Source organism: Platalea leucorodia (assembly GCF_965183815.1).
Source record: "Platalea leucorodia genome assembly, chromosome: 6".
Taxonomy (NCBI): domain Eukaryota; kingdom Metazoa; phylum Chordata; class Aves; order Pelecaniformes; family Threskiornithidae; genus Platalea; species Platalea leucorodia.
The window spans coordinates 53360500-53432588 of NC_138828.1; the positions used below are offsets into that span (position 1 = coordinate 53360500).

Sequence of the window (72089 nt, forward strand, 5' to 3'; positions counted from 1 at the left end):
TCTACATTTTAAATGCTGAGCAGCTTATAATACAGAAATAATCACTACAATGTACATATGAACAAAAGGAAAAGTTAAAATGGATATGAACACTAATGTTTTTTAAAATGATGCACACAAAATTATCTTTAAAGATATGTAACACATAATTCATGCTTTACTTTCTGGTAACACAAAAGAAAACCCTCCTAAACATTCAGAGCCTTTTATCCTTTCTCCTAACTCCAACTAAACTTGTACTGGTGAAGCTGGAGTTTACCTGGTACAATGCTCGCTCAATGAAAACGTACAAAGACAACAGAATTTGTCCAACTGACAATAAAAATAATGATATATATACATAGTTCTTTGTAATGCATGTCTATGCACAGAAATCCTTTGACTTAGGTAATGGTAAGGAGTTCGATTTCTAAAATCAAATGAAAAACAGATCAGGAGATGGTAAAAACATTATGTTTAGCTGTGGAAAGGTCCAACTATTAAAAATGCAGAGGTCCTCAAAACATATACCAGAAAGAACTACTAAAGGTACAGGAAATTAAAAACAAATACAAAGATCCTACACAATATGAAATACCACCTGCTCTTTCTGTAAAATATGTATTTGCCTAACACTGAGTAAATCCCAGTACTTTCAATGAGCATACTGCAATTTGTACAAACTTCCTGGCAAGTCTAGGAAGAATTAGGGCCAAAGAGCATTAAAAGGTTCTGTTCTTTTTTCTTTTTTTCTATAATCAGGTAACACATGCCAGCCATCATGTGAACTAAATTCCTACTGTACAAAATGCACCTCAGTGTCAAGGGCATCACACCTGATTAAAACGATTGCACAGTCCCACACAGACTTCCTGCACTGTCACGGATTGTTCAGTTTTCCATATCGCAGGATGCTTATGGCACATCTGATATTGGCACTTATTAAAACCTCCATGAAAACAGTATGCTTTTTATTTCTTAAAAATATGTATGTCTTTGCGTAAATTTTGGGGGAAAGGTGGCTAGACTTGTACATTTATCATCTAATAAAATGTAGAATATATATTTAAGTTTTACCAGGTTTTGCCTCTAAATGCATTGTACCATTTGAAGTTTCTGGATGGCATAGTTAAATTCCTAAGTAAGTACGTAAGTAACCCTCTATCACTACTATTGAGATTTATGACTGATGATTCTCTAACAGCAGGTAATATAAATGGCTTTAACACATGGTGACATAAACATAATATAACAGATTTCAGGAGTCTAACCAGCATTTGTTGTGCAGGAAAAAGCATACTGTTATTAACAGAATAGTTTTATCCAGGATAACAGACAATGACATCTAAGATACCTCATAACATTTCCTATTCCAAAATTAGGACTGGAATACCACAAGAAGATCACGTTAGTTAACGTAACAGAAATGTTATCTTATCTCTTACCCCTCAGAACAAAAAGATTTATTTGTTCTCCCTTAAATATGCTTTGGCTTACTTTCTTAAATCCAAGGAGATAAGAATAATTCCTCTATCTAAAGGCACATCCAGAATGTACCAACGCAAATAAAAGTTTTTGGAGGATTTTTTCTACAAAGGAAGAAAAAAACAATAAGCTACCTCCAATAATAGATATTTTGTATGAACACATACCATTATTATTTGCACAGAACAATTTACAATATCAACAACTATGTTAAAAAATAACAACAACCATTTAATTCCGCTGGACTTGTGCTTTCAGCTGCTCTCTCAGCAAATACAGACATAGAGCAAATGCAAGAACAAAATCAGGATTTGTTTCATAGATGGCTCCTGTGTAAGGACTAGCATGGCTGTCCTTCACATGGCCTGCTCCTGCAAAGTCCCACTAAAGCATCTGGAATTTCAAGATGCCATACACAAATGCGTACCAAAATTAGCATAAATATCTTACTTCTGGCTTGTGTTCTTACTCAGCCACTGACTAATAACGACTTTAACTATACACACATATAAATAAGCTTTGTGCAATTGAAGCAACCGAGAATACCCAATGACTTTCCTTTAATTTCATTTTATATCTCATTAGTTAAGTGGATAGTTCCTGTGCTGCAGCTGCTCCCATTGCCCGTAGCAACATTTGTACAGGCACATTCTTTTCTTTTTATATAATTAATTTCTCTAACAAGGGGGGAGAAATATTTGAAAGGGGAAACTGTCAATACACAAAGTGCTGACACATCCATTAGGTAAACAAGCTGGAAAATTTCTTTTCTCTACCTCCAGAAGCCTTAGCTAGCACCTGCTTTAGTCAGAAGTTTATTGTATTGACAGTATCCCTTCAAAGGAAAATTCCAGTTCAGTATAGAAATTATTTTAATCAGTACATCAAAATCACTATGGGCTAATGTCAGACAGATGCAAACATATAGACAGGCATGCACACATACATTCTATATGATGGCCTTAGGAGGGAATGGGATTTTCCTTGCACATCACAGAACAGCAGCAGTTTGCATCTTGGGAGCCTGGCTCGCCTGCTCTGCGGCATCAGCAACCATAGAAAAAAAGTCAGTCTCTGCTTCCCACACACCGAGATGTGTAAGGAATTTTAAGGGAGCTGTGTTTCACTGCAGGCTTGTAAAGACGTCATGCAAAAGCTTTGCTTGAGCACTGCTGACTCGCTCCCACAGCAATGGCATTTTTTGCAGCTGAGGATTTAAGAGTACTGGGCAAGGCAGGTTAAGAATGTCCTCTGAAAGTATAACCACTGGAGAAGCCGTGCTCTTGACAGAGTTGCAGCTGATCAGGAAAAGCATCAGCTTCTCTATTTCAAAAACTTGTGGGATTAAAACCAACAGAACACAGATTCATTTACTCAATTTTTTGGTTACTTATAAATAAAACCTTCGTTTTGACATGTCTAAGAACTACTATGTTGGATTCCTTTCAAGAGCCTGGAAAGCCTTAAATTTCTAATATTTCAAACAAGAACTTATAGTTCTTTTGTCATTTTTGGCATAAAAATGGGCCCCAGTAGAGAAGTACAATTAAAATAGCAGATCCAGCTGACATAGACAGCTCTTTCATTCACTGAATACAGGTACTGAAAAATTATCAGTAGGTCTAGGAACTACCCCGAGAATTCCTATCCGTTCCTATCAACCAAATATTTACTTAGCATAGTATCTACTTGTATTAGTCTAATATGAGATTTGAATCTAATGGCATTTGTAAAATGATGATGAATTGTGGAAGGAAGTGGCTATAACTTATGATCAATTCTGGATGGATTCAGATACATTAAAAAACAGCATCCCATTGCCACCTACCCTATAGTTTCTCCTCATCCTCTGTCCCCCATTCATTTTTAGGGACCACCAGTCGCTAGAACAACGGTCCTTAGGACAACAGCAGTTGCAGTTAGAGGATGTATACGCTGGAACCTCAGTTAAGAGCTAAGTGTTTTACCTGTTGCATGCCTCTTACATTTTCAGATTGCTGCTTCTAATTCTGAGTGGCCAGTAGAGGACACAGCACACATCTATCCACTCGCTGCTGCCAGCACTGCAGGACCCTCTTCTCCCAGTTCAAGGTGAGAAGAAAGGATCGGGCTGAAAACCCTGGACCTGCTCCACGGTGGGATACCAGCCCATTGCAGGGTTCCCTATCGAGCAGCACTTCTCCTTCTGCCCTTCAACATTTAGGCACACTACTCTCTTACAACAACAGAAGTCATTTTAAGATTAAAAAGCGTGAATCTATTGCTGTGAAAAAGGAGAGAGACAGAAGCAGCTTGATTAGTTTCTTTTTCTTCTTTTTTTTTTTTTTTTTTTTTTTTGGTGTGAAATTCCAGCTATTATAAAAAGTAAGGTGCTTTTCACTGTCAACCAACATAGCTCTCATAGGATCTAAAGTTTTTATACCTAACAAGAGAGATTAATACCAATGATTAGTACTGGCAACAGATTGCAGCTCTCCATGACAAAGTCCAAGACAGTTCTTAGTTTAGGGAAGTTATTTTTAGAAATACATTCTTGCAAAATAACTTCATATTATGGAACCCTTCATGGGACTTGAGCCTACTACCTGCTGAGAAAAAGTGTTAAAATATCTGGGTGCCTTTGACAGATAACATGACTTTTATGTTGAAAGAACAGTTTCTGTTTTCACTAGCTTTAAAATAATTGTTCACCCAGCACTGTTGGAGCAATTTGGTTCTTTACATAAATTAGCATTTGGACAGCCTACCCACATGAATGGATTTGTGGATGTAGGCTTGGCTTATGAAAAACTGCTGTGCTAACATATGTTTAATGCTTAGTGAAGCACTGACGTAGTGTTTTGACGAGGATTTTTTTCCAAAGCCTGCGCCTCTGTTTTTTTAACCTCCTCTTCCATCTGAAAAGAAGGCTGAGATTTTGTGTATTAATTTTTCTGAGGAGAAGCAATGCATAACAACTAATCTCAGAAATATCAGCTCTGGCACATGATAAAAGAGAAGGAAGTATAGAGGGAATAAATGAGTAGTATGGAGGAAAACTTGATGACTGCTGTATGTAAGTACCAAATAACGTAGTCAGGGGTAAAATCCTGGCCCTTCTGAAATCAAAAGCACAATACTTGTTAAATCACATATGAATGTCACTGTCAATACTGTGACCAGCAGATTATTTCCCAGATGCTTTTGCAGAAAACAACATAGGTCCTCTTGGGAGTATTATTTTATCCACACAGCATCTCTGAAAGGAAAGGAATTCACATAAGTAGAAATCTTGAATACTATTTAGAGGGACTAAAAGCCTTTGAAGTATCCTTACTGTCCGAGTTCTCCATGACTACTGATTAGTAAAGGCAAGCAATTATTTCTTTTTATATAAATACATGATCGTCTACTTTTTGCAAAGTATCAGATCTGTACAATTACCATTTGTTTTGCAAATACTTTCCAGGCCTGTCTGCAGTTTATCTGCCATGAGAGTTACTTCTGTAGAAAGAAGAAAGCTATTACATTGTGACCAAAACACGTAACAGAGATAAGGGGAAGGCACAGAAGGCACTTGTGTTCACAATGTAGTGTCAAATATTCAGAACTTCTTGCAGGCAGTTCTAAAATTCTTCATATTTTGTGATTGCCAGTGATTTTGGATGAAAGTTCAAACAATGCATCCAAATTTTTGCTTGCCAAAATTTGTTTGGTTTTTAGTTTAAATATTAATCTCCATGCTGTCAGTTCTGAAATGATGAAGATGGATTAGCAGCTTGTCCAAAATATCACCCAGGCCTTGTAGTAAACACTTTCAAGAGGCACAATGTTGGCAGAAAGCTTTTGAAATTTCAGTTCACAAGTAAAATGTCAAAGGTTTAAAAGACTGGTATGTTTGCATAGATTAACATTCACTTGTCCTCTCATGTGCAAGAAACTGATCACTTTCATTTGCATTTTCAGGTTCATCTACTTCTTCCACAGGGTTCTTTTCTTGCAACCCACTATTTTCTGAACAAGAATCATCATCTCCGTTGCTACGATGACCTTCAACACTATGTCTGATGCCATAAGCAAAGTAAATGAGGAAGCCTTCCAAAAGGGAAAGAACAAAAGTTAATAGGGTTTTCAGGCAAGTAGTGCATTAAAAAGTAGTTGGTTATTACTCTCTGGCTGAACATATTTTCCAAACCAAGTTTCTTCTTCAGGTATCTGAAGCATGAGCTCATGCTTCAGATGTTCCCTGTTTCTATGGAAATTCCAGTGCATCATTTTTGCGTAATTAAATGCTCTAATAGGTGATAGAAACTACTGGCTCTAATTTATGTCTAGATGGAATTAATACAATTTTCCATATCTTAAAGGAGAATGACTGATATACCGGGAAGAAACCTGTTACAAAAGGTCTCTGCACAATTTTAGCTATACTTATTAGGAAAAAATATTGTGGCTTATTGGAATTAGTTCTATAACTTTGATTCTTCCTATTACCTCAAAACTGTATTTACAGTTTTGACTGCACACAAATACCCCTTCTGAGGCATGCTCTTGTTTTGATCAGGGATATCAGCTGACTTTTATTAAAACACGGAATTTTTTTTCACATATTTAAGGGAAGAGAATCAAATGTGTTAAGATGGGATTCATGAGTCCTAACGTAAGAGGTGACTGAAATGAACAAAAGTACCTACCAAGTGCCATCCAGAAGCTAAACCTGGTCCAAGTGTCTCCACTTAATTGTACCATCAAGTAAATATTTACCAGGATACTGAATGATGGCAAAAATGGCAATAGTGGAACCTAAAAGGAAATATTTAATATGTTTTTATTACATATCATTTCTTGCGTGTCACACTTCAGTAATACAACACAAACTAGAGGTGATACATCTAATCACTAAAAAAGAATTTTTTTTTTATTGGAATATAGTGAAATTTTCTTTTTCACTCAGTTTAACCACCAGTTTCTACATATCTTAAACTTCAAAAATATATTATGTTTAATATATATTCTCTAAGGCTGTGTAGAAAAACAGTTTATGCTGAACATATACTAATGAGTTACTGTATCTACAGCTGAAAAATATTATATATTTTTATATATCCCTTCTTTCTGAAATGCCCACCCAATTCCACCAGATTCCTTGAACTTCATCACTATACTTCATTATTTCCATTAAATACTCCATTAAATAACTGATCTTAGAACATAAGTGAAAGCTCAAAATGAAAGGATTATACTCTGGGAGGTACAAACTGTATCGTGGTCCAAAGCATTGCACACAACACAAGTGACTGTACACTAATCAGTTTCTGAATCGTTTTCCAGTTTCTAAGTGCTTAAATTGAGGTCTAAAACTACTTGGGTCTCAGCAAGGTGCATTTTGAGGGTGCGCCTAAAGGAATACCTAGAAAATCTGTGTTGCCAGATACACTAGCTGTCATAGCAGCTGTTCACACCAACATCAGTGGTACAGCTGTTTTCTGCAGCCATGCTCCTATGCATGTCACACGTTCAATCTGTGGGCAATGAAACCCTTTCTCTAGTCCTGAGAAGATCTGGACTGGACTGTACATGCCGATGATTCAGCCGTGAGCGCCCGCTACCCTTACCTTCACCAAAAAACCTGCAATAGTAGCAGTGCAGTAATGAAAGACTGCCTGAAAAAGGACCATCTCTCTCTCTCTCTTTGCCCCTCTCCTACTTGTTAGAATCCGTCCAAACCTCTCATTAGAGAATAACATAGAGAATATGTTATTCACCATAAAGGCCACTTTCTGCTGGTTCTGAGGCTGCCTTTGGATGAGGAGAATGGTAACTATGAAGGACGCCACCAACACAGCAAGAAGGCCAATACTCCAGGGCTCCAAGTTGGCAATGAAATGAATCCCGTAAGTAGTGAGGACACTCAAGCCACAAACCAGGGAAGCTGTGTGAAAAACAAAAAATGATGGAAATGGGAAAGAAGTCACTTAATCTCTGCATTGAAGAGGACATGACTTTTAAGAAGAATGATAGCAGGCCTTCAGTATGAAATGTTATAATGAAAATGTTTAATTAAAGGGAAATATAGTAGACTACAGATTAAATCCATCAAGAAGTATAAAAGCATTCTGCAGAATGACATATTAATTATGACTGAAAGAAGGCGTGTTATCACTGGGGTTTTAATTTTGTCTTTAATAAAATTCCATTATTTATGTTAATGCATTATATGACTTTGGACAGCTGAATACTTACCTAAGAGACCCACTAAAAAGTTAACAGTAGTTGCAGTCTGCTTGGTAGGTAAACTGGATGGATTAATCAGGGCCTGAAGACTGAAGTGATTCTCTTGTATCATATTTATCTGTGATTCGCTTACTGCAGATTCCCTTTCAGATGCAGCCAAAGCTGCTTTTTCTGGAGAAAACTTTGGTTGCTCGTAGGTTAAACTGGGTTGGTACCTATGCATAAAACAAACAGGATAATAAAAAAATTAAGCTTACTTTGGGATTTGAAGCAATATGACTCTAGGAATGTATTTAAATACTACATTCTTTGCAGTAGAGATTTAGAATTTCCCAATTTATAACTGCACTGCAACAGCATATATTATTAGTCACTATCATATATAAACAAACTATGGCAACTCACTTTTTTGCTGGGTTTGTTTGGGGATTTTTGGGGCAGTTTTTTAAGCTATGTGAATGTGCCAATGGGTCAGATAAATGATCAGACTTGTACAAAAAGAGGAGACAGGGTCTGGTGGTCAATGGCAGGGAAAGGGTAGGGGAGCTTCTTTCAGCAGTAGCAAGTTCATTCTGCCTTGCTTCCCGTACTGTAAGAGGCCTACTAACTGGCATGAACTGAAATTTTACATCTGCTTTGTTAGACTTTAAGTGTATTTTTAAAAATACGTACATTAAATAAGTCACTATGGGATAAAACAGTCTTCTCTTTTAAGGTGTAAATTATTGCAATATTGAATTTGACCTGAATTTAAGCTGTTGTACTTTTCAAAGTTAATTACTTAGCCTTAAGTAATAAAGACTTTTTAAGTTAAAAAGAGCAATACATAATAAAGTGAGCTGTAGCTACCAATATATCCATATTATTCTGGAGCTTTACAGAACAGATACCAGAGTTTTACTGACAAGTATTTATAATCTCACTCACTGAGCAAGAATATCTGTACTCTCTTTTAGGGCTACCACATCTTGAAATGCTCGTCTGGCCTTACATTTCTGACTAGGGTAATACAAAGCCATTATTTGAACTTGTTCATCCTGTGAACTACCTAGAACATCTACACCTTTCACATATAGCCCCCACAATGTAATAGGCCTGATGTACACCATAGATTGTATTCATATCAAAATACCATTCATTGAATTTTGGACACAAGCTTACATCTCGTACATTTGGGACTAATGCTTGGACCAAGACATCTGGAAAATAAAAGGTGTCTAGATTTCACACGAAGCTTTGACTTGACTAACTGCTATACTGATACAAGAATATATCAGTGTTTTCTCTGATGGGTCACTGCTTCTTAGTAATTATATGCATACAGCTGATTTTTAAACATTTAGTTATCTAGCAAAAAACATACACTGTAAATGTCACTTCTGTTTATATACTGGCCAACACAACGCACCAGAATGGAAAGGGTGGTTTTGACTCACCTAAGAATGAGGACACAGGTTGCCACAAGTGAATAAGCAAGAAGTGTACCAATAGACATCATATCCACTAAAGCCTTTAGGTCAAACATAAATGCCATTATAGCTTAAAAAAAAACAAAAAAAAAAAAAAAAAAGAAAAGAAAAGAAAAGAAAAGAAAACGCAAGATTTGTATGGGGCTGACATATTAAGAGCTAAGATTTTAAAATCTGCCTGCAGTGTAATTTTACATTGTTTTACTGACAGCAATATAAGTGAAATCATGGCAATCCTTAAAAACACATTTTTGAAGTCATCGCCAACATTCCCAAACCCAGTTCCCTACAGCTGGGAATCTCATTCATATAGGTATGCATTGATGAGCTTACGGTCATGCTGCATAATCAAGCGATTCATATTGGACTTACTTGGACATAAGTATTGCACATATGGCTTGTTGAATTTGGGCCACATTAAAAATACATTTTTATAGAATAAGGTTCAGATCCTGCAACAGAATCTCACCAAAGCTGAGAGGATGGCTCCCACAGCAAAAGTGGGGAACAAGGATCTGACCCAGTAAGTCACCGCTATGTAAAATTTCTGCAGAGCTGAGAAAGAGCCCTATGGAAAGAGAACTTTCAGGAGTTGTCTCGAATAAAATAGTTTTGTGGGGTTTTTAAATTGATTATCTTACTAAAAAAAAGTTAAGTTCAAGTGGCCTTCAAGAAAGGCCAGCAAAATCTCACAAGAATTAATAATCTTAAGACCACTGAAATCAGAGGCAGAAACTTCCATGATACTGAGAGTAATTATGGCAGTCTTTGTGTTTATAAAAGCTAGTGCCACATTCTTTTGGAGATTCTGGAACGTCTTTTTTTGTCTATGCTGTTTGCATACAGACACACATAGCTCATAAAGAAATTAGCACAAGCCATCACTAAATGAGAGGCTAATGCTAATTGATTTGAACTATATGTGGTCAAAGAACCTCTTAAAATATTTGTATTTTATTAACAGTATCGAGATGCAGAAAGAATCTAACAATACTTAATCTTTTGAATCACCAGTAATCTCAACATCAAAAGAAACTATTAAACATAGCCTTTATATGTATATGCACACACAATTTTTTCTATATTCAGAAATACTTATATGTAATATTTGTTATGTGTTTGTTAATATAATTGTAGACAGCTGTATAAGTGCACAAACACACACACACACACACATTCCCCTGGTTTTTGATCCTGAATGAGAAAGCAAAATGTGATTTTCTGAAAACAAGACTGCTGTGTTACAGAAGTTTTATTTCATCTGCATGTCTCCTTTTCCAATGAAGGAAGGAAGACCATCCTCTTTTCTTTAATGACGGTGGATGTTCCTAAATCTAATAAGTCATTTACGGAGTAGATTTCTGAATACCTCACTGCTTTGCATGCTCAAAAGAGCATAGGTAAGCAAAGCTGAGGGAGAGCAAAACCTACTATAACCTCATGTACAGTAGCTATATTTATTTTTTAATCCTAGCTTCAAAAGGCTACTTTGTATCCCAGAATGTTCTGTTACATTAGAACCAAACTGAAAAATGCCTGGAAGTTTCTGACTAAGAGGAAAAAAGACACAGTATCGCTTTTCCACCTCTCTTAATTCTACTCCAATTGTAAGAAACAAAGGTAGATAAATTTATGGTGAAGAAACCTTGGACTGACACCAAAATATTTTGCTATGTGGAGAGTTTCACAATCACAGTTACCACATGTGAAAAGGTAAGCCACAGTAATAACGTGACAATAGCCTCAGCTGTAGGCTTGACCTGGTAACTTTAATTAAGAGGCCAAACATCTAATCTCCTTAACATTTCTTAAAGCCATGAAACTATCCATGCTACGAATGAATAGAAAAGTCAGATAACAAACTGTTGCATACATCTGTAACTATTCTGGCAAAACTATTTATGACCACAAGTTACCAAATACACATCTTTTTAAAAATAGAAGAAGAAATTACTCCTTCTCCAGCAGTAGATAAAGCTGTCTTCAGGTGAGTTGCTGACACACCAAATTCCCCAAACTGTCTAAAAGCAGCCCAAGTGAGGGCTGCTGCATAGCTATAGTCAGGGCTGCATAACTATATCAATCAGTTTACCAGCTGGGTAATACGGTTTTCTTTCTCCTCATCATGAGTGTGATTTCAGAGAAGGACGTTCATTTCATCCCACATAACTGAGCTTCCAAATATATTACAGGGGAATATGTCGATATTATAAATTCAAATAAATAAAGTCAAAACAATAGAAGTAATTCTAAGCAATTTATTTGTTCTCTGACCAAAGAAAAGGGAACTGATAAGAATGCTTCATGTGGGAACTATCCAGACAATGACTGTGCCTTCCCACATTACTGCCAAGTACACGGCACGAGCAGTTCCATTCTGGTGGCATCCGAGGATGACCCTGACTGTAAATAATAATATTTTAGTCTCAGTTCTGAACCTCTTATTTGATATCAATTTTAGCAGGGTTGCTAAATGTTATAAGGCATGTATTTCATATTTGAATTACTTTTAAGACTTATTTATTTGTGTTTGAGTTAAATACTTCTAGAGCTTCCAGTTTTCCTGGGTAATTAGACATCCCACTGAAATGACAATGGAATTTGGGCACAGCTACGTGTACCTCTGCAAGAAGTATGGACAAAAGTGAAACAGTTCTTAAAAATTTCTCTTTGTGAGACATTAAGAGTTGGCAACAGCTCCGAAAATGCTGCTTTGCTAAAATATATGTGGGCATGTATGTTCATACACACATAACCCCCCAACACACATACATACCCCTCAACCACAATTTGGTAACCCTATACAAAAACAGAATCCTTTCTGTTTAGAAGAAAATTTTAAAATCTTTGTATTTTACACAAAAGTTGATCCTGCTGCAAATGTAGAGTTTTTTTCTCATGTCTCATAATAAAAAATGTGACAGTTATTTCCCCCCTTACAGATGTGATAAATAAATAGGTGTACATGAGACAAGGAAAGCCCATAAGTAGAGCATCAGCCTAAGGGACCCGGATTAAGTAACAAGCTTATTCACAATACAAGAGGCCAATATTAAAAAAAAAATAATCGTTTTTAATTCTGTGACATTAAGGACAACACCACCACCATGATTAGCATGATCTGGAGTTCTTACACCCTTTGATTACTCGGTAATTTTGTTCCCATTGTACATGCAAGGGAAGTTAACAAGCAGCCCTTTTCAAAAATATAAAGTACCATGCACGTGCATAGAGTGTTTAAATCTCAGTTTTAAGTAACACGGGCTTTGAGAGCTTACCAGAGATGACCCCTGCTGTCAAGGTGGCATAAACTGGTGCCTGCCTCTTACTCACTTTGGCAAGAAAACTAAAGAGTAAACCATCGCGTGCCATGGCAAACAGAATTCGGGGCAAAGGGAACATAGAGCCGAGAAGACTAGAACAGAAAAATGTATAGTTCAAATACAGGTTATTAAAAGCACAATGCTTTACTGGTAAACCCAACTACACAAAAAGAAAGCTTGGAAGAGTTAATGGGTTTAGGTTTAGTTTTGGTTTAGGCTCTGTGTTGCTGCTCTTCGGTTTTTGTTTGGTTGACTGATGTTCTTGGTTTTGGGTTGTTGTTTATTTTGAACCTAGGCTTTGAAAGCACTTGAGATTAACCAACAAATACAAAATCTGTAGTAGAGAAAAGTTTTACTGGTAGCCTACTTCACCTGGCAACAATCAGATTTGATCATTTCAGTTCAAAGCAAATCAAAGCTGCACAAGAGTGGTTTATTTCCATCTATGCAATGTGTTTAGCAGTGCACCTTTCTTTACAAGGATCAACTCTTAGTCTCACCTGCTACTGCACCAGACGATAGAGTAGCAACTAGTGGGGTCTTCGTTTTGGAACTGATTTGAGCTAGACATTTGAAAAGCAACCCATCCTTCGCCATAGCATAGATTACACGTGGCATTGGGAAAATGGATCCAAGAAGACTGAGTAAAAAGCAAACACATGCAACATGGCAAACACAGTTCATGCAGAGTTGTATCATGGACAAGATAAACAATGTTAATTAATGGCATGTATAGAAACAAAATTTATGATTGTAAGACAAAACCAGAAAGCCCCATAGCCCAAGATACTACAGATCAGACACAAATAGAAATTTCTTTTTCCCTGTGAAGTTGATTGCTTTTTTTTTTTTTTAATTAATTTAGGTAATGGAATTGCTTCATCAGAGAGAATTCAGATTAGCAAAATAACTCTTGCCATCACTGTAGTTCTTGGGTATTAGTGGACCAGGAACACGTTCCAGGTCACACTAACTATGCAATTAAGCTTTAGTATTCCTGGAGAAAGTCTGTCAGTCAGCAGCAGCAAATTAATAAGCATTAGCAGCATCTCTTACACTCTACATTTCCATGTGAGGCTGCTGATTAACAGTAATTCAAAGTAAGCACCATACAGTTATTCTTGGGCACATTATTTCTTTCGATTAAAGCACCTTTAGCCAAGCTTCATTAAGATTGTTTCTTTTTTTTGGAAGAAGTAAAGCTAATTAATTTAGATTTGTTATTAGCAGAACACAGAAAGCTTTTAAACTGTTGATAAATCGAAGCTCTTTTTAAACATGTTTCTTAAATTAGGTGGTTTCTTTCCCTCAAAGTGAAATAATTGTAATTAAGAAAACCAAAAACATTGAAAGGACAAAAGGCAAAATCATAGCCAGTATAACCTCTGCAGCAAGCACACTAGTTTTTAACCAGGTGAACGGTTGCCTTTCTTACTTTAGGGAATCGACTATATCACTTACAGAAGGAACAGCTTTTACATACCACAGATGCTAAGTACCTCCAGTAATGCTCATGAGACACAAGCGTTAAGGCAGACACACGAGATAAGTTTCATTGCACATGAACTGGTTTTGATGTATGAATGTCCCTTCCAAAAACAAATGTTTCCTAAATCAGAGTGACAATTGATTTTTCAAATAAGGATACTGTTGAAATCCACTGCCAAATTTTTTCCTGTTGTGGCTTTGTAAAATTTATTTATCCTACCCCCAACATTCACGTAAATAACAGAAATATTAACAAACATCTTTACCCTGAGGAAACAAGTTCACGACATATCATAGTAAGAGGTAACTATATGGACCAAAAGCAATGATCCCAACTTTTTTTCTTAATTATGCCTCTATACTGAGGAATATGAAATACAATTTCCTTTGTTTTGTTCTAAATTGACATCAGTCAACAGACTGAAAGATTAACCTCTCCATACGAGTAAATATAATTCCTCAGAATACACTGGAATAAGAGACCACCAGTTCAAATTTCTGAAAAAGTGTTTTATCATCTCAGTTCATTTTGTTTTCCAGTATTAATTTCCTTAAGCTAGTTTCTGCTTATTTATCACTTCAACTATTTATCAATATAGAGGAAAAAATCAGTAAAACCCTCCAAAATGAGGGGACCATGACAACTAGATAGAAAATAACTATAATCTCAGAATGAACTGCATAACTATGCCATTCCTCAGTCAGCCCTACAATTCTTTTACCATCATTCTGGAACTATTTCCATTTTCTATCCCCTTCTACATCAAAATATTCCTTTCCTTTAAATCACTGTCCACAGTCAGCATGCTCGTCATCTTCAGGCTAATGCTTACAGGGTTATCGCAGAGCACTGTTAGCATTAGTGCTTAAACAGGCATGTCGTTTTCCTTTGTGGAAAGGCAGCCAGTATTCTTACCAATGAAGCTTACGTAAATGACTTCTTACCTACATAAACTCATGTAGAAGATTGGCATCAGTATTTTTCAATCCCTAAATTCAAGTATCAAGCAATGTTCTATTCTATGAAAGTGTTGATTCCACGTTACAATTGGGGTGTAATATATATGAACACATACTAATATATCTCATGCCCTCCCTGATCTTTTTAATCAAAATAACACGTTAAGGTTACATCCACAGTTTCACAGAGAAGAATGAATTATCGTATTTTCACAGCTATAATCTACATCTCAAATACCCATACAGAAACCACAGGAAGGGATGATGCCAGAAGACAGAATGGCTACTGGAGGAAAACAGAGACAGGCAACGAAGATGAGGAGGGGAGCTAATTAATCATCTCTTCAATTTTGCCTGCAAATACACAGAGCCCATAAAGCTGCCGAGTCACTAGGAGTGGACAACAAGAAAGAACAAGATGGGTGAGGTTTATTTTATCAGTTAATGAAGATCAATTGCAGGTCACATGTCCAAAAATACATATTTTAATAAAGAACTTCTGGGTAAGAAGCCAAAGAGGTAGAGTTCAATAACAGTACAGTTTAAAAAAGGAACTTAAATTAATCCACCTACTGTGAACAAGACCTGCTTAAGTCTAAAACATGCTTATAATACCTGTTGCTAATCCTTTGCATGAACGGAGCCTTCAAAATGAACACATGAACATATATTTAAATGTCATATATTATCCATCAGCTTTTCCCAATAAAATTAGTATTTCAATGTCTTTACCTTGTGGACAAAGCACAGAGGGATCCCACGGCTACAACATATTTTGCAGGACCCCATCCAACATATTCAAATGCTACTGGCAGAGGACTTTTCTCATCTAGTAGATAGTATGGCATCATAAGTGTCAGTGCAGCTGAAACCCCAAAATAGGCCATGAAGCAGACAAGCAGGGATGCCACAATTCCTATGGGTATGGCTTTCTGAGGATTCTTGACCTCTTCTCCTGAAAAAAGGAAAAAAAAAACGCCCCACCAAAAATTCTTACTCATTTCCACCTTCACCTTTAAAAGATAACATCAAAAACAAATCATTTGTTAATCTAAGCCACGGGAATCATATTTGTAATAGAAGTTTTAAAAATCTGTATAAAATAAGCTTAGTGACACAGAACAAAACTCAGTATTTTCTTGCCAGAAACAGCATTAAAAAATAGAGGTAAACTAAAGGACATAAAATACATTCTATATTTAGAGTACTCAAAGTCCATCATTTCTAGTTATATACCTATAATTTATAAGTTCAATGTACTCATTCCCTATCAGCCATATACAAGCCAGCCTTTAGGAGAGATACCTCACCTCAGAAAATTGTAAAAGTGAGCAGATGATTAACATGATTTGGGCAGAAAAAATGGTATACTAAGCACTCCCCAGACTTAGAAGGCAACAATTAATTTCTTTAGAACAGGAATAAAATAAGTAAAATCTCCTCCTTCCTCCCAAAACGATAGCCACATTCAGGAATGAACCCAGACTCATTCTGCATGGACTGAAAGACGTTTAGGAGAAAGCAAAGAACAAACAGTAAACAGATTATGTTGTTTGTGGGGTTATTTTTTACAAAAAAAGCATGTTATACATATACACACACACATATGTAAATACTATACCAGTTGTTGCAATGCAGTCAAATCCAACAAAAGCATAAAAACAGGTTGCAGCACCAGCCAATGTTCCTGTGAAACCATATGGCATAAAGCCACCACTCCCATATATACTTGTCACATTCTCATAGGATGAGTCATTCCTATAAAGAACAAAAATACAGCAGAAAAATAACTTATTTTTTTATGATTGGTAGGACAAAAACATGCATCCTTCTCCCCTACCACTCTGGAAAAACATGTTAAAATGCCCTCGTCAAAACAGAGTTCTGCTTTACAAAACTGCACGAGAAGACATTTTTATGTCAAAGCTTGTGAAAAAGAGAAAAATAGCAGTAAATGAAAGAATATCTGAATCGGGTAACTATCATCTTACTCACTTTGCAGTTCGTGGCAAAACATATTAAAATGCTAATGGTGTAGGCAACTCTTGCTGTCATATTCACATACTGCAGTTAATACATGACTTAAGGACAAGAAGCCAGTAACCTCTCAAATGGCTATGGACAAGAGTATTGAAATAAGATAGTTTTTTTAAGGAAACTACAAACAAGAAAATAAAAAAAAATAATTTAATGGAATAAAAAGTTTGTCGTTCCCAGTGACAGAGCTATCAGTTGATACATTACCTGCAATACCACAAAAGTAAGTATAAAAGAAAATTGCTTGAAATATGAGCAAGTAAATTGATTAAAAAAATAAAATTACTCTATTATTGCAGTAAGGTTTAGGAGATATTCTTCACTTATTTTCCAGTTGTCAGTATCTCCTTTCACAAAACCAGAAATCATAACGAAGAGTAGGACCAAGATGTTGATAGCAGTGAAAATTTTATTCACCCATGCAGATTCTTTCACTCCAAAAGATAAAAGACCTAAAAAATAAAAATATTTTATAGATGTGAATGGTCCCTTAAACAAATAAAATGGCATTTTAAAGAAGATATACATGCAAGTACTGTGAATAGTACTAAAAACCAACAGTATATTTTATACTTCTAAAAAGGGGTGCTTTTAAAAAGCACAAATTTACTAGACTCTCTGACAGCATGGCGATAGGCAAGTGTATCGGAAATGACAAAACAGAAAGTTCTTTAATTGTATTCTTGAAGTATTTAAAAGTACTTTGAGCAATTATTACTTTTCTGAGATTCCAATTCATATATCTTATGCGATAGAGCAAAAATAGGTACAAGAATTCTATACTTAGTAAAAACAGATTGGTTGAATCTATTCCTTACAGAACAATTACTCATTAGATTAATAAAATAATCAAAATTATTAGATTAATAATGTAATCTGTTCACTCATAAGTTTTTCAGGGCATATCCATCACAGAGTATGAGTCTCATTTCCTAGCTCATTAATAAAACCTTTAAAAGAAATGCATGCCTCCTGTTCATAAGCACTCGTTCATAGAGATTCTAGAAAAAAGTCTGGTACAAAATACACATGCCTTAGGTTGCAGAGTAGTGCATTTAAATAATCTGAAAGTTATTCCATCAGGATCCTACTGTGTCATTAGATTTGTAACAACTGTAAGTGTGCTAACAGTTTAATGGAAGAGCAGGCAGTGAGCAGATCAGGGAAAATTAAATACATTGGGAAAGCCTCCACAGGTTCTTTTGCACTCTAAGCATTTCCACTAATATCACATACATGCTTTCCCTCATTATTTAGAGATTAAGGCTGAAAATTTTAAGCCTCTCAAGAAAATGTCTAAAAAGTTTCTGACTCTGCTAATGAGACATTTGCTATCTTATCATAACACAGAAGTTATATGAGCTGCTCAAGTTTTCTTCACCAATGGCATTTTTATTGGAAATAGGTGTATGCTTTCTTTAGCTTAGTTTTTTCCACGAAGGCACTGTCTCAATCAGCCTAATGCAGTATGAAACATAGTATGTACATTTTATTAAGTCCTTTCTGTAAGGAAAAAAAAACACCAAGCCAGATTTCTGTAGACTTTCCCTTGTACTTAGCACATAACATTTTCTATAAAACATCATCTGTACTCCTATGATTCAGCTTTGCGCAGCTCAGCATCCAATTACTCAGCCTACACAGCCCCGAGCCATCCCCACTGCTCCTCCTCTCATCAGCGGTGAATGCCACCCAGTTAATTCACTGGTGGTTTGGCTGCTTACCACAGAGACCTGGAGAGGTAATTTGCAGCACAAGCACAAGAGAAGTGAAGAAGGAACGATGGTGAGGATGAAAAGACAGGACACAAATGCAAACTCGGGAGTAGTGGAGAACCACAGAAGAAACATTTCCGCTTCTATAAAGAATCTCTGCTACTGGTGTTAGGAAGCAGCAATGGCAATGGAGAAAACGGATATAAGATGGCAGCATCTACACTAGCATTTTATAGTTTGGTTTGTGGAGTGCTCTGCTTTTCAAAAAGTTGGGTTTTAACTCCTTTCTTTGGAGGAGGTGAAAATGAAAGGCCCATTCCAGCTATACCAAATCCAACCCCATCACTCCTGAAGACATAAGGGTCTGAACTGGTCCTATAGGCAACTTTGAACCACAAGCATTGCAAGATACTGGACTAAACCTTGTCTAGTAAACTCCCTGTTCTTCCTAAGTGCAGACACAGGGGCCTCAGCACCAACTGTTAATGCTGATAATCCACAAAGTATGTTCTGTTTGCAAGCATGAAATTCTTCTGAATCTCAAGGCATTTCTTTTTAAAACTGCTACAAAATTAATGCATTTAAATAATATTCCACTCTTAAAATTGTACAATTAACTTCCTCAAGATTCCACTTTACTTTTGCTACTTTCTTGTGGCTCACATTAGTGACGATAAGACAACCACCTCAAAAATTTTGGGTAAAATTTCTGTAAGTATGGGTGTTGCGTCAGCTTGGGAATACCTACGCTGCAATGTGACTCACAGTGTAGGTACATCCTAAATCTTTTAAATAATGTAGTTCTCAAACATTTTTCAATTAGGGACTTCAGCATCTTATGTATTTTTTGTTCTCTGCTTTCTTCTAGTAAAACAAAGAAAACCAAAAGAGGCAGAAGGAGGAAATGAGTGGAAGATACAAGCACAGCCATAAATTAAGGCTTACTACTGTAGGAACTCATGTACAGAGACCTAATAAAAGCTTAGGATGCTCTGGCCACTCATTCTAGCATTAGGAGTTGAATGGAAATGTTTTCCCAAGTAGTGAGTCCAAAAAAGCCCCTCGTAGCAGAATAAGACAACAGAAGGTTATACCCATATAACTTATCAGTTTCACTTCCCAGAGAAGAAAAGTTCCTGCTTTTGTTTGATCTAAAAAGAGATGGAACACAACAAATATTTGAGATACAGGTAAGACCTCTGAAATGCTTCTAGTACTGGCTGAAAACAAACTATACACTTTAAAATACACACACTGCTTCCTTCTCTCCTGGTGGCAGTAAGAACGTTGCCTTGTGGAAAGCAACTGTTAAAATGCAAACATGCAAATAAGTTGCAGTATTTTTGAGCTTTCCAATCCCTCAAAAAGCTGGTGTCAATTTTTGTGATTTAAAAACATGATATGTGAGTAAAGACGTAAAAGAAAAAGAGTGGAGTGGAGTACTCATGAAAGGTTTACTCAGGTTTCAAATTGGTCTGTTGGGCCGTGCCAGTACGTTGGAGTGCCCTTTAGCTCAAACAAGTTCTAGGCTAGACAACTCTTTTGAAGACTTCAAAAGGGGGGAAGTTATTTTATACTGAATAAGTTAACAATTTAGAGGGAAAAAAACCCAACCTTACAAATACACACTATGTACACAATATGTGATTTAAGGAGAGCACATCACATTGCCAAACTACAGAGCTTAACCTCAAGGTCCCTCTGAAAGCATTTACCAGTGATAAAGCCATAAAACCCACACAAAACCATATAATTTTCCTGTTATCATCAATCTGTATCATGGGTTTTATAAAAAAGTAATGAAAAGTGATTATTTCATGTCTCAGCTTCAAAAAAAAAGAGGGTACACATGAAAATTTGGTTATATAAATTTAATTCCCAGAGTCATTGTGTCAATATGTACACACACATCTAAACATCTCAGATATTATAAAGGTATTTCTGATAAAACACAAACTACAACTTAGCATTTTTGTCTGTAAGAAACACTCTGACATCACAACCACCATAAATGAAGCCATATATGTGTCTTACCTGATAAAAGCAATATAAGGAATACAGCAAAGAAGTCAGGATACTCTGCTAGCCCAGAGTAATTCATTTTGAAGTAGGTTCCAAAGAAATGACCAATCTGTTTTCCAAGAAGTTCATCAAAGGTGCCACTCCAGGCTCTTGCTACGCTTGATGTACCTTCATAAAATACATGTATGTTTAGGGTTTGGCATGCATACAAGGATACAGTTACTTCTACTGAAAAATAAAACTAAGCATGTCGCTACTTGAGTTTTAAAAAGCAGAGCTTGTGTTAAAATAGTGATTTTTTTTTTTCACCAAGAGATTTTGACATAGATTTTTTCTACATAGTTAAATGATAACATATTTTTCTACAACTAAAATATACAAATTTGTACCTCATTTATTCCCAAAATATTGCAGAAATTATTTCTGTATCATTTATATTTGATGTTATCCTGGAAGACGCTTATTTCTAAAGGTAAAATATGGCATATGTTCAACAACATAAAGCAATGTAAGAAAGCAGTTTAAGAAAGAACACGAAGGAAAGTGTTCACCTGGAAGTAAAGCAAAAAAATCACTAGAAGATGTGTATTGCTGGAGGCAGTATTTAAGACTAATGCTCTCCTCTGGTAAGCGTGTATGTGGCCATGGCTAAATACAACCTTATTTTTACCACTCTCCTATCATGGAATACACTTCAATACAACACTCAGGTGTATTGATTTTGTAGTGATTTGGCTAACAGTCCTGTAGTTAGGTATACATATACAGCTAGGCATGCTTATGCACAATATAATGGATGCTTGGAACGTGTAGCTCTGGAAGAAAACATTTTTGAATCAAAAAACATTGTCTCTGCTAAAGCACTGAAATAGTTATTTGAATATCTGCCATTGATTTTATTCAGATCTGGTCAACTTTGTATTTTATGGGATTATATGCTAGGACACCATTTAATTAACATGAGGTTATAATAACAAGTTAGTATTTAAACTTCATTACTTTCTTGAAGCGAGATACTATATTGATGGAGTTCCTGCAAATGTCTTTGCTGTGTATATTCGGGAAAAAATGTGCTCATTGATTTTACTGAAATTATTCTTGCTGACCAAAGACAGCAAAGAAATCCTGTTTATTCTTGTGCATCATCACTGAACTGTCTGTCACAATTTTCGCACAAGTTATTCAGTCCATGTTGCTGAAGACAGACTGTTTGCAAAACCTTCTTGCAAAAAATCTGTTTACAATGGTGATGCACAGGAGGAAGTAACCTAATCGAATTACCTTGGTTATTTGATCCCAGCAAGAGTAAAAAGCAATAGTAGCTAAGTACAGAGACAGAAAAGAAAGACAGACTGAAATCTGTATCTTATATCTGCTTTCTCAGAAACCCTTGAGACCCGTGTTTGTTCTTAAGCTTACCTATAACATAGGATAAAATGAGATTCCAACCAGTGATAAAAGCCCACAGTTCACCAACAGTTACGTAAGTATACAAATACGCAGAACCAGTCTTGGGAACGCGAGCACCAAACTCAGCGTAGCAGAGACCTGCCATCACAGATGCCAGCGCAGCAATGAGGAAAGAAACAACGATACTAGGTCCAGAATCGGATTTGGCTACTTCTCCAGCAAGCACATAAACACCAGCACCAAGGGTACTTCCTACTCCCAGGGCTATAAGGTCCATCGTCGATAAGCATCGGCACAACTTGGAGTCCTCAAGACTTTCACCACTGACGTTCTTCTTCCGCACCAGACACCGAACAAAGGACAAAGCTGGTCCACAGGGCAACATGGTGGATGTAGAGCTCTGAAATAAAATAAATCATTATAGTACGTAAAAGGTAGAAGGCATATTGGTGAAAAACAACTAAAGAAACATATTTCCATAAATAACTAATCACACCTACCAAATTATATATTTACACTCTTCTATGACATTAAATAAGTTGACATGTGCTTTTTCCCCAGAAAACATATTAGGGATTCAGTATTCATAATTTTATATTTAGCACTCAAAAGTGCTCCCCAAGTACGCTCAGACATGCCACTTCTGTCTTCAGAGAGCATTCTTAAAAAAAAGGTCTCCATTCCCTTTCAAGGAAAGGGAAGTTGATAAAGGATAGCAAATGGAATTGAATAGCTCTGGGTAGTGATGCTTAATGCCCATTAGAAAGGTGATAACTGCCCCAGGACAGCGGAAGGAGGCAAGACAGGCAAGTTTCCAAAGCTCTGCTGCCATTCGGCAGTCCTTGCAGCCCGCCAGACTCCCAGAGGTAAGTATCTGCCCATAGTAGGTAGATGTCATCCACTGAGGAGATTTCACACATCAGCTTCAGAACTAAGATGATGTGCATGTCAGCAGACAGAAGAGATCCATAAGCTCTTCTGAGGGGAATCAACGTTGAACTGTTCAGACAAAATCCTCTGCCGTAGCTCCTGAACTCTTCAGTAAGAGCAGCCTTTTTTTGGGCCTGAGGCTGAGGCACTCCACTCCGCCAAAGGCAGGTTTGTGTATCCTGGGCTGTACTTTGACAAGTATTCCCAAGGCCACTATGTTTTTTTTCCATAATGACACTTCTGAGGCCGTAGCAATTGCTTAGGATGTTATATTAATGTTATATTGAAATATAATGTTATATTAATATACTCATTAGGCTGTAGCCCATGGCGACAGGCAGCAATACTCATGTGACTCCATGCCTTTCCCCTTAGCAATTTCCATGTTGCAGAAACATGGCATTTTTTTTAGGAATTATTTCCCCCACCCCGCAAATGATAGTTCATTTGGTATTTCATTAACAGGAAAAACTACTCTGGCAGATGTTGTTCTCAGAACACTAAACAGTTTCCAAGACTTCTGTTATTCAAACGGCATCTCAGATTGCTCTGCTCCTTTGCAATTTGGGACAAGAAGTCCTGAAGGTTGTAAAGTCATCTATCACAGTGGCCAGGTGGGTGATATTATGGTTTTCTCTGCTGAGAAGGCATCCTTGTGACAAAATAGGAGTTTTTTTTCTGCTTCTGCTTTCTCCGATTCTTGTGGAGAGGACAAGAGGCTGGTTCTTGCTAGCCACAAGCCAGTAAGATGAAACACCTGTTCTGACTCAAACCCACCCTTTCTTCTTTAGCCTTTAAAAACTGGAACACAACAAAAGACAAGGTTCAAGATACAAGCTTTGCTTCTGTACGGAAAAAAACATCTCATACGCATGAGTAACGTATCTTTTTAGGTATATCCATCCCAACATGGACTCGATGAACACACATCCTTTTATACCAATCACTGCAATCCAGAAGGTCTTACACTGTTTCCTGTACTGACTATGCACACACGCACAATAAACAGTGTCTGAACACTGCTTCACAACTGTTGCTGTGTACCAAGTGCAGACCACTACCCCAGTCACGGCCCTCTTTCAGATTTGGCCGAGACATCCCAAGACTCCGGTTCTGATCACTTCATACTCCATAGGAAGGTGCAGCAGGAAGAAAAGTGTCTTCAGAAATCACTGACAACTATAACCTTTTCCTGAGGTGTCCCTTGTAAGACAGACCCTTCAACACATTACCCGCTGCAAGAGAACAACCTGGGCTCTGACTCAGCGCTGACGTGTGCTGACTCACAAGCACAGCTTATCCCAACGCTGCGGCTGAGCACGGATCCCTCTCAAATACTAACCTGCAGAGGCAAAGAAGGTAACAGCTGGGTGTGCCTTTTGGTGGCAGCATTGTCCTAGATAAGCTTACACTGACTGCAACCACACACTCTTAAAAAGGGTCTTATTCCTGCGTCGGCATGATTGGGCAAATCTCACGGTTTCCTTTTCTGTTGATCTTCAGGACAGAGAGGAACATGAAGTAGGGTAAGTGAACATGGAAAGAAATGCTCTCTCCTACTTTTTGACCAGCAGGTCTCGGTATTTTCCCAATTGCTCCTTTTTAGTTCCTCCTTTCCCTATTGCAGCCTAAGGCTGCCTGGTCCTGGCAGACCACTGTGGCCTCTGCTTCCTCTTCGCCTCTGCTGCCATCAGCTCCACCAGCACTGGCCCGGGGCCCTGCTAAACGTCCTGCGCATGAGCACTGGCTCTTCTCTGAGCCCTCCCGGCGAGGCACACTTGACAGCTTGCGAAATGATTTTTTTTTTTTTGTAATATATTGCGTAATCAATCAAGAAGGAAGTGAGCGCTCTTAATGCTGTGGTGTTGACAGAGCTCACAGTGCTTCTGAGGCACCTCTGAGGCACCTGTCCTACATTTCTGAGAGCAGAGGTGGATACCTGCCTGCCTTTGAACAAGAATGTTAGTCATGTAGCCTGAAAGTGCGATCAGTCAGCGTGCGCTGAGTTGTTCATGCAGTTTAAACAGAGTAAAGATTGAATCTTGATCTTATACAGAGTTTGAGCATAGGAAATCAGTGATAAGAAACAAAAAAGGAAAATGTCCTTGCACTCACCAACAGTGTGCAGTTGTTTCTAATTAAGGTGAGGAGCACACCCAACCTGTTGCTTCTCCTATGCATTCAAACCTGTGCTAGGCTCCACTTCGGTGAAGTCTAATTTACAGAGACATTTGTCACAAGCGAACACCTGTGAAGTCCATTTGTCACTGACCTTGGCACGTTCCTTTTGCTGTGTACAACTGAGGTGGCAGCTCTCTGGGTCACTGCACTTCTAAAGTTTTTTGGACTAAGTTTTTCTTTAGCTACAGATTACTCTGTAACACAGAATACACTTCCAACAGTCCTCCGAAGAAGGGAGGCCCCTGTTCAGCTGCCTTAGACTTGATGACCAGTGTTCAGCCCATATTCGAGCCTCCGCCTTCCTTGAACGCATTCCTAGAAAGAATCGCAATGCCGTCCACATTGCAGTTTACAGTTTTATCCCTTCAACCGTATGCAACAAAGAGACAGGCAGGACAGGAGGACTTCGTTTAGACAGGGAAGGAATTGGACAGATCTATCTAACATAGGCAGAAAAAAACCCCAAAGCTTCCTCGTGTCTAATGGACATTCACGGTATTTGTCAGAGTACCTGAATAAGCACAGATACTTCTCCAATCCTTTTTGTTCTTTATTGTCTTGGGTTTTTTTCTCTACAGTAGCTACCGATAGACCTTTCTTAATTTCAGTCCTTCCTGGCCAGCTGTAAACCAGATCATTTACTGCTTGACCACCATGCATCTGAATGCTAACCCAAGAAGATGAGGTCAGCCTTATAATTCGTACCAGCTCTGCCATTCAGATGGGTGATCAGGAACATTTAATGGTCATCTATTGTTAGCCCTCTTCTACCAGGAAAAGTTTGGTGTCAAAAAACTTATAACTACAAACACAATGCAAGGGACAAAGTCTACATCTGCAAAGCTTGTATCTTTAAAACTGCTTTGACTGCTTCACAGTCATGTAAAAATCTACCATTTTTGCAAAATATTTTCCATGTAAAAATAACCTAACAGCCTCTTACCCCAAAACAAAACACAAGCAATAGGTGGATGTTGGAGCAAAAAGTAACTTATATCATGTATCACCACACTCTTCCATTAAAATAACACTTTAATTATGTGTAATAAGAGGTTTAAGTTAGTACACATCAAACCCAAGCTACAGGTGGGAAAACCCAAAGTTTTGCTGCAGTTGCCATTCAACTTTTCCTACAAAATTTTCCGTTAAAAGCTCTAATAAAAAAAGATAAAAATCTCATATGGAAAGCAACTGTTATAAAGCAACATAAAACCTCTGAAAACTTTAATGCTGTTATTGAGATGTATGTTTAAAGATTCCTAAAACAAAAGTAACTTAAAGATATTTTACTTATAAACTATTTTGTTGAGCTAATATTATATATTATAATATACTATATATTTTAGGTGCAGTAGTTTAACATTTTAAACAGCATACCAATTAGGGAGAAAATACTCCAATAAGTTTGTAATATATTGAAAATGGGAAAATACAAATATATACTGATTATATACAGATTAATTTAGAGTCTTCCTTCAGTCTCATTTTCCTGGAAAAAACTGTAAAAGTCTATATTTTATATTTTCCACCTGTAGAATTTATGAGAAAATTTTTGTTTGTTCTTAAGTACATTTAGCCTTATTCAAAATTGCAGTATTGCATCGATTAGATCTAGTGCAACAGTATATAACAGTAAAAGAATTCAGAGATGAAGCAAAACTAGGTGTAGTCTATGATTTCTGTGTGTGTGTACACACATGCACAGATAATACATGATTTTACAGCAAGTGTCCTAAAAGTTGATGATGTGCCCAAGACTTTCACAAAACTCCTAATGTCTTGGAATATTCAAAGTAGTGCACTTAGATAATACTTAAAGCCCTAAAATTGGAAAGCAGCACCTGTAACAGAAGTCTAATATGTATAAAACGGAAAAGGAAAGCTTTATCATCCAAAAGCAGAAACACTTTCCAGTCAGACTGGGAAGGAAAACATAAATTCCATCTTCTATATATTAACACTGTAATTTGTACTTTGTCAGAGAAACAATAATGCTGTAATGTAAACTAAATGTAATACTGCATACCACAGTTCTTGCTACTCAAAAAGCACATATGTTAAAGGCAAAGGTTCCTATGATAAGCTATGTTGCTTTCAGGTTACTTCTTTCAGCAGTAAACTTCATTACAAACCTGATTCAGAGCAACTTCTGCTGGGCAAACTTCTGCTTCTCTTACCCAGGCCCGAACTTCTGCCGTCTTAAATGGAAGAGTTATGACTGAAAGTGATTTTATTAAAATATTTGCTTTAAAAGCCAGCTGTAGGTAGTGTGAAAGCTGGTGGTGCTGAGGGGTGGAGGCTCAGCAGCCCGGGTGATTGGAGGGCTGCGAGCCGGCCAGCTATTTGCCCAGCTAAGGCGGGGAGGGAGAGAGAGAAAGTCTTGCTGCTGTTCAGATAAATCATACCCACTCTCTTCACAACACAAAATCCAACTGGAATGCCGTCTTCTACATTTAAACACACTTACGTGCTTGCATATGAAATGCACACTGTTGTGAGGGTACCTGCCACCACCCGCACCCAGGGACTCCTTTTACACATCCTGAAGGAAAAGCAAAAATGTGGATGTCAAACTTGGTCTCCCACTACGAAAGCAAAGTCTTCCCAGCTTTCGTATTCACTCCCCTTGTAAAAAATAAACTGGCTTTGAAGCATATTGGAGGATACTTTGCAACACTGAGACCTGAATCCAATACTGTAGCATGAAAACCGCTTTTGCTGAGTAAATTTTAGAAGAATATAAATAATTTGAAAAGTATTGCTGTGGCTAGAAACACCACAGAAAAGAGTATATTTACAGAGTCTGGTTAGAGCCCATTCTGTTGAACAGGGGTAGATGTGTCGTATTTATTTTTCTCTTTTATATGGCTTGAAATGTAAAAATGCTGAAGACTGGAATTAGAACAGTCCAAATATTCCTGTGACACAACCAATAAATAACCCTCAGTTTCTTCAAAATTAGCTTCCAGAATAAACCAAAGCCCAATGGATAATATACAGCTGTGTTTTTATTACTTCCAATGGCAGACAGCCCCACCCCAAACATGTAATAGCACTTCCAGTCAACATTATTCACGGCTTATTGTTTCCCTTAAAACACTTGTGTTTCAATATCTCTTTTTGTTCAGAGAACACTGAAAATATGAGTCGTGCTGAGAAAAGCACTATGCTTTTCATCATTAAAAAGTCTTTCCTAAGAAAATATGGAGAAAAACACATGTAGTGTGGCAGTCCCCTGCAACTTGCTCTCAGCTTTTAGTTTTCCCTGAGTGTAAAGTCTGCCAGTGCTGCAGGAGCACAGAAGGCTCCTCTTCCTTCCCTCATGAAAAGTCCTGCTTCCTGTGGCCACGTGCAAGGGAGACGAAGACAACCTTTCCTCAGCTCTCCCAGATCCAAGGAGAAACCCCTCCAAGAAGAGTGTGCTCCACATGGGTGGGCCGTATTTCAAGACTATGAGTCCAGATGCCATTTCTTACATTATCCAAGGCTATTCTTTCCTTAAAGTGCAAAAATGTGTGAAGAGAAAAGGTCTCATTCTTCCTCTCGTGCTGAACTCAATCACTCCCCCCAAAAAAAAAAAACAAAAAAGCAAACCTTGACAACTACTGTCAGCTACTTTCTCAATGTGGCCATAGAACTGAAGACTATGCAGGCCATATAGATGTGGTCGTAACAGGGGCATGGGTCCAAATTTAAACAGGGGAATTGGAATTCTGTATTTCCAAGAAGGTAGAACAAGCTTAAGAAAGTAGTTTAATTTCCAATTTGCATTCCTGTAAACATATTAATTCCCTATAATCATAGTTCTTCCTATAGCATCTATAAAACACCTGTAAAATATTTTATGGACATTTTATGTACATGCATTGTTTGCATTTGCATGAACACACATTTCAAAACCTTTTGCACTGTGCAGAATTAACACAGAGCTGTCCAGGACATGTTGTCATATTCACAGAGCAAGACAAACAATTCTTGGTATCAAATACACAAACCTGGTCAGACTGAAGCCAACAGCTGAATTCCAAATTATATCATTGGGGTCACGATTTGATTCAAAATAAGGACTTTGAATTAGGAAACAGGAAGAAATAGAATCATAGAATGTCCTGAGTTGGAAGGGACCCACAAGGATCATTGAGTCCAACTCCTGTCCCAACCCCAAAATTCACACCGTATGTCTGAGGGCGTTGTCCAAATGCTTCTTGAATATTGTCATGCTTGACACTGTGACTACCTCCTGGGGAGCCTGTTCCAGTGCTCCACCACCCTCTGGGTGAAGAACCCTTTCTTGATATCCAACCTAAACCTCCCCTGGCATATCTTCCTGCCGTTCCCTCAGGGTCTATCGTTGGTTGCCAGGGAGAAGACATCAGCGCCTGACCCTCCTCTTCCCCTTGCGAGGAAGCTGTAGAGGTCTCCCCTCAGTCTCCTCTTCTCCAGGCTGAACAGACCAAGTGACTTCAGCCACTCCTCATACAGCTTCCCCTCTAAACCCTTCACCATCTTCATGGCTCTCCTCTGGACACTCTCTAGTAGCTTCGTATCCTTTTTGTACTGTGGTGCCCAAAACTGCACACAGTACTCAAGGTGAGGCCGCACCAGTGCAGCGTAGAGCGGGACAAGCACCTCCCTCCACCGGCTAGCAATACAGTGCTTGATGCAGTAATGACAGAATGGACTAACCCTTCCTCTCCCAACAATACACAAACACAACACTCAAGGATTGTTCACACTTTTCCACAATAAATACTTCAGGGGTGTCACCTTTGTTTCTGGATCTTTTTTCACTACCCACTGCAATCTTTAGCACTCTTTCAATTTATTCACGGTACCATTAAGAAGAAAAAGCCCCACCACTTATTATTTCACAGTAGAGCACCATTACTACAGCTTACATGGATTTACTCCCCAAACAGAATAGAAATGTAACCATGCAAATTATTTGTCTAGTTTAAGTTTGTCTGCAAGTGCCATAACATGTATCGCAATCACCATATTTAACTGCTTAATCTAATCTAAATAAATAAAACAATCCAGTGAACGTACCATAAGGTTTCTAGAGTTTCCAAAAATCCACTTCCAGTACATCTCACTGGAAACTGGAAAATGAGCAGTTATTTATTCATCCGCATAATCACAGCATCTCCAAAACTTTCTTTGGTACCATCTCTAACTCTGAGGCACCAGCTCCTCTGGGATTGCCTCTTCAGAAGTGGATCTTTTATGGAAAATGCCAGAAACAAGATTACAGTAAGTCAAATTTAGTATTAACCAGATCCCTCTTTGCTTTCTCCCTCTCTTCATTTCTATTCTGGACTGTATTATGGTACAAATTTGTTACAGAAACTACAAGTTCAAATCCTTCAGGGGCTGTATAAATCGGTTCCAAATTTCATCCTCATTCTTTAAATTAGCAGTAGAAACTCTACTGACATCCACAGGGCTGGAAAGTCACTCACAAGCGTACTCTCTGTTTCCTTTGGAGCTATCACCTGGCTGGGATAACAATTCATCCCTGGTAACACTGGTAAATTATGGATCATTACAGACAGGAGCTGTGCTGCTGCGGTTCATTTGATTTTCTAAAACTTAATCCTGGGACAGGAGCACACAGCAGCTACGCTGCTAAAGGCATTCAAACCTAGAACCGTCCCTGGCTCCTGCCCAAGAGGCAGGGAGTACACTGGCTGGTGAAATAAAATATCTTGCATCTGTCCCGCCTAGATTGAGAGCGCTATGGGGTAGATCAGTATGTCCCCACTACGTAGTGTTTGGTTCAAAGGTCCTATGGACACTCAGACATAGTTTTTTTGTGTGTTATTGGTCATGCATACTCAAAACTACAAGACGACCATGTTGCCACCCAGCGGAGTGGTGTTTTCGTAGATTCAGCTGAAAGCTGGTTTTGTGTGCTGCAGGGTGTGTGACACAGCAGCATCAGAGAAGTGTTCATGAAGGTACGGGGTCTGGTGGGGTACCAGTGAAGGACGCCAGATCTGAGGCACTTTGGACAAGACTGAGCATACAGAGTGCTGACTGGAGGCAGCGACCTGCAATAGCATACCCAGCTTCTCTCTCGGAGGAAATTCTTGCCTCTCTCCAGAAAAGGGCTGTGGTACATCCACTTTGTGTAGTCCACTTTGGCTCCTAGTTTGTTTCCAGTTACCAGTCCAACTGTGTTTTGACCAACAACATTCCTTTATAGCTTAGGTTCTGGCTTTAGAGACTTCTTTTCTGATCCTTAGCAATTATATCACACTCGGATTATCTAGAGTGCCTCATCCAACAGTTCTCTGACTTGCATACCCCAAGGACTTTCGCAGCACATTCTTTCCATAAAGAAGTTGATCAGAAATTCTCTTCTTGCCATAAAACAGCTGACCACATTAGAAGGAATGCACTGAAAAACTATTTTATTTATTTTATTTTCCTATGGAAGGCTCCTTTAAGAGTTTCTCTACAGTGTCAAAAGAGTATGAACATATTTTCATAGAATTATGCAGAAATTCATGCTCAGGGAATTTTAAATTTTAAAAAAAATAAATCCCCATTAATTTGTGAAACTCTTGCAGAGACTGAAACAAAATACTGCAGAAGCCCAAATGACAAACTTATTAAAAACTGCTCTGCTGTTGACTCTGACTTGTCTCACAGATACAGCCTTGCAGCTACGGGCCAAAAAGCTGTGGAGTTTTACACAACTAGAGGTGCTAACTTTGCAAAAGTATATCCATGTGCTTGCCCATATAACTACCCATACCGCACAGAAGTTAAACATGAACAAAAGTGCTTGCAGGACCAGGGTCTTAGTGAACCATTGCAATCCCTCAACGGTGCTCTGCACAGCGCGTGCTTTGCCTTGGAAGGCAGGACTTTGCAGCCGACTGTAACAAACACAACTTTTGACATGCACAGGAAAAAAAAACATTACATGGTTTGTACAATTTGTACAGCTCTGATGATAGGATTTGAAAAGATGTACTAGTATTCATAAAAGGATTCATCAAGTGCCAGCAAGAATCTTTCCTATGTCAAGATTAATAAAGTAATTAGCATTTTAGTGGTTCTGAGATGTGGTTCTTAGGGTAAAAATCTAGGTTACCACAAAAAAATAAAGTTAGTGCAATCTATGTGCTAATCTACATAAGATGATCATAAACATGTAAGAAAAAAAAGAATCTTTATTAAGCTCAACAGTAATGTAGGCTATCTCTGTAATGTTATAACAGGATCATTTCTGAAGCGAATAAATTCCAAATATTCCCAAGGGTCTAAAGAAAATGTTTGTAGTGATAACTCATAGTGCTGTCCTCAAGTCTAAAATCAGAGTTTTGGAGAAGCCTTGGAGAAGGACTGTAACTATTTAAAGCCATACTCTCTAGAAAAAAAAAAAGAGTCCACACATACTTTTTTGGCCCAAATCCACACCTTGAATACAGGATAAATAGAAATAGGAAATTTAGATAGAAAAGTTTGTAATGTATACAAAGAAGAGCCAAGAAAACCAAAGTTAAAACTAACACTTGATCTCTAATTGAAAATGAAGTGCGATGCCATGTCTTGCCAAGACTGAAGTGAAGCAGTCTCGCATCTCCCCAGAGACCTGGGAAAGGAGCATCAGATGCAGCTGCACACTGCGGCTTGGGAAGGTGCATGAGGAAGGCACCGCAGGCCAGTCGAGGCGTGAGTGCACTTCTCCATCAGAGGCATGAAGTTACAGTCTTTCAATAAGACCAAGGAGAAAGATCTACTAGAAAAGAAAATGTTAAAACATTGTGCATTTTTTGAGATGTAAACTATTGGATAACATTCTTCTTTTCCATAAGGCTAATGGAACTCACAACATCAAACTGAAGCAAACTTAAAAAAGAGTATTCAATTTCTGACAACAGTCCGTGTTTGAGCCAAAAGTGTGCTAACATACTACTGACCATGTATATTTTCTTCTAACGGCAACTTAGGTAGGTAATTAGGCACATTTCATAGTAATTATCCTAGCCTATATAAATGCAACTGCCATTTTAAAATAGTACTTAAATCTCAAAACTTTAAAAAAAAAAAAAAAAAAAACTTACCAAGCATTTTACCCAAACAATAGGGCTCTGAGTTATTTATTAAGAGTTATATCATTATTTACAAAGATAGTAGGTTTTTAGTTGTTTTGAATGTGTTTCCTTTATATTTTTTAAGGTTGCATTGTTCTAGTTATCCTTCTTCATTACCTGAATTAACCAGCTGAAAATTTATTTCCCAGTCCTATAATACAGGACTGTCATCCTTCAACTTACTTCCCCCCCCGCCCCCAGCCAAATAATCTCTTTTTTCAGTTCACTTGGATTTTTTATTGTTGTAGGAATATTTGTGAGGGGGTTTTGATATTTTTTTGTTTTTGTTTTTCTTTAAAAATCTTTCAGTTGGAAAGCCTAAAAGTGTTATTTTTTTCCTGTATCAAAAAAGGGAAAACTTTCCAGTTACCATCTTTAATGAACATTCGGTTTTCCTATTAAAAACAATTTTGTCCGGAAAAATTCTATTAACTCCATTTCTACTTCATTCCTGAGCTATGTCATTAACAATCATTTTCCATGCCGGAAAATGCCTGCAAAAATGATATGAAGGTTGCCGGTTTTATTTACTCTTTTTTAAGCTGTTTTTAATCAGTAACAGGGCTTTACCTCTCACCCCATGGTTACTAAGTTTCCATGACAGCCTCTTGTGTAAGACATAAGCAAAAGCCTCTTACAGGCTTACATCACATCAATTCCATCTATTCTGTCCTCTTCAAAACCAGACAAAAAAAAAAAAAAAACCAAACAAACAAAAAAAACCCCACAACCCTGACAAACTAGTAGAGAAGTATTTACAAATACAATCCTGGATTTTTTTTTTCTGTGCTAATAGGAAGATATGAGTAATGACTTCAGGATCAAAATTAAATCGCAACCCTTTCCCTGCTGAAAATTTTATTGCTTTGCACAAAAGCTGGTGATTCCCTAAAAGAGACTTAGCCACTGATCTTAAAGTAGAAATCATGAGAGCCCTTTCTCATGCCTAAGCTCCTGAGGTGGCTTCTAAAATTTCTATGAAGTCTACATATTTTTGGTATGGCTTTGGCTGCGTGCTCCTGTGCACTTCCACAGGGGAACCACAAAGCGAACAGCTCAACAGCCCAAAAAGTAGCCTAATTTCATGGCATAAGAATGGAAATTAAGCAAAGAACTAATGATTCACCTCATTTCTCTCCTTTGTTCCCAGCCTCAGCTGGCTGGTTTGATGGCAGAAGTGGTATCAGCATCAGGGATTCTTGCTCCGCTGAGGTTGCCCATCCCTAGGCCACAGTACCTCTTGGCCTATTTGACCAGTGTACCATACACTAATAGGCTCCAGTTGGTCTTTTTGTTTAAAAAAAAAAAAAAGGGCAATTAATTTTCTGTATTGATTTCTTAAAAATTGTTTAAAATATCTCAATTTTGTATAAAAAAGTGGACTTCTCCCCTTTTTCTATGGAGACCAAGGAAGGAAGAACAGAGAGAATGGAGGAGAAAGAAAGGATGAGTGTATCTAACTTAAGACTAAAAGAAAACATGGATAATATTGGAAATAGCTTTGCTTACAAAAGTGTCACAGAGCAAGGGAAAGGAAGGAATTCCTATTACACATCTTACTTGTTTCTATATGACTTTTTATGGTGCATGGAAAAGATGCCATCTTAAAGGGATCACAAAAAAAAAGAACTAGGTCACCTAATCAAGGTGTCACAACTTTCTCAGAATGGAACATCTAAGATGAAGTATGTATTAATAATCTGCCAATTATAACAGCCAAGTTTTTAAAAGCCAGGTTTGCTTTCTCTTGCTTACAGAAATCCAAGAATTAGATGCACACACTGTTTATATTCCATATTTCATTTATCTTAAGTCAAAGGCAGTAAGAATTAATTTTAAGAGATTCTTACACAAAAGTTTTAACAAATCTCCTTTGCAACCAAATATTGCTCTGAAATAATGGCAAAGTATTTAAAGTAGGATCCATCGCTGGATCTGTACTGGACTTTAAATATTAAATCAGAAAAGTATTTTGCTTCCATTCTGTTTGAAAGTGGAACGGTGACATGCCCAACACCACTGGCAGACATCACTCACACCAGACAGAACCAGTGTGCTAAGTGCACTGCTGTGATTTATTTTAGGCTTATATATCAGAACAATACAAAACAACATAAACAGGAATAGTTAGTTCACACGACATAAATAAGCTCCATCTGCAAGGCTTAATCCTAGAAGCGTTAAACAGCATTCTGTGTTCTGAAGTTAGTGGTGTTAAGACCACCCTGCATTCCTTGGGGGTACTTTCCGCACCCTGCAAAATCAAACACTGCTTCTTTCAAATATGAAATCTCCAAAATAATAAGGCACTGCAAAGTCACTGTAGCAACCCTGTTATAGAGCATTACCCTTTGACATTAAATGTAGACACTCCAGCCAGACATTCTGAATATACACTGCCCACATCAAGATCATATAAATCGTAACATCTAACATTATTTATAACTGAGGCAACTAATGCCAGAGAGTTCCCTTTTCATTCTTGGCTTTAAATAGCACCACTACATTTAATGCATCAGGGACAGAGCTTGAAGAACATTATAACTTTCAACTGGGTAATTTTCTGAAAAGGTTTTCGAATTTCTCTATATTTTTTTAAGCAAGTCAATAAACAGCTTGACTGCATGTAAAATCTCATGGCTAAAACATGACCAAGACTTCAAACACAGCAAAAACCAACACTGACCTTGCTGATCACACACTGGGATCTTGATCAGAGATTTCCAAGTGGCCAAGCAACAGCTATGGGAAGTGACCTTATGTTAGCCTAACCATGCGCTGTGGCTTTCCAGAGAGCTTACTTACACTTGCACAGGCTGAAGTGCTACATTTTGTCACACAATAGAGAGCAAGGCTCTGTTCAGCATCTTCTGAAGATACATAGAAAACCCTCTGTGAACTTCCCTTCAGAAAGAAGTATTCTTTTGTATCTTAATCAAATCACAGCTATGCATGACAGTTGCATAATCATGATGAAGGCTGCTGCTTCACAGATCTATGGAGATCTGACTTAATGCATAAAGCTTGAAACATTGGCAAGTCTGCCTGAAGAAACCAGATCTCTTGGTATAAATCCAGAACAAGTTTAGCAATAGCAGGAGAGTCATTTTAGCAGACCATAAAAAAAAAAAAAAAAAAAAAAGGACAGCACAAGCATAGGTTCATAAAGTGATGAATATTCTGAAAATAATAAATGACACATGGAACAACCCAAACATTCCAGGTAAAGCCCAACTTGTGTGTGCACATGTGTGTATCTGTAGTCCCAGCCAGACAGCATGATGGTTCTTTACTTGCAACTATCTTCAATATAAATTGGAGGGTATTGGAAAAGCTAGCAGCTTAGCAGTTCTGTAGTTTTTCCAGGAGGCTGTTCTGCTCATAAAAATCAGAAGTCATTTGAGCATTAAATTGCATTTATTGTACCTATGAAGCTACTTCACTGGCTACCAAATGGCACAGAGGAACAAACCACATAAACGTTGCTTGCAGTAAAATACTTGCAGTACCAACCGATGCACTAGTTATAATAAATTACTCACAAATGTGTTTTCAGGATAATTTGGATCACCTGGCAACTGGAAAGTGGTTGGGAAAGCCCATCACTTCCCCCACATGAAGACTGGGTAAAATCCAGTTTTCTAATTTCACCCTATTATGGCAACAGAAAGCCCCATAAATATATAACTTTTAATTCTATCTTCAGTGAACACGGAACATCTCGATAAACATTTTATACCACCTCCTCTCCTCAGTCACCTTCTTCCCTTGCCACATCCAATGATCTTGAATAGCAGGCTCAACTTGTGACTGCAAAGGTCAGGGGGTGTCACACAGGTAATTATGAATTCCCTCAAACATCCTCTAACTATTATGTATTGAACATTAGCAATAGAGAACATCAAGCACATTTAGTTATCAGATTATCTCATATTTGTTCTTTAACTGCAGGTTCACATCTTTCTTCTTTTTTATCATCCATTAATTTAAGTGAAACAAGGTACTTCTCCCCTTATCTGCTCCTAAATCAACTACTTTTTCTAAATGTATACAAAAATTAGCCTCATGTCCAGCCATACTGTGAATAAGTTGTGGGGAAAATCCCATAAAACACTAGATCCTAATACAGCCAATTCTATTTGCTTAAAAAGACCACCCCAAATGCACAAGCCAGGCCCCCAAAAGCCAGACACTGCAAATAACTAGACTAGTTATCACCAGAGATATCCTTCCAGATATTGTGTGTGTGCATGAGTGCAAACTACACTATTTCTTGGATTGCTTCTCAGTGCCTACTATGCAAAAGGACAGTTTATTTCTGGGTGTCCCAGCCTTCATTGTTATTATGGCTGGATCACAATTTTGGAATAAAACTGTCCTCCTCCCTCACTTTCTCGTGAGCTCTGGAGGCAATGGCAGCAACTTGAGTTCAAAGTGCCTGTCTGTGCAGAGGCAGGATCTGGCCACACACCATTCCTTATTTGCCCCAGGAGAAAAAGGTGGCCAGGACAGATTCACTATCTCAAGGGGCAAACCCAGAAAACAGGTTGCTAGTTGAAATGTAATGATTTAGGGTAACCTTGTGGGAAATTACAGCCAGGAAAGACATCTCATTTCACCAACTGTTTGAAAAAAGCTTCTGAAATCTGATATCTTCTTGTTTAAGAGAGCAACTAGAATACGCAAAACCCCTTTTGCGTAAAATATTGAGTGGCGAAATGCCATAGAAATGACTTCCAATTCTGAAATGCCACCACTTCCCTTACTAGTCCTAGATGGAATATTTCACCAACTAACTGATTTGTATTGAATCTGATTAATAGGTTAGTACCATTTGTGAAATGTATTTGTTTTCATAATGCAAAAAATTTTTGGTACAAAGAGCAATTACAAATTCCTCATAGAATTCCTCATAATTGTTCTACACTAGCAACAGATACTCATGGAATTAATTTTGTTACATAAAATTAAGATAAACGGTGTAAAATGCTGCATGCCTAATCTAAAAAAAATGCTTAGCTAGTTTAAATGGTAATCAACTTGTCAGCAAGCATACCTTGGCTAAGATCCTTTTTCACCTATGCGTTGCTTTACTGGCCTTCAGAAAATGCCACTTTGGCATACATTTGTCAAGCTACTGCTCCTTTATTTCTGTCCCTAGAAACGCAGCCAGCAATGCACGTGCATTTCTCATGCAGAACTCCAGCTTCCAGCAGCTGAAGAGGCTAAAACAGTACCAAACGTTCCCTGTGCTCAAACTCCAATAACTTCCAGTTACTTTCTTTATTTCCCTTTAATCTTGGTCTTCTTTTCACATTTCACATACGTACTAAGTTCAAATTTTCATTCTTTTCTGCCTTCTTAAATAATTATATGCAAAGAACAGAGTCTCATCTTAAAATCTTTTATGGACCCACTAGAGTGGCCTGGACATCTTTTTATCCAAATATCCTTCCCTTTAACTATAGCCTCTCATGAAAACATAGCTCTTGTAGCACTGAAATATCATGCACATCCATCTAAATATTAAGCTTGCTATTCAGAAGCAGTGTGCAAACAGTATCACACGCCAATAGTAACTTTCAGACGCATTATCAGTTGGTGCCAGAGTCCATCCTGTAACATGAAAAGTGAACTGGATGCATTGTTGGTAATATGAGACCCAGACAAAACATCACTGTAATTTTGCAATATGTGATTTTTGACAGGTACTGAGAGATGCCAGGGAACGCATCATTATTGACTGCCCTGTTTAGCTGATTTTGTGATAAATCCAGAAGAAAAAGGTGGACTGATGTAATAAGTGTTCTTTAAAAACAAGTAGAGAGTTCCATCTGTTTCAGTAGAGGTTAAAACAACCCCATGACCATCTTAATAAATTTGAAAATTTGAGTAAAGCAATTTCAAAATGTTAATATTTTCCTCAGTAGACTGGAATATCAAAAGCCACCACATAACATATTAAAATGATCAATTGTACGTATTTGTTTCAAAAATAAAACTCACCTCAGAAGAAATTTAAAGAGTTTTGTTGGTTTTGTCTTGGGTCCAAAAAAATCTAACAGAATTCTAATGATCAAAAGAAAAACAATTGAGAAATACTTTGATGACAACAGAAGGCAAATCACTGTTGTACTTCAGCATTTCTCCACTGAAGTCTAGAAATGATAGGTCAAAGCACCTAAATACCTCCAGTTTCACAGACTTTACATAGGCTTCTCAAACAAAGCATCCAGAGTTCAATGTCTGGTATTGAACTACCTAAAACATTATCTATCCATATGTTGGTAAAGAGAGGAAAAAAGAGGAGAAAAATGCAGCAATTGCTAGTCCGTGCTTCATCCGTTAATAACATCATGATTTTTTTCAGGTTACTGGGCCTGAGGTGGTAAACAGTTTTGAAAACGTATCCTTCTCAAATGCTATCAATCTGATACACTTAAAATACAAATAACAAGCTCTAATTAAAGTAACAAAATAGCATGGAAGTTTGGAAATCCAAGGCAGGAAGTCTGGTCTTGATAAAAGAATATGAAGGGCAAAGAGCTCCTTAGGACTTTCTGGATTAAGAGTGACTCTGTACTTACTAGCAAGGTTTTGGTGGTGTACAAATTTTTTCATGTTTTTTGGTGCTAGCCAAATATAGTTTTAAAAATCTATCATTACATGCACAGCAGAATTTTCTGCTAGAACAAAAGGTAAAAATCAGCCTTGAAGGTATGCCATATGACCCACCTGGAATTAATTGGCATCTTCTCCTGATTTAGGCAGGGATTTCCCTAAAAACTAACCTCCTCTCTATTTCCGAACTCTGCAGGTACAAAACTTTAAAATAGAAGAGAAAATCAATGAAACCTGATACTCTGCTATAGCACTGCAGATACTTGTGGAAACCTGCCATAGAAGACTGCCTGTTTTATACAAAAACATTTGCAGTTAATTTACCTCCAAATGATGGTAGAGGTTCTACCTCCTCGTGTGTAACTCTCCAGTAGTGCTAGTAGTCATCCTAACTCACTCTCATTATCCTTAAAGATGAACTGGATGGTGACAAACTACAGTCTCTTGTTGACATGATGTTGACAGAAATCTTTGAAAACCCTGAGAGTAAAAGGCTGAAGAAGAAAAGTGGTGTCCTTCTAGCCATACAATATAAATAGATATTTCTTCTGAAATTTTCAAGGCGACTTACTCTACATGTCAAATACAGCTAGGTAACGTTCTAAGCAGGAAGGCTAAGACTTCACAAGGCTACAGTTGAACATATTGCACTTACTCTGAAATTCCCTACAATTGTAAAGAGAAATGCGAAACAAAAAATCTCTAAAGCATTAGAACTGATTCATTATCTTCAAAACTGACCTTAAAAAGAGGGTTTTTCTGATGGGAATTACAAAACCCACCACAAACTGCAGACAACTATGCAACAGCCAGGAATACTTCTAATACTGCTAAAAGGACGTTTAGGGCAGGCAACAGCAAATGGATGAATTGTCCAGAGCAGAAAAAGATGGATTTACTCTTGAAGTACAGCAGTGGGCTCAGCACTGGACTGCAATGTTTCATATGAAACTGGTGATGGTTATTAAGCCAAAACATGACAAAAGGAGAAAAATGCAGTAGAGCTACTGAGGCCAGAGATCAAACAGATCAAAGACAGCTACTCCTTCAGCATAAAGACCCCATTATTTATTTTTTTAAGTATAACCTTGCTCTCTGCTGTGATAGCTGTGTGAGTGTGTGACATTAGAAATTTTGTCATGACCTAGACATAGATCATCCAAACAGGCAGAAAATGCCTCTGAGAAGGCAGAGACAGCTACTCTACTATTTCATGCCTATCACCATAAAATACACACTAGGATCAGCGATGTGATGACAATGCCATGACTCCTTCACAAGTTAAAGTAATTTCATATTGCCTTTCATTCTACCTGTTCCTGAAGCTCTATAATGCAGACTCTGAAAAAAACAAACTACTCAGAAAGCTATTTCATGTGATTAAAGTTGTGTTCTGCTAACAGGTTCTCTTCAAAGAAAACACATAAACAGAGCATGAAAAGTATCATTCAGCTGGGGAAATTGTTAAAACTACAAGTCTGGCTCTTCCTAAACTTAGCTTAACTCAGTTTATTCATACTTCTTTTTTTTTTTTTTTCTTCCGCAAAGGACAAAAGACCAAACAAAATAATGTTCACAGTCTTAACTGCCTGGAACTAAAACAAAGTGCATTTAGAGAAGCTTGTGTAAAAGAGAGGAGATGGACTCCAAGTGAATGCGAGTAGCGTTCAGAGGATTTCTTTGTTCCAAGTTTATCAAACTGAGTATATGGCATACAAAGAAAGCACAAGTAACAAACACATGCTGGAATAAAGGCTATTTGGAAAGCGCAATCAAAACCAGATGAGAAGTCATGGATATGGAGGAGTTAATTTTTGGCATTGGTATGAATTCTGAAACAGTATAAAAGATCAAAGAGAAGCTACTGACAGTTTGGAGTATGACACCCCTAGCTCCCCAAAATGAATGGAACTTCTCCCTAAAAATATAACTGGGTATTACATGGACTCTTACTCTTAGGCTTGGCATTAGATGTTAGCCAAATTATTCCTTATGACATCTATGTATTGATACAACTTATCAATGCCCAGAGACAGCCCAAATTATTATGCAACAGAATGCCCACTCTGCTGTGAAATATTTTTAACGCTTAGATGAACTGAAAATCTTCCTGTTTAAAAAAAAAAAAAAAAAAAAGGAAAGAAAAAAGTTGGGCTGTAGCTGATGAGCAATTTTCTTTTAATATCTGTTAGCTTTTCAGATTATGAGCAGTGTTTTGTATTATAGCTAAGAGTAAAATGACTTGGTGACCCCATTTATTTGGATAATTCTTGAGGTTGATGTGGCTCAAATTCATGGAACTAATTTGTCTGGATAACAGCTTTACAAAGGTTCAGAAAAGTCTAGACATTTTCACTGTGGGAAAAAAAGATGCACAATCACTTTTATACAAACTTTAAAAATAATATCCTGCAGTCATCCTTTCATATTGCAAATTGTACTTCTAAAGTCAACAGCAGATAAACTAAAGCAGTTGAAATTAGCTGTGTTTGTACAACACTGGAAGGTATCAAGGGAGATGGAAACAGCCTTTGATTCAACTATTTTGCAAGAATTGACACAGCAAAGAAAAAGATTGGTTATCTGCAGTGCTCCACACAACTTAATTTAAGGTAAGTGAAATTTAACCTAATGACAACATGATTTAAAAATAAGCTACTTCTCAAAGAACTAGTCAACTATGTAATTTCCTATCCACACTGACCGAGGCTCAGGCAGAAAAGCTGTAATATTCATGAGAAGTTTGAGCACAGTTTCTAGCAGCCTAGCACAGTTTGACTAACCAGAGAAAGAAGAAAAAAGGAAGCGAGGGAAGAAGAGACAAACATTTTATTTGAGTTTTACATCACTCCCTCTCACTACAGCTACAATTTTAGCTTAGAATTAGATTTTAAAACTCAGCTCAAACGTACTTTGGCCTTACTCCATTCTGGCCTGCCAAACTATGTTCCAAAACTGGTTTAACTGGAACCATGTTCAAACACTGCTGCCAAGCTGTTTTAGCTCCAGAACAGGAGGGGAAGGAAGAGTCAGCAGTTATTTCTTTGAAAAAGAAAAAGAAAATACTTAATTCTTTATCCTTGATCCAGAAATTCAAACAGTTATGTATAATCAAAAAGACTGAAATCCCTTCAAAATTAAAGGCTTTGTTATAAAAGCACTTGAATTTACTACAGATTGTAGCCACATGGCAAAATTATTTCCATAAATACACTCTGAGTCCTAGTTAGTGAAACAGAAAACTTTTCAGCCATGCTAAGATAAAAAATATCTCTGCAATTATTCATACTGCAGTAACACCCAGCTCAGAATCAAGGCCTGTCCAAGAGCTTAATCTAAGAAATATCAATAGTATGAGAAAAGTAGAGGTAAAACAACCAAATACATTTACAACCATTTTACCTTTACAGAGGTAAAAAAACAAATACAAGTAAAGCGCGTGGGATGGTGGGTTCATCTGTCTTCCTAGTGATATGCAATCAATTTTTCTGACTCTGTCAAAACAACAAGAAGCTTCAGTATAGCCATCGCTACTAATACCTTCAAACAAGAATGGAAACAATTTGTAAAGTTCATCTTTCAAACACAGTTCAGTTGATTCAGGCCAGAAATTGGATTTTGTCACCTCACAAGTCAAGCTTGGCTGGCTGCTTCCTGCAGAATTACTTCTTCAGTAGTCAATTGGTTGCCCAAGTGGAAGCCAATAGGATTGTTTCCTGCCTAAATTCTTACATCCAGGTTTCTTTCTTTGGTGCTTCTTAGGTTATGCAGATCCAGTATTTTCCATTACACACCAAATGCGACCCTTTCAAAAACTGTCTTTACACTACCCAATTTTTGGCAAAGCTCCATCAGCTGAAGATCCACAGCCAGTCTGGAATAAGACATTCACCTCTTTGAGTACTAAATTTCATCAGAGCACACGTGCACACCAAGAACAGTCCAGTAAAAAGAGTTTTTACTTGACTTAGGCTTCATGGTGCCATACTTAGCTCAATTTTCATAGACTACTGCCGAAGTAGAGATAGGTAATGAAATGGTGCTAGAATCCTATTTCTCTTTCTGACTGTTACCACCAACACAGAGTGAGTGCATCAGTCTCAGAGCTTGGAGAGCAACAGTGGGACATGCTTGGTTCAGGACTAGTTGTCACCAGAACAAGTTTTGAAATGCAACATGAAAGAACCACAGAGTCACGTACAAGTGAAACCCCATCGATACCACAGTCAGTGCAACAATCTGACTGCAGCATGTATAGGCAGAGCCGAGTCACCTTGGTATGTTTACACTGGCATTTTATTCAGATCAGAGGCATATTTTCAAAACTATTCTCCCAGTCATCCTGAGCATTCACTGTGCTTTGGTTCACTCCATGGAGCAATCCTGAACCATCCTTTTGGATGAAAGGAAATTGGAATATGTGCTTCAGAACAGCACCTAATGCACTCTAACATCTGGTTCCATCCATGGGACCAGACAAAAGCTAAGCTGAAGTCCTCCCAGTTCTCCCACACATACCAAAACATAAGTGATGCGGTCAGTAAACCCACAGCACCAAAAGTTTTCCTGCAGAGCTGCACCAGTTGCTGAAGTAGACACCGCTGCTGCACATAGGTAAGAGTGAATCCTCAGCTGCGAAGGCTGCAGGCTGGTCTGCCAACCCACCTGAATGCAAAGGTGCTTACCAGACAGCTTTCTGTGCTGCCACCACTTCGTCAGCAGTTACAGCATAATTTGAACTAACACCTCAAACTGGCATTTCCACCAAAATACCCTGACTGGATGCTCACTCCTGCCTTCTTCCCTTGGGCCAACATAAACATTTCTATGGCTGCAAAGTGAATTAAACCGGGGGATGCAGCCACAGTAATACTGAGGAGGTACAAAGAAACAGTCAATTTTGACTCAGATTAGTTTCCTGATCCCATCCACTACAAAGCTGCACAAATTCTTGCACCAGCAGTACCACAGGGTGACATATGGAGAATGATAAACTGCTGTAGACAAGTGGCATTGCTTCTTTTGGTGGCCATGCCAGCTGCAACATTTGTGAAATGAGAGACTTAAAATGTAACTCCTTTTTGGTGCAACCATAACTCTGAGCAAGGACAAGTTTATTCACAAGCAATGCAGAGCTGTCAGGCAAGCTAAGAACCTGTAAACGCCACTACAGCCTGAATGGCAAGACTGAAGTCTAGAATGTAACGCTGCAACAGTGTTGATGGTGGATGACTCATAATAATGTGTCAAATCTGATCCCTTCACTGGCAGAAACACCTGCAAAAGGCAAATCCATTTTGAGTAAACTTGGGCAGGTCAGTTGTTCAGTTTGGAGCATTACTGGTACATGTTAGGGAAATAGAGATATTTAGAGAATACCAGTTATAAAAGTTACTTTAAGTCTTATTCCATGCCAAGTTCCACCTAATGAACTGAATACTGACACCACACCCTGCACCCTGATGTGGCATTCACTGTCTGGTGGGAATGCTAAATGAACCTCTGACTCCAAGTTACTTGATCTGAAATTCAAAAAGTAAAATGTGGCTTCTACAGAAGTAACATAGACACTATTAGTTCTGCTTTACTTCCAAGAAAATACTTCCCAAGTTCCATTTCAGCATGCCTTTATTTCAGTGCGAACACTCTTATTTCAGTGCGAACTGTAGGAAAAAGCACCTGTGAAAGACGAGTACAGCAACCTACAGAGGCTGCATTTGTACAGCAGGGCTTTATTTACTTATTTATGTCAGTCTTCAGTTTCCACAGCTGTTTTCTTAGTTTCTGGAAGAAACCATTATGAAAGCTCATCCCCACCATGGACTGAGATGGTCTTAATGCATGAACTTGGAATTCAGGTAGGAGGAACTGCTGAATTCTAGGACTCATTTACCTAAGTCAATATTAAGTAGACTTCTTCCACTTCCCTTTTGATATAAATTTCATACTGGTAACTGTCCACCTGGTTCAAAGGGCTTAGTACATGCCTTTTAGTACATAGTATATGTCTCAGTATAGCAAACAGGCTGTGGCAGGCATCCAGGCAGTATCTTCTTCCTACCATCCAAAAGTAAACGGGTAATACTGTACAAGCCTGAAGTCACACATAGAACAGTCACACACTCATCCTCATACAAAAACAGTCCTTTGGTTGTTATTTGGATTGTTTGGCCTTTGGATGTCGACTTGCTTGCCAACCTAAGATTCACTACAGAAAACAAAAAAGGACCCACTCTGTATCAGCCAGGATCTCATTTGTAAAATTCTCCAACATTACAGTGCTAAATTCCCATAGCCTATAACACAGTACAATGCTGCCATATAATATCTTAACTACTGAACAAGATCCCAGAAGTGGCTGAAGGTTCAGACATGCTTTCTTGAGAGACGTCTTCAATGATACATACAAGGAATGAAGAGAACCTCTCTAAAAGGTCAAATCAATACCGAAGGCCAGCAAAACAACCCATACAGGATGGGAGCAACATTTTTGTGATTTCCATTCTTCACTGCTTAGGATGGTCAGCTGCTCCTCACTATGCAGCCTGGTGTGGGATCATTTTCTGAAACATCAATTTGAATGCATGGTATATACTGCTTCACATTTTGCAGCCTTGGGTGGGATTTTAATACTAGAGTTTTGCCCTTCTTGATCTGAAGCATATCCCACTTCTCCATTTCTCGAAAGCTGATACAATATCAAGCTTCACCACCTCTTTGGGCAAGAAAACATGTTTCTTGTAATGGCTCCTACCTCAGAGTCTGTGTTCAAAAAGTTATCTTTCTGTTCTGCCCTGTAATTTAGCCAGTTTACCAGCAATACTGAAAAAAGCCAAATAAATTTCAGCAGAACTGTATTGGTCACAAAAAAAGCTAATGTTAAGGACTGCAGTAATTCTGATGGGACAATCCAACCTTTCCCCTCCTGGGCCCCCGGAGTAGAAATCTGTGGTAAAATATTCAGCCTTATGCAAGTTCCCTGGCTGACCCAGTTCCACATCCAGGCAGACGATTTCTATAGCCTATCCAATTCACAGATTTATTTCCCAAGTTGAGTTTTGCGGAGGTTTTTTTGTTGTTGTTCCTGAAATCCTGCTTGCTAAATTTTCTAAGAGAAATGCAAGAGTTCTCCACTTTCAAGCCAGCAGCCATGCTAGTTGTTTATGAGAATGCCACATCACAGAAGTAGCACTGTGAATAAAATCTCTGTATACAACTGTTTCAGGTCTTCCTCCAGTCTTTGGGTGACTTTTTCAAGAGGTTTGTTTACCATCAAAGAAGATTCTATGTACAGCACTTGCAAACTTGTCTCCCTAGAAAGCAGATGCTCCCCTAGCTACTGATTTTCCCTTTTGACGCCTGTGATCTGTTTTTCAGGGTTTGCAGTCTCCTTCAGCGAGGTGGAGAAATTCAGTGTAGCATATCTCAGGTGCCCTGCTGCGCATTTCCAGAGTCCTGTTTCCCTGAACATAGCGGGAGTCAAAGTACAAGGAGTGAGCTTCCGTGCTTACAGTTCCAGGCTTCTTTCCAGCCACCACTTCCAACCCCAAGCTGTTCCTCTATGAGCACCATTCACATCATTCTGTGTTTCTTCTGCCTTTCTGCCATCTGCAAACAATTGCAATTAAACCAACTCACTGTTTGACTGTGTGTTATCAGCAGTGTTTGTTACCAGACCCTTAGAAACCATATGGAACATTGAAACCCACACTTTTATTAGCTATGTTTCAACCATGCTAAAACACTGGGTTTCATTGTTCCCTGATTTAGATTAAAGGAAGATACTTATCGCACTCACCATCTTCTACAGGAGGAGTGATTTGTACTAATCATCAAGCAGTTGCTTGGACAAATATACTGTAATATTACATGTTTTCATAAACAGGCACAAGAAGATCATTTTGAAGAACTCTGATAGCTTATAATAGCCTACTAATAAATGCAAATGAGAGTTGAGAGAGTGTTGGGGAGCAGGGAGGGAAGAGGAGGGATGTTTTGCAACTTTGGTAATTTTACTGGTTTCTATGGAAATATTCCCTATTTACAATGCCAAACCGAGATCAGAATCAGGTCAAATATGCAGTAATGGACTACAGTTATAGTAAAGATGTAACAGATGCAAAGTAGGAACTATTCAAAATACTTCATAAAAAAACAGTTTCACATACAAGGCATTTACCAAGCAAGTCTACAAGATAGCAGCAAAGAAATGCAGCTGGTGAGTGACACCTTCTTGATCAAAAATGTATTACTTTTTTTAGCTCTTGTTAAAAGGAATGAAACCATGGAACTGAACTCTACAGGAGTTCCTATGTTGCAGGAAAAATATTACTCTAAATGCCCAAACTTAATTCAAAAGTTTGAGGGATAAAGCACTCCTATGACCAAAGTTTTTGTAACTAAAGCTTTCGCCAATTGGGGAAAAAAAAAAAAAAAAAAAAAAAAGATGATGGTCTAAAAGGAAGGAAAGACAAACATCAGAGAGGATAAGAGAAATTACTGTATGTTTTACAGCTATGTGGAGCATAGTCGATAGTTTCTCCCAGTGGTGGTACAATTTAAGCAGCTCATGCTGCTTATTCTATTCTCTCCTCTGTGTCCATCCCCTAGTTGTGGCTGCACAGCCATGTGTGTGGACATGTGATAAACTGGAACAGGGAACCGATCCTTCATCAAAAGTATCCCAAGGAAAAAAATGAATTAGTTTCCTAATCCAGTTCATTGCACGGTACCAAAAACAGCTGTGCAGGCACAGAGGGATGGTTACTGAAGCAGGAACAAGAGATAGCAGCCTGGAGCACAACACAAGAGCTGCTTATGCTGACATGGCTTCAGTAAGAAATGCACAAACTATACCTATGAGCCCATCCAGACTGGGAAAGGTACTTGTTTCACAGAGCATAGTGGATAGATTTTAATCAGTAACAATGAAATAGTGTAAACATTCTCTTTACATAATCTGAAAGTTACTTAATTTATTGTGTGTGGATAAAAATGCAACATCAACAGTATTTTACTGCAAATTCTGCTCTTTTTGCATCTGGTTCACTGAACTAAGTGCAACCCATCTGTTACCACACAGGACAGAAAAACAGTCAAATAGAAAAAAACCCCTCTTATTTAATACAAATCCAAAATTATTTGCTTTGACAACTAATGAAGTGGAGTATATAGGCAATTAAACACCATAGAAGGCTTTACAGAGTACTACAAAATTGCAGGAAGGTTTATAAAAGTTTATATCCGGGACAATTAGAAATACAAAATGGGGTTATTAAGTCTGATGTTGAAACTAGTTGCCTCAGAATAAGGCACATGCATGCAATAAATTAAAATGGTCTAATAAAATATTTCTAATAGTTGGACATTGCATGGGAGACTGCAAACAATTCTGGACTGGATACCCAGAAGCAGTGTCCCACTAAGAAATAAATGTTGAAACAATTAGAACAGATTTCCTTCATTTAGAAAAAGTATGTAACAGGGCTGATTTTTCCCTCTCAGATGGTTTCTTCTCTCTCCACCATGCAAAAACCAGACAGTGAATACCTCGCTGCTGTAAGATAGTCATTCTACCAGAACACCTCATAACAAATGTTAACTTTCTACTACATGGTATTTTTCAGTATCAGGCTCTACCACCACGATGAAAGTTGCATTTTCAAAAGACAAATAAGGAGAAGGTTTTTCCAAATGACACGAACATCTACTTTTCAACTCCTGAAAACTTCTCATTGGCTTGAAAAATCTAAAGGAGTCTCAGCAATAGTTGGTCAATCTAATTCCCACAAAAAATACAATTTCGGAGATTGGATATTCAGAAGAGAGCAGGGAAAACTAAACAGAGGTGGAGAAATGAACAAAAAGCAAGATTGGTAGGAAAGCCATATATGAAAATCATACTGTAATTGGCAGAGCTACAATAAAACTAAGCTCTAAAATCCAAATGTATGATTTTGGGGAGTATGTGCGTGTTTGGGGAGGGCAGTGAAGGATCACAAATTAGTCTTCATGATGATCTTGGCCTAAAATATCCATCAACTCAAGCTCTGATGTGACTGTCACACACTTCAGCAAAGTAAAATTATTATTGTTGCTAAACAGGCAAGCAATATCTCGCTCTAATGCTGCATTGCTTTTAGTTTAAAAAGGATAATAAAATATATTTGACAAAGAAAGAAGCAAAGAACACATCAACTGTGAAGTCACAACACTTTCCATATGGGAGAACATATTTATGAACAACTCATTCCTGCAGAAGTATGCATTTAAATAATTTCAGTGTTCACTGTGGGATTGTTCTAACCTATTTATTTTATTGTCAAGGAAATTTCTGCTAGCAAGTCAGCAAGACCACAAAGTATGATCTTCTTCCTAATGTTCTGAGAATATGTAAACAAGCCAGCACTGAATGTGTTACTTACATCGCATGTTTAGTTTTCATGCAAGCCAGAGAACGATGCAGACCTGATATGGCTCACAACTTAAGTTCTACGCAGCACAAGAATTTATGCAAAATGTGACTGAAAACCTCAAGTTCTCAGGTGATCTGGGTTCTACCATGTGCCTTAAACAAGGTATTGATATTCACTTGCTCCCGTTCCAACTCTCAGGAGCAAACACCATGTGAACCGCCATTGCTTCCCTATGCAGCATCTCATCTTCAGCCACCACTGCTACAGAAAATAGACTAGCACAGAGAACCTCATAATACTCTTTTTTGCCACATAAGTGGCCACTAAGTAAGGTTAATGTGCTGAAATCCCACTCAGTTGTTTAGACCACAAGAGTCTGACTAGATCTGCTAGATTTGGTTTCAAGCATTTGGATACCGGAAAACAATAAGGATGTCAACTTTACTTTCTGCCAGGTATTTAGATCTTTCACATAAATGGACAATGATAAGAATCCATTTGGCTCTGAACAAGAAGGCAGAAAAATACAAATATTGGGAGAAGGCAGTTACGGACCTTAGGAAAAATACTTCACCTCCTTAAGTCTATTTCCAAAGATGTTTTTGGCTCCAGCATGGTCAGGGTATGGGGCTGTAGGCATAGTTTGTTTGTTTACACCAGCAAAAATCTCTACAGACCATCAAGTTATTCCACACAAACTGATGTAAACATGAAGTGTAGCAGTCTCTACTGCACTGAAAAATAAGTTGGGAAATGGGAAAGACAGCACTGTGAGAATATGAGGTACAGCAACTCACTTTTGAGGCTTCCTTAGGAGTCAATGTACTTTATGAAGTAACTTGAAAAGATATTTTAATCTTTATTCATAGTAACTATGTGGGCCTATTCAGAATGAGGCACAAAATTAAACTACCAGAAAGGATAAAATACATTTCAAGGGATGGACAGGACAGGTACATAGGTCTCCTTAAAACAGTGAAAACCCAAAGCAGGCTTATTAGATACAATAGTGAAGTGTCCTCATAGATGGTATTTTAAGTACTATTTTCAACTCCTCTGGACTTTTCTATCTGACAGTGAATATTATAATTGCAAGTTTTATACTATTTGTGACCAAGCACTGTGTACTTCTTCGTAACTCATATCACTGAAATTTATTTTGGATTTTTTTATTGATCTAGTTATAGATAACTGCCATTCTTCTCTTATTAGTTTGTCAGCATAGCAATTCACCTAGTGCATACTCATGCCTTATTGAAAAATGATTTTTTGAAATACTAATTCATAGATGTAAGACATGCTTTCTACAAACAGGCCTGAAGGAAGCCCCCAGCTTGGGGCTTCCCTCTTCACATGGGAGGAGACCTCGTTACACCCGCAGAACGGCCCCTCCTTATCGCTAGCCTCCCAGGGCCCCTCCTTGAGTCTATGTAAAGAAAGAGGGTGGACACAGTTTGCTAAGCAGTGCATAGGTGTAACACATCCAGATTTTCTAAAAACATATTGCTGAGGAAAAACAACAGCAGCAGAACATATAAATTACCATGTACCCATTATTGCAAAAATGTGTAAGAATTTTTGCTGGCCTTCAATTTCCACACAACAAAACTGATGTTTTACGATACATACTTCTTCAGTACTACCCTTACAAGTTCTCCCTCTCTTTGAATCCTTAGAGCAGAACAGAGCAACTAAATTCTGCTACTGACTGCACTTGAATACTTACTGTTAACTTTAAACCCTAAAACAAGTTAGACTATCATTACAAGATTCAAAAATACAGCCTAGTCATCTAAATTACTGCTTCTAAAAAGCACACTGAAGCAGTCAGCGTACCTTTGAAAAGAATCACACATTCATGCTAATTCTGTATTTCCACAAGCTTTTTCACCTAATTCACAGTGCTGAAAGTATTTCATGGCAAGTCACATCCCATTGTTTTCTCTCAACTGCATGATAGTCCAAAAACATTCAAGGGCAGAATAAAATCCATATTACACCAAATCACACATAAACACTGAATTCAGAGGAACTAATTTAAGTCCTCATGGGACTAATCAGATATCTTCATGATATCCAAGTGTAACATTTTCCTTAAGTAATATGGAGATGTTTCTCAATCTAAAGAGACTGAGGACAATAAATAATGCCTTCCAAATTCCATTTCAATTATTATTTATTCCATAACCACAATCCACATGGTACTGCACAAACAAAACAAAATAAACACAATCGCTTTCCCATCTTGTCAAACAGCGTGCAATCAAACTCCGGGCAAAGAATTAACTAAACTCAAACAAAATGGGCAAGGATCAGGGCTTAGCTACGTGAATTCACACAGTTATAGAATAGGTTATCCACATTGTTCACTGTTTTCACAGTAAAGGAAATGAAGATTAGATATTGCATTGAATCCAACTCCCTCCCCCCAAAAAGAGTCACGTAAAGAAGAAAGTTCTTTAAAGTAAAAATAAATTTATTCCATACATTTCTCATAAAAATCACTTTATTCTGGAAAGCAAAAAGCACAGATGAAATGAAGTTGTATATTAAACACAGAAGACAGTAGTAAAGTCTGGCAAAATCTCTTTGTAGAGTTTGTCTTTTCCTTCAGTCCAATCTCAACTGACACATGATTCCTACTTAAGTTCCCTGCAGAAGATCTATGAAGAAAATCAATTCATTTGGATTTTGTCAGTTGACACCTTTCTACACTTTGTCACCTTTCTACATTTTGTCACCTTTCTACAGCAGATAAACTGCTGCTCGCCAAAATTCTAGTAACCGGTACAATTGGACGAATCTAATCAAGTACCGTCCCTTTCTGGTATTACATCTGACAAAATAATTTTCAGAAATGAGGTAATTTAGTGAGAACAGCCACACAAGACTTCTAAAAACTGATGTTACCATCACAGAGGCAAAACCACCCTGCCATTAAGGATACAGGGGACTACAGTGTAACACTGACTCATCAACACTGACGCTGCCCATTCTGATTACTTATCAGGAACAGCAGCTGCTGTGTGCACCCTGCTGCATTTCTGATGAGTTGTCACAGGGAACTGAGGGCATCAAACATCACCTTTCTCTAGCAACTGCACGGAGGTCTTTATGGGTGACCTACATTAACTACTGGGTGTGGTAGGAAAAGGTAATTGAAAAAGTGAGATGGAAGAAGAACCAGAGTCTGTGAACAAGCATGACAATAATGTGATGATTTATGTATGATCATTTCCTCCATTATTTTTCCTGTGTGGCTGGTTTACTTCTACTTGTCAGATGCGTGCAGCCATTCAGACACTAATAAGAGATTCTACCCTTCCAAAATAAGTTTTGCAGAAGTCATCCTACGGCCTGGATTCTGATGTAAATTAGCATGACTAATGTCATGCTGTTTGTAGAAGCAATAACCCAAACTAGAGTAGCTAGCTGTTAGATGAGCTGCAATGTCCCTCCCAGTGCTATTCCATACCATTCAAAATATGAGTTCATTGCTGTCTGGGCTACATTTTGAGAGGCTAGATCTTCCTTCAGGAATCTGTTAAATTTATGATATGGAGGTATACTTTATTTGTGAGGGCCTCTGTCATTAAGTATAACCATACTATTATTCTACTCTAGTTTGACACTTAGTTCTTTGTAACATGGGGGGGGTGGGGGGGGTGGGGGGGGGTGGTGTATGTATATACACAACCATCACACATATATGGGAGTCTATGCAGTCTAGGACAGACTCTTAATGGCCACAGTATATAAAGCATAGATATGAACATTTTTTTATGTATGCTATTACAGTAGCACCTCTTCCCTAGTTACATTCAGTAAACACAGACCCAACACCAGCCATTAGACTATTGACTTTTTAGACTTTCACAACCTGCCCACGCTCATTTCTACGGGAGTTCATGGTCAAGTGAGACTGACGGAACTAAGGGACATCCGTGTACAAAGTTGATGTAGACCATATCTCGACATTAAGAGGTCTGCAACAATCATCTCACAAGCAGAATGCTTTATTCAAGGTAATGGTGCATTTCTTCTCCAGCTGTGTAGAACAAGATGTCCTGAGCTAACTGCTCATCCTATGGTCAAGCACGTGCAATAAATTTCCCCATCAGTATCCTACATATATTCAGAAATCTCTCATTCCACACATACGCAATCCTATTCAGAGCATTTCTAAATGATCTCCCCTTGGAGTACATTCACTCAGATAAATTACAGTTTTGAGGTCATGCAAGATATCATTGCAGATCTTGGATGACTGTCAGCAATGACTAAACTTAGGAATCCCAGAAGCCACTTTTACTAGTAATCGTTATAACTCCCACTGGAGTTGTAGTGGCAGATCACTTATACAAATGCTTTTCCCAGCAGAGAGGAGGACACGTTCGTCATTTTCTGAAAGCTCAACTGTTTGCTTCCAACAGCCCTGTCACTTGACTTACCAACACTAAATTGTTTAGCTACTAAACCAGGGGAATGAGGATGATTCTTACCCCAACTGGACAATGCACAGAAGGCTGAAGAACTGACAAGACTGAGGATCAGAATTGTACTGTGACACTGAGGGATCAAAGGCAATGTGATAAACGGCAAAGGTGTCATGAAGGTGGGCACTTTCAGATACGTGAAAACTTTTAGACACAAAAGCATAACTTCAAGTATTTTTATATACTTTTTAATAATTTCATCAGCATATAAAATAATTTTTAATATCTTAGTATGCAAAAAGCTAATGCGAATACATGATGTTCTGCTTTAAAGTCACAAATATGCGTACAAATAGCATTGCAAACTGTTTTCTACATCTTTGGTTATATAGCCTTAACAGATCACTAACTGCCTGGGAAGGAGGCAAAAGAAATGGCAGAAAATTGCTCATTCTAGTATCGAAAATGAACGATAAGTCAGAGACAGGACTGGTAGCCTACAAGGCATGCTGTATTTTACATTAATGCCCTACCTAATATTGCCTATGTAAAAGAAAAATTCCCTAAAGGGTTCTACCCTGAAGTATGTCATCCTATGAACTGGGAAGAATTCTGGTTAAAAACAGAACAGCAGGCAAACCAGGAAAGCATGCCACGTTTTGTTGTGGGGAGTTTTTTTGTGTGTCATATGATACCTGTATCATGATGGACAGGTGTCAAAATACCTACAGAACCAACACAGGTGAAGATGATCAAAAGGTATATGAGTAAAGCTGAGAAAACTTTATGATCTTATAACCTCTACGACAACTTTGTGAATGAGATTTAGCTTAAGCTCTTTTTTGATCATTTGCATTCTTTCCCCTTCATTTGCCTCTGTCTTAAATGGAAAGTCCACTACAAAATGAACAAAAATCTGCCAAGGCACAAAAGGAGGAACTAAATCTTCACAGCACCTTTCAATACATCTCATTTTGCAATGAACATACGTCACAACTTTTCTCAGTTACTCTGCAGTGCGTGCAAGTTGAAAGGCAGAAGCAATGTGCATTTTCAAGCAAGTTAAAGACCACATTGACTTAAGATGATGGTTTTTTCCCCACAGTTGCAGAGTTAACCTCTGTCCCATTTCTGCTCCTTACACTTGTAAAATTAAGTTTCACATCTTTTCACTTAAGATACATGTTTTTTTTGCAATTATCTCCACCTAGAGGAATTCCAAGCTTGCTGGATCCTTGTATCCAACATACTTACCCAGGAGTTCTGTCTGGTTTTAGTCACGCTAACAGCCACCTGCAACCACTGATTTACAAACAGGAGCCTCCTCCTTCAAAATACATGTTGCCAAAACACTTAGAAAGTGAAAAAGTTAAGTTTTTAAAAAGTTTCAAATTATTATTTTCCTTTTAACTTACCTGTCTTTTTGCACTCACTGCCACTTATTATGCCAACATATTCATATAGCAAATATCCCCATAAAGCAGCTAATAAATGGCATCAATAACATAACACATTGACTCCAAACTTATTGTCATCCTTAAGTACCTTTTTAACTAGAACCTTAAGATTAAAAAAAGTTAGAATTATACACAGACAGGATAAAAATACACTAAATACATGAATTTATTAAGAAAGTTGAAACTGATTTTGATTTAATCCATAACTGTGTACAAAGCTAGAAGCAGCTACATATTCATGCATTTATCAAGTACATTTTTACTGAGGTCAAGAAACTTGGTCAGACCATTCATGCATGCACACACCAGACAACATATTGAGCTTCGTGATCAAAACTTCATTGCATTAAAATTTCACAAAGTGCCAATCTGCATCCAAGTCTGAAGAATCAAAAGCTGTATTTTAGTAACATCAGTTAGAGAGAAGATTGCTCCATGCATGGATAATCTTCATCGCAGCATGTGGCAAAAGACTAAAAATGTATTTCATTCATACAAAAAGTCACTGCACCTTTCAAAAGATATCATTATGGCTACTTATGTCTCTGTGGCATTGTTTTATTCCTGTCCCAATTTGTATCAGAGCCCAGCAGGGTTTAGAAGAATTGTGTGGACAGGGGTACTGTCAAACGGAATCAACTGCAGCAATGGACATCTGCTGACGGGATTAGGGCAGGCACCATGTCTTCTTCTGTCTGACTGTATAGTACATTATAGATGTCAATGAAAACAAGTCTAGTTTTTGTATAGGCCTTATGCCTATTTTTACTATCAATCTTAATGTTTTAATGCCATTAGGTAACACAAACCAGAACTCAAAACCTTTTCCACACTGTGCAATCCAAATTCTAATCCAAGATCCACTGTGTACTGAATCTGCACAGTGTCTACATGAACTTTTCATAGAATTTGTTTTGTCTTTCTAGCATAAACAAACTACCATCGGCTTGTTTCAATATATACAAGTTCTATATGCCATGATCCTTTGTCTTACATTCCCCGTCTCTGAAACATCCAAATGGCTCTCAGTGTATTTGTTTTGGTTTTGATTAGGAAGAATAAAAAGAGAAATGTATTTGAAAGCTTTTAAAATAAATACAGGTTAGGTATTAATATACCTGAAGCAGTGGGTGGGCTTGAAGGATTTCATTTCACAGCTCGGACCAAACTTCAGGAAACTTCTGTCCCTTTCACAGGTAAGTTACTTTTGCTGGAATGATGTGTTAAGCACCAGCATAACAATCAGCAGAAACTACACTTGCTGTCAGAACCAAGTGGTGTGATATTCCCCACTCCCCCAAAACTCATTTAGTTCAGCTGAACTAATGGAGTTCACCCAGATGCAAGACTTGCATCATATCTACAACTCTGCCATCCAAATAGTATCATAAATCTCAAGTGATAACCAATATTTTAAAATGAAGGACTTTGTTCTGCTGCTTCAGATACATTAAATCTTAAAAATATTAGCTTATTGGGCTAGCTTTCTCCAGCTGCCAGTAGCACTACACATTGGATGACATATACTTCAAACACATTTCTATATTTAAACATGCAAAGCTGGCAGAAGGGAAGAACCTTACGTTTCCTAAACTTGCTTTACAAGAGTTAGGGACCTGCATCCACTTCGTGCTCTCCACTGAAGCGTGATTTCCCCAGCTTCTCAAAATGCACTGAAGAACTGGGGAGGCATTGCAACTGTATGCTTTGATTCAGTAAAAACCGGCACGGATAGCACCTCCAGGTAAAGCCAGTGCTTGAGCGAGCTCGTCGGAAACCCAGGGAGGGCAGTTTCACCCATCCACACCTCCAAACCTTTACAGTAGCAGCAGATGCTACCCCAGGACCAGCAAATAAGGTCCCACACCTCTCGCCCAGCAGCCTTCAGGTGCGCTTCTGCCCGGCACCCACCCGCGCCCCTGCCCGCGGGCGGCAGGCCCCCCTCCCCGGCGGCAGCAGCCGAGCGCTGGCGGGGACGGCGACCGGGGGCAGCAGGAAAAAGCCAGCGCCGTTTCCCCCACGGCAGACTTTAAAAGGCAGCGGAAAAGCCCTGGGCCTCCCTCCCCACGCAAGTCTCCTGCCACCAAGAATAACTCCTCGGAGCTCCCCTCGGAGGCGGGGGGGGTCAGAGCCCCTCCGACCGCACGCCGCGGCCTCTCTCCTGGCGACAGGCCCCGGCAGCGGCGCTTCCCCCAACCCCTCGCCCACCCGCTCCCGAAGAAGGGAAAGGCGGGAGAAGGGCGCCACTTACGGGGCCCGGGCGCGGCTCCCGGCGGCGGCGGCGGATCGGGCTGCGCGGAGATGCGGAGGCAGCGGCGGGTCTCTCTCAGCGGCGAAAGCCGGGGCGCTCCTCCGCTCAGAAAGCCCCCACAGAAAGCCGGCCTTCCCACACGTGCGGGGCCGGCTAACCCCGCCCCGCCCCGCCCCGCCCCGCCCCGCCGACCCCCTTCCCGCCCGCCCCGCCTCTCCTCCCCTCAGCAGCCAGGCCATCCCCACTCAGCTGAGCGGCGCGCTGGCGCAGCGGGCGGAGAGGGGTCTTCCCGAAGGCTCGGGCCGTGTTTCCCGCCGTGTCCCTCGGGTAAGAGAAGCCGGGCAGCCCCGATCCCGCGCCTGGGGCCGGTGCCCGCCCGTTACAGACCCCCCTGCACCTCCTAACGGCCGAGGAGCGGCCGTTACAGTCCCACCTGCGACTCTCTCCCATTCCACATTAGCAACAATCACCGGGGTTTTCTAACCTAGTTTTGCCCCCAGAGCTTTGAAGTTCTGCGTGTAAACAGCACCTGCGGGGGAGTTCATGATCCGCCCTCAGAAACCATTTTCCACACAAGTTTAGACGACCGAGCGTGTGGGTGGATGCCTTCCCTGGCCTGGGGTTAGGAGGCAGGAGGAACGGCCCTTCCAGAGTCGGCTGCCTTCAAAACGCCTTTTCCCGCTTGCTGGATGTAGTTTCCAGGGCAGCTTTCAGGAGCGTGTGGTGGGGCGGCGTGTCATGCGCCGGTCCACGTGGGATTTCATGGCGAAGCTCCAGGGAGTGGTGGGAATCTGCGGCTGTCCTAGCAGATAGCGCTTTGGAAGTTGCTTTCGGCGTACATCATCGGCAAAATTTGGCAGAGAGCAGCAAAAAGTGCCACAGAATGGGACACAGCACCAGACCGTCACATGTACGATGCTTCTTCTTTTCATTCCGGTGTTATCAATCAGCTGCATAAATTGCCGCTTCCTACAAGCCTTGTCATATTTGTTTGAGATGCGTGGGACTTGGCAGCTCTATCTGTTCACAGGTTGAAGAGTTTTTGTGCCTCCCTCTCCTTCAGCCTAAATAATTCAAATCTTTCCCCTGGGCCAGATATCCTAAAAAAACTCATTTTAGGGCTAAGAATAGCCTTAGGCTAAGAATAGTTAATGCTAAGAATAAGTAACATTAAGAATAGCTGGAATAAATCTTACAATCATCATCTCTTTCTCCCTGCATATATTCTACTTACATAAGCCCTTTCCTTTCAACACTATAATCCGAATACATCAAATCGTTGGGAATACGTTTAAAAATTTTGGCTGTGGATTTGTTTGTCTCTTTTCTGTGATATTCCGTCGCTATATATGGTGAGTATGTGCATATATATGTGCATACGTACATTATATATACATATACACATATACATGTATCGCTACTGTAGGCTTTAAAAAAACAGAGGTTGTTCCATGAACACCAGAACTAATGATGCAGCTGACTTGTGAAAAAAAGTCTTCATTGTCTTTGAGTTTTTATGTGACATCTTTAAACCTAACTCTTTCTTAGATCACAACTTTCCAGCAAATTTTTTATCGTGATACCCAAACCTTGTGCTATCAGTGGATCACATATAACTAACATTTCACTGCTGGGGTAAACTCTTGTGCAAATTTCTATGAACAGGCCTTCAAATTTGCTTCAGATAAAATTTGAAAAAGACCAGCGATCACATATCATTGCCAACTATCCTCAGTTCAAGCTAGTTACTTAGCTTACATTTCACAAAAATGTAAAGCTAATGTATTTCCATAAAGATTTTATACCAGCCCTACAGTGCTTCTACCTGCTCCACATCCATGTGATTTCCTGAAAAGACTAATGCCATGTTCTGTCAAGGATGGAGGCAAAGCCCATGAACGTCTGGACCATTTTCAGCAACACTAGATATCTGTCTTTTTTACAGATTGAATATATTCTCTTCTGTTTCATTTTTTGGATCTAAATGACATTTGCTCTTCAGGCAAGGAGTTGTCTGTCTTAAATATAGTTCTTTCCACAAAGAATAACAATATTCCTTACAGTTAAAAAATTAATACTTAATAGTGTAGGTTTCAGCTATTAGACCAAAGACTTTTCTTCTGTGAAGATTCCACCTGAAATGGTTGTGTGTATGTGTGTGTCGTCCTCTGTCAATATGGCCTGTAAAGTGTGAATTTAAATATTTACATCCTGTATTAATGGAGTTTTGAAATGCCGCCACCTAAAACAAGAGAAATGGCCAGAGATTATCTCAGCCCTAATTATGCTGCGTTGCTCTGTTAACAACTGAAATGTCTTTCCCTGCTCTCTCAATCACTGAGGTGGCTTTGAAATGTTGACAGATCCATAACTGCTTTTATAAAAAGCAGCAGAATGTCACAAACCTCAGCAAGCATGTTTCTGGGAGGTCTGGTAGTCCTGCACAGCCGCAGCTTTCCTTTTCTTCAGTGGAAAGTCCCTTCCCACTGACAGTGCAGTTCCAACGTGCCTGCTTTTGGAACAGTTTCCATTTTGGGGGGCTCAAACTCAGATTGTCAGCCTTCAATTTGTCACTAGCCGCTTGTAAATGCGTCGGTTCTGATTCAAGCATTTAGTATGTGCTAACGTATCACGCGATTAAAGCAAACAGCAGTTATTCCAGTTTGCTAGTTTTGCAGCCTCACAGGGGATGTGTGTACCCCACAGTCAAATGTGCAACTGCAGCTCACAAACATACTCAGAGTCCAGCTTTAAACTAGCTAGATCAGAAACTAGTAGAATCATGGAGTTAAGTGCTGACTACAAACATGCCTAAGAATTTTTTGTTTATTTACCAAAGCTTCCTGGGCATGTTTGGAGTCAGCAATGAGCTCCATATCTCCATGACTACATGTAAACAGGCAAGAATTAGCCCAGGTGAATGAGATCCCTGCTGCCATCACTACGCTGTTAGATACTGCCTGGACTGCCATATGGAAATACTCAAAAGTACCTTTGTTGTCCTTGTTGAGACTAGGACGTTGTATAGCTCCTTTCAAAAGTAGATCAAATTCCATCTTTAACCTGGCTAGGTTTTGTCTTTCTCCTTCTACAGGGAAACTCTTTCAGAACTGCAAATCTGAAAGAAGCCAAGCACCTATAACTCTGATTCAGCTCTCGTACTGTGAGTCTCCTACTTCATATGATCATGCAGAGGGCCAATCTGATTAGTGGCTGTTTAGTGACTTAGCACTACGTAAGTGAACTTATGGCTCAGAGGAATGAACAATTTTCTGTTTATCTGCAGAAGAATAAATCATGGACTATTCTCTTAAGCACTCATATTGTGTTCCCATGTGGTTGGACTACTTTTACTGTTAAATTCTCGGTAGAATTTCTCATCTCTCCTTTTCTGGACATTTCAGGCATAGTAGGGAGTGTCATCAGCCTACTAAGAAATAGCTACATCATTAACGTAAGCAGTACAGCGAAGATTTTTTTCACGATGCACATCAATTACTCAGAGAAATTATGTAACTAATGGGAAGCTTATTCAATCAAAACATTAGCAATCAGAAAGTTATTTGCTCTTGCCCTTGCCATGTGTGCAGGACAACAGTTTTGACTAAATGTTCTAATCCGTATCAAAAAATGATGTGTGTGATGCATAAAATCTTCTGAATACCTTGAAGGGTACTTTTAGAGTAGCTGGATTTGTAAATATGAAAGTTGTACTAAGTCCCCTGTGTGATTATACTACATTACATGCCAGAAGTCAGACGCTAAAATAATTAAGTGCAACACAATAAGTTAGTCTCACCAAATCTGTGATACAAAATTAGTTTTGTGAAATTTCCAGTTACCCTGCTTATTATTGCTGCACTGTATGTGCTGTTAATGCACGAATACAAAATGACCATTCTCCACACGATTCTTTAGCTGATAATCATAGAATCATAGAACAGCTTGGGTTGGAAGGGACCTTAAAGATCATCTGGTTCCAACCCCGCTGCCATGGGCAGGGACACCTTCCACTAGACCAGGTTGCTCAAAGCCCCATCCAACCTGGCCTTGAACACTTCCAGGGATGGGGCATCCACAGCTTCTCTGGGCAACCTGTTCCAGTGCCTCCCCGCCCTCATAGTGAAGAATTTCTTCCTTACATCTAATCTAAATCTACCCTCTTTCAGTTCAAAGCCATTAGCCTTTGTCCTATCATTCCATGCCCTTGTAAAAAGTCCCTCTCCAGCTTTCTTGTAGGCCCCCTTCAGGTACTGGAAGGCTGCCATAAGGTCTCCCTGGAGCCTTCTCTTCTCCAGGCTGAACAACCCCAACTCTCTCAGCCTGTCCTCATAGGAGAGGTGTTCCAGCCCACTGATCATCTTCGTGGCCCTCCTCTAGACCCGCTCCAACAGATCCATGTCCTTCTTATGCTGGGGGCACCAGAGCTGAATGCAATGACCGACAATAGCAATGAGATTTTTATCACGTGTACAAAACAAAGGTAAAAAAATAATGGCTCGTCCTCTTTTTTCCCCCACTCTTCAATCTTCTACTTGAGTGATGCAATAGAAATGTAGGACTGGGTTCTCATTCTGTAAATTATAGTCTTTTCCCCTGTTAACGTGCTCCTTTTGCTTTTCTGTTTTTCACTAGGTTGTTTTTTAAAATTGTTTCTATTCTGAGTATTGATTGTCCTGTGGGATGTATTGACGAGAGGAAATGTGGAAGAGATAAGTATTAATATACTTAATGAACACATGTAGTAAATTTAAAGTCTTGAAGTTTAAACATGTAGTTTTCCATTTAAACACTTAAAGTAGCCTGATTTTCCCAGTTTTCAATCTCAGTGGCTCAGTCCACTATTAAATGGCTTTCCCCAAATCAAATAACTAGATAGAAGTATGAAAAAATAATGGCCAGCCAGTGAGAATTAATAGGGTGGTCACCTATGTCTAAGGTGGTACAGGAAATGAACCTGTAGAAGAAATCCATCATATAATGGAGGTGGTATGTGTAGAGATACCACCTCGGAATTTTCCTCTGAATCTCAGACTGGTCTGTAGATTTTTGTGAGATTTGGGAGTTGTGCCATATTAACAGGCATCGGTACTACCAACTTCTACAATCTCATTGTAAGTCTTAAGATGCTTTCTTCAACACCTTGAGTCTAAGTTTGGGAGAAAATCCCCTCTTGCATTGTAAAGAAAAACCTAGAAAACATATATCTTGATCCAAGTGAGGCTCAGAAAACAAGGCTCTGAAGATAACATAAAATTTAACATTGAAAAACCTGATGACTTTTAAAAAACTATCCTGATTTTTGGAGTCTGACATGCTTTTAGATACAGTTCACAATACTGATTGTAACTAATGTATGTAACAGAATATAGGATATTAGCCCAGACTTACAGGTCATTAATACCTTATACCAAAAGACTCAAAAAAGCAGAGAGACGGGATGGCGAAGAGGAAAAAGAGGAGGACAGAATGCCTTTCTCTAACCAACCCAATATCCCTAACAAAGGTATCACACCTTATAAAATAAAGTTCACTTACGGGTACTTAGCTATGGGGGTAGGTACATTAATTCTATTAATAATGTTTTCAGGGAAATTTTATCTGAAGGAAGGTATTTAGCAGAGCTTTTAATGTCCTTGTGAGCTGTGCTGGCTGGTGACTGGGAGGAGGAGGCTAGACTTTAGCCTCCTCCCGCTTCTCCACCTAGTTGATGGCAATGTTATTCCTAGTCAGTGATTCTGTGAGGAATGCAAATGCCATAAAAATGAAAGCATTCTTCCTTGCAAACACGTTAATACCCATCAGATCATGACAGAATTACTTGGCAGAACAGAAGCTTCACGTTTTGGCTGCCTGGAATACATTTAGCCACTAGATAAATAAGAGCTTTTATTATGCAGGACAGATTGTCCTTTAAGCTTTTCAAATACAAACACAGAGTGAATAAAGTTTGCAAAGAAAAAAAAATGCCAAGAAGTATTTTTAATCTGTGTTAATATATAAAAAGCACTGTATTTTATTAGATTGAACAGCAACAAAAGAACATTTAAATAAATCACAGAAAAGTAGTGTAGTTCTGTAAATAATTCATTACCCATTTGCAGAAAATAAAAGGTATGAAGATTTAAAAGTATATTTACATGAACACTGGGTGACAGTTTTTATTCTTTCCAACAGTTTGGAAGTTTATTTTCTTTAGATAGTTTGGCTATGTAGAGTCAGAAATGAATTATTGCTTTTCCATAACAGTAGGAAAAAGTTCTGGCATTGATCTTCAGCTGCATAAAGCAGGCCTGCCATTTGAGACTTCAAGGGGGTGTACCAAGGGGAGTGTAAGGGGGAGTGGCAGGAGAGCTGCAATCATCTTCTGTTTTCCAGTGAACAACGTTGAGGTAACCAAGTACCTCTCTGTTGAGCAACTGAGTCAATGAAACTTCTAAAAGTAGAAGGCACACATGTCAAGAAACTTGCCCAGCCTCATCAGCAAAGAAAACATACTTTTTGTTACAGTTATCAGCAGGTTGCTTACATATTAACCACTGCTTTACAGTTTCCTGTACACAGATGCTGTTCACAGGCTCAACATATTCTCTTCTGGGGTCAGAATTTGCCTCAGTACTTAAGGTTTGATTAGCCATAACGAATCACGAGTTGCCTCAGTAAAATACATTAGGTGACTTCCTGAAGCCAAACCAGACAACATGAGTTTTGGCACATTTAAAGAATGAAATGTGCCTTATGGGATTGTGAGGGTTGGCTTCTTTTTGTCTCTTCTACTTTTGCACATGAGCTCTGCATCAAAATGACACCTTAATTTGTCTGAAAGAAGTGGAGGAGGTAATCTTTTAAATTAGGATGGGGTTGTGATTTTGTTTTTTGAGTCTTTCTAACGCATGAAATAGGTGCAAGTTTTGCAGTCTGATCTGTGTAGAGGGGCTTGTTGAGTTCAGAAATTGTATGCATTATTTATGCATATATGCATTATATGTAGTACTCAATGGAGTTCTGCACAAAAGTAGCATCTGCCGATGGAGATTTGTCTCGTATGGGGAGCAGCAAAAAGAGAGCAATAACATGTTCCAGCAGAAGTGAAATGCAAAGGCTTAAACTGGAACTCCTTTCTCATTACAGCCCTGCAAAAGTGATGCTGTGGGGTACTGTTATCGTTGTCAGTTCTGCAAGCTCAGAATAGCTTCTGAATCATAAACTTTTCTTCTTTCCCAGCGTCAACAGAGCCCATGGGCTGTATGACTTAATGTCTTCAGGCACTTAGCTGTCTTGAGGAGTTCAAACTTTAAGTTTAGCAAGGGAGAAAGTATCTTGCCTCTGATTTATAAAGAAAGCTTAGATAACCAGACAGAGATGCTGTCTCACTGAGCTTCCAGGATTCCTGAAAAACAGTTCACACTTGAGAATGAACCTCTATGTAGAGATACTCAGGTTATCTTTCAACAAACAAGTCTTTGATTCTGGGTACTATTCATTGAGAGCTTTGTGTCACTGCTGTTAGATTTTTCCTGACATGCAAACTTGGATCTCTTAAAGTTTGGTCAGGCTCTTCTGCACTACATGCCGATTGTGCAGTGTACACACATCATGAGAAACATGAGTTGCTCCACAGGTTTCAGTCAGGTAGTTTTAATGCCAAGGGTAATTCTACAGCAATGGCATTGGTCTTAATTAATTAATAGTCTATTACTTTGACTTTCACCAGTCGTATTAGTTTTAGTTCTGTACAGTATTACACTGTATCCTAGAGCTCCTAACTAGCAGAACCTCCAGCTTTCCTAAATCAGCTCCTGTGATTCAGCATGTCCCTGTCACTCAGAGAACTGACCAAAATTTTTACAAAATCACTTTTCAGAGTAAAGCGATACTTTTAATCAGCTTTCCCAGGAAGATTCCACTGACCTTTGGGTTGCTGTGTAGTCCCCCACACAGCTATTCTTCCCATTCTCTGTGGCCGAAGATGTGAGAGAAGAACTTCCCACAGGAAAAGGGTGGGAGAGAGCAGCCAGATGTGGAAGACTTAAACAGCCCTTCTGCCCTTGGAAAAGAAGGAGTATAAATATATACTGACACATTTTTAAGTTCAGCTCTGCCTAGCGTGGTGGGAAGGAAGTTGTCTGAATCATTCAGTCCCGGTTATACCACTGGGGAAACCATAATGTCAGCATGCTCTGCTCCATCTCCACACAGCAACAGCATTCATTAATTACTGAAATATTCCCAGAGGAAAATAATGTTTACAACCAGGGCTTGTAATTGACTACAGAGATGCCACAGATTCTATGACTAGGTACATTGTGTATGTCTTTGCTCATCTGTGTTTGCATATGTATACTTTTTATATAAGTATACATTATGCATGTATGCACACTGAACCTGATGAAAAGAACAACATGTTTACAGCTACTTTATGATGAGATGAAGCTGAATTTTTAAGTGGTAAGGAAGAATGCAACATGTTTTGGATATTGCACATAATTTCTCTTAATATTTTATAACATTTGCTCTTTCGAAGTTGTTTCTTCAAAGAAAAAGATCACCTAGATAACTTCCTACAACCAACACTGGATTTTGCATCTGACCTTCTTGTTCACTTCCTCTTCTGAACAGTGTAATAACAGGCACCAACAAAATGGTTGAATTGTTCCACTCTGTGGTTACTATTCATCAGTAAGATGCTTGTTGAAAATGTATCCTGCAAAATTTTTTGAACCTATCAGAGGAAAGCTGGTAGTAAATCTAGGGTATTGTTCATATGATGCACCACTGTTCTTCCCACTGCTATTCATTTTCCTGAATAACAAGTATCATTCCCTATTATTCTTTTCTTCTTTTGATACCTAAAATGTGGTGAGCTTAACTGAGCAACAAGTGATGGAAGACTTTATTTTTCTCATGGCATCTATACTTGTACTTTATCCCCTGTAACCACCCACGTGTAACTATTGGCCTTCAGGATAAGGGGAGCTAATGTCATTCTTTATACTGAGGGAAACCTGTCTTTAAGTTAATTTACTGATTAAATTCATTAATCAATATGAGAGACTACTAGAAACTGGAGGAGCTGTGTCTTCTCCTAGGCTTAAGTCTGATAACTCTGGTGAACTCCTAAGTTTCTACTGGCCTCTGAAACAAATACAAATCCTGAGACTCTAGGGAGAACTTGGAGTGCTTGTTTTAACCAAATAAGCTTATTTGAGTAAAATGTTTTGCTGGATGCAAACTGTGATTGGTGGTGGAAGAAGCTCATGTGAGGTCAGAGTTGCAAGCCCTGAAAAGGTAGAGGACATGATGCTGGTAATGTTACAAGATTTGTTTTGTTACTTATGTTGTACTAATGTTAAAGGTAACATGTTCAGTGATTCAAATCGCAGAGGGAAAGGCTTAATTTGGAACGTCTCCTATCTAGAGCAGTACAAACAGATGCACATTCTTTAATGATGTGTTTTCACATTCGTGAGGACCTCTGTAGAACTCAGGGGAAGAACGTGTCCCTCGGAGCTGATTCATGACTGTAGCCACTTATGCAGGAGGAATAAATGCTCCATAGGGGAGAAAGCATTGAGTCTTGGCTTTAAATGTGAATATGGCAAAACCTCGTCAGTATGTTAACTTTCTTAATAGTGATTTTCTAATCTTCCAAATTAAGTTTGCTTGGTTTAGTACATAAATTAATTTACAATATGGATCTTCTTACACGTAGTAATCAAATCACTGTTTTAGCCCTCTTAATTACTTAGTGATCTTTACTTGCACACAAACACAAAAATATATATGTATTTGCATTATGCATTTGTGTATATCTAAGTTTGCATTATTATTTCTTATTCTTTGGCTGATCTTTATATTAGTTAAAATGCTGATGCACAAGACACAATATAGTAAGCATACTAAATATATGGAAACTGCAAAGAGAAATGTATTCAAAGAAACTGCAGAGAGCTGCCAGCTGTCACAGGAAGATTGCCCTCATATAAATCTGCCTTGTGATGTATATATACTGTATCGCAATCTGTAGTGTAAATACTCCCAAAAGAAAGTTTTTGTCCTAGAAAATTGAAGGCTGAAGAGAGATATGATTGCAGCATATATTTCAAAGGGTAAATTTCGGGAAGAGAGAGAAACTGTTTAGATTGGCAAAAGATATTGGCACAAGAAGCCCATGAATACATGTTGGCTGGGACATATGAGTCAGTATCTAATTCTTTGTAGGAGTGGTGTGGAGGGGGGAAATAAAGTAACTGTTTTAAAATGGAGCTAGCTGAATATATGAAGATCATGTGATGGAGTAGTTCACAATAGCTGGGGACTAAACATGATGATCCAGAAGGTCCCCCTCAGTCCTTTGTCTTTCTCAAAGGGTGAATATATTTTTAATTACTAGAGTAGTTTTGGAGAGCACTGTCTATGTTTGTAACATTGCCTGGGAAACGTTAGGCCTAAGCACAAGGATTTAGAGACAATGCGTATTTTTATTTTTTATGTATGCTTTTTATAAGAATGAGCACACATGGATTGGATTTATTTCCCAACAGAAAGAGTGCAAGAAAAAGGGATTGTGTTAGTACTACCCGAAGAAGCAAGACATCCAACACAGAACAGAACTAAACTGGTTATAACAACAGTATACTATTGGGATTAGCAGCTCGGCTCTAAATGCTATTTAAGACATAGAACTTAGCACCCTTGCAAGTGACTGTTGGACACTGGCTGTAATGGTCTAAAAGCAATTCTTTGCAGTGTAATTTGATTTGATCACTGCTCGCCATCAGAACCAATATAGAGGATGACCTATTAATCCTGGTGTTGAAGGCCTTCCAGTCCCGAGCTTTGTGGTATTCAGGTTGCTTAAAAATAGCAGATTTCTAGAGCAAAAGCTAATGGCAATAGCGAAGGTGCAGTTTGTAGTCAGACAGCTGTTGTGGTACCACTAGTAAATGTCTGCAGATGTACAGGTCAGAAAAGGTACAACCCTATCCCTGTAACTTCTGACTTCTCTCTTTCCTAAGAAATCCTGAATTTATGCAATTTTCATAAAACTGAGAAACTGCATGCAAGATAGATACTTCAGGCTACGTGATACAACGCAACAGCTCCCCGCGACCAGATCCATATAAGCAGCCTTTTGGTCAGCAGAGCACAAAAGCTCCAAGTTATCCCTCTGGCAGAGTATTTCAGAACCTCACTGCTCTGATGTTTGGAGATATTCCTGTTTCAACCTCAGGTGAATCCATAGAGAAGTTATACTCTTTTTTGTTTTGTTTTGTTTTGTTTTTTTGAGTGCCAATACTATCCTCTAGTTTGAATAACTTTCCTTCTCCCTTTCCTCCTCAAATATGTTTGCAGGAAATGAACATATCCTCTCTCCACTTTCATTTTGCCTGGCTCAATAAGTGAAGAGCTTTTAGTCTTCTCTTGAGTGGTAAGTTTTTTGTATCCCTGATCAAACTAGTAGCCTTTTATTACACCCATTCAAGGTTAGTTCCTATTTCTTGAATATGGATGAACAAAACTGTAGACCATTTCATATAGGAGGTCACGAGGGCCTTGTACAGGACACTAATACTTCATATATTTTTACATGGAATTCAAACCAGGATTGCACTGCCTTTTTTGTGTCTGAACTACAGTTTCAAGAAGTTGATTTAATCATTTTACATGCAATTTCAGATTTGCAGGAAATTTCTCATATATTATAAACTGCTGGCTCATGGAAGTATGAAAAATGGAGGGTGGTTAAATCTTTATGTCTTTTATTCAAGCAGGAGGACCTTAAGACAAGTGGATGATTGAAGCCTACATTCAGACAAGATTGCTTAGAGAGAGAAATTGTGAGTACATGCCAAAATAATGGAAGAAGAGTTCAGACTGTTAATACTGAACCTTCAATACAACAGAACTTCAGAAATTTGGTAGGAAAACATAACAGAAAGCCTGAGTAGTGGCAAGTGAAAAAGAAACAGGATTTCATAGTGGAGACATTAAGTTTTAACTCTGGCACCACTCAAGTGAAAGGGAAGCTAGCTGCAGTAGAGAGAGAAAGAAAGAGAAAGTATATTGTTTGGTTTAAAAAAGTAACTATGTTCAGGAAGAGAGATCTTGGATTGCTCTGAGGAATGTTTTTGGAGTCAAAAGAGTGCTCAGCCATGGTGAGGAAGGAGAGGCAGGAAATACAGATAGCATTGCGTTCTATATCTGCAGATCCCTGATGCTACGTGAAGTAAGGACTGGTTAGTTTTGGAATCCTTAAGGTTGTGTTTATCTACTTTAACTGTTAAGTACCACTAAATAGGTGAACTGTAAATCCTGAATCCTCCAGGATTGTAGCTCTAGGAAAAGGTGTACCTCAGGTACTGGAGAATCTGAAAAGTCACTGGTCCTACAGGGACTAGTACTCTTTGAAATGGATTATAAGAAAAAGAGCCCACACCCAGGAAATGTGTGAGAGGGTGAGGAGAGGAGGGAACAATGAAAACAATTAAAATAAGACAACATCTGACTGAGCCAGTGGAATCTATGACTGTCAAAGCGACTCAGATGCAGAAACATGACGAGTACCCAGCCAAATGCCCTCAGGGTTGTATGACACTCAGTAGTGTTTAAGAAGTAAGTTAAGATGCTATACAGGTTTATTAACATTTATAGAAATTACCCCCAATGTGCTATTTTGCAGGAGACTAACGTTGATAGCCACGTATTAAAAAGCCATAAACTGGGACTTCTTCATGGCCCTCTCAGAGCACAAAGAATAATGCTGCTTTAGGTTGTACATTTATAACCTTGGCCGTCCAGTGTGATGCTTCTGTATTCCTGCTGTCATTCCACAGTGATAGGATTTCAGGAGGTTCAGTGGCAGAGAAGATGTTTTTGTGACCATGTTTCTTCTAGTAACTTCTTGCCAAATAGCTCAAGCTAGATTTTGAACTCTCTCAGGTTCAGGAGTGTACTGAATAGGTAAATTCCAAACACTTACTCTTAGTGGTAGTCAACAACCTGTCCCATACCAAACTATCTATAACTTCTAACACTGAAATGCATAAATTTGAATTTGACCATTCTCTGTCAGTGAAAAGGAGGCATTATGTCAGCACCAAAAATATTTGCATCGAAGAATTTGGCAAAATTTCCTCGCCAAGTGCCAGCTGTTTACCCACATCACTAGATCAGTGCTTTCTTCTCTTGTGACACCTGGATAGCCACCAACTCTCTGGGTGTAAATTTGCAGTAAGCCTTTAAGTTCACAGTAGCTGATTAATTATAGTTGTATTTCTGTAAGAAGTTCCTGCTTTGTGAGTACGGTGTGTGGCTTTTCCTGCTTTGAAAACATTTATAGCATCTCTTGTGTGCAGATTCTCTGGTCTCTAGTAGAAGTTGTGCTCACATTGCAGCTTGTTGTTCAGGTGAGGTTCTCACTTCCCCTACCCAGCAGCCAAAACTTCTGGGAACAAATTATTTTTCAGGACTCTGCCCTTTCCTCCCTCTCTCTCTCTCTCTCTCTGTGTCTCTCTCCCCCTCCTTCCCTCCCTCCCCCACCCACCCACCTCCCAAATCCCATTATCACATTCACTGCCTTGAGGTGT

At 38.6% G+C, this 72089-nt stretch overlaps 1 protein-coding gene across 2 annotated transcripts; it reads right to left on the reverse strand.

The window, feature by feature from the left end:
• Nucleotides 1-5350: 5350 nt before the first annotated feature.
• Nucleotides 5351-22486, reverse strand: SLC7A2 (solute carrier family 7 member 2; the record flags this gene model as incomplete). 2 transcript variants are annotated; one of them, XM_082314776.1, is made up of 11 exons in its annotated part: nucleotides 5351-5538; nucleotides 6138-6246; nucleotides 7209-7375; nucleotides 7687-7892; nucleotides 9114-9216; nucleotides 12425-12561; nucleotides 15650-15872; nucleotides 16539-16675; nucleotides 17241-17406; nucleotides 20704-20859; nucleotides 22111-22486. In XM_082314776.1, the coding sequence occupies 11 exons, from the start codon at nucleotides 22484-22486 to the stop codon at nucleotides 5351-5353; spliced, it is 1968 nt and encodes a 655-aa protein (XP_082170902.1). The 2 variants fall into 2 exon arrangements, with proteins under 2 accessions (XP_082170902.1, XP_082170901.1); XM_082314775.1 differs by lacking the exon at nucleotides 12425-12561 and adding an exon at nucleotides 12970-13109.
• Between the last annotated feature and the right edge of the window lie 49603 nt (nucleotides 22487-72089).